Here is a 72,089-nt window from a genome sequence, read left to right as displayed (position 1 = left end):
GTGAATAGTGAAAACGTGAATAGTGCACCTGAATAGTAAAAACATGAATGATGCATGTTACTCGCAAAAACGTGAATAGTGCACGAGAATAGTACAAACGTGAATAGTGCACGTGAATAGTAAAAACATTGAATAATGCATGCTAACCGCAAAGTAAAAACGTGAATAGCGCACATGAATAGTAAAAACGTGAATAGTGCACGTGAATAGTAAAAACATGAATGATGCGTGCCAATCGTAAAAACGTAAATAGTGCACGTGAATAGTAAAAACGTGAATAGTGCACGTGAATAGTAAAAAAAACATAAACGACTAAATCAAATGCTTTTAACCTACGTTAGAATTGGATTAATCTCCTTGCAAGCACGCGGGAGAGTGGAACACCAAAGAATAATGAATTAATCAAATCTTATACAAACGACCCTAAGACGAAATCTCACAAAATGACGGTCCTAATTGACAAAGAGCTCTAGGTTAGATTTAAACATAACTGAAAGAATAACTAGGTCAACAAACCTTTATTAGACGTAAGCCTAGGAGCGAGATTTAAACTTACCCGTTCCGTTCTTTCCAGATCATAGGCATTTTCGGGACCACAGAGGATATCCATGCTTGGCATGCCTTGCTTAGCCCGGCGGCCAAAGCCCGGGTACGGGAGTTGGGCTTCGAGCCTTTTATCCTGGCGCTGCCTCGCGCCAACGGGGTATGCGACCGATTCGGCCTACGCGCCTTGTGCGAGAGATGGGTGGACTCGACCTATACTTTCCACTTCTCGTTCGGGGAGATGACGATCTCGCCCCGCGACTTCTCCTTGTTGACTGGGTTGCGAGGTAGCGGTATCCCGGTCCCCTTCTTCTTTGACATGGTGCGTCCCCGGGTCGACCGCGCCGAGTTATCCGCTTTGATTGGACCTGGAGTCTACACGGGTGTCAAGGTCACCCCGGCGAAGTTCGTTACCACATCTGGACTATTGAGTCGCAGGGACTGCTATGACCGAGATGACACGGATCAGGCTACGCGCAGCTTCCTTTTGTATGCCTTGGGCGAGACGATCTTCCGCACTAAGAGCGGAACTATACACGCGGGTCTTATTCAGGCTTTCCGTGACTTGGATGCGGTATCGTCTTATGATTGGGCAGGAGCCGGCTTGGCTTTTCTGTACAAGTTTTTGGATTTGACTTACCGAAAGCGCAAGTATTTCGGTGGTTACACCTTTGCTCTCTTGGTACGTCGTTCATCCTTGGCTTGTTTCTTTGTTCTTTTCGCGATTTCTGCTTTTAACCTTCGTTTCTATGAGCAGGTTTGGGCCTACGAGAGGCGGATTCTTCCGTGCACGTGCAGGAGCAGGCCGCGGGTGGTTAGGCTTCCACTTATGGCGCGGTGGGGTGATTTTGATCTAGACGCCGAGTAGGGGCGGACAGTGGCGTGATTCCTAGCGTGGATCAACTCGCGGACCTTGGGGCAGGTGAACATCTTCTAACTAGATTTTCGTTTGATCACACCTGACTTTTCTCTTCTTTTTTTCAGATTCGATTTAGATGGGACGACCTCAACTTTGGTCCCGATTATGCTTATGTTACTCGCGTCCAGGGGCAGCAGTGCGTACTTACAGGTCCCTGCGTGCGGGCATGGTACTTGGGCGACCGGGGCATCACCGGGGTTAGCGCCTCGCATTGGACACCTGGCGAGATCCCAGCGTCCATGTTTGCAGTGAGGACCATGCTTCTGTCGGACATTCGTCGCGACTTGACCTGTCGATTTGCCCCTCGAGATGTGTGGGACCATGCAGGGGGTCGCTCTCGCTATTTATCGACGCTGTTGACTCCGGTGGACCCTCCCGAGGTTGCGATGGACGTGGATCCCGGGACGGATGTGTTTTCAGCGGAGGCTGTCGCTGCGGTTTTTGGTCGAGAGGAGATCCCGGTGAGTGCTTGACCCTTTTTCATTCTTTATTCACGAGGTGGTTAGGGATGCTTATTGTGTCTTTATATGCAGGAGGATTCCTTGAGGAGCGCTCGGATGTCCGACTTTTTCGACGGTGCTCGGGACCGGACGCCTGCGAGCGAGCCTTCTTACTATGCGGGTGAGTCCTCAGGCACCGCCCGGCCAGAGCGGTCCCACTTAGGCGTACCTATCCCTAACTTTGGGAGGGATTTCTCAGTAGTTCATTATGGCGAGACAGGAGTGGCCTATGCCGGCGTTGAGATAGCTCCTCCCGTTTTTACATCAAGGATGTCGTTCGATCCCCCGGATGCCCTCCATACTTCGAGGGAGACGTGTACTGATTACGTGGGGTTGTCTGGTTATTTCAGAGAGCAGCTCACTCTGCGCTGTGCCGACCACCTGGTGAGTATTCTTATTCTGTTTTAGTGTAGTGAAATGTATGCGTGTGATGCACATATGTATGTATGACTTCTGTTGTTGTCTGTTTTGATGTTTTTTTTTCTTTTTCCTTTTTTTTTCTTTTTTTTTTTTTGCAGAGCGCTCTTCATACGAATGAGCAGCGGTTCAGTGAGTCGCAGTGGGACACCGATGCTAGAGTCGGGCACGTCTATCTAGAGAGAAACGCTCACTGGTCGAAGATGATGCGAGTGGAGACCGAGGGGCATCTTGCTGCAGAGGAGAGGACGCGAGTGGAGACCGCGGGGCGCCTTGCCGCCGAGGAGGGTCGTCGGGTTGTCGAGGAGGCCTTATCTGCGGAGCGGGCTTCTCATCTGAGGGACTTTGAGGACTTCTGGGATTTTCCTCCTCATTAGGCTCATTATTTGCAGTTTCTTCATTAGTATTACCCCGATGTATAGTTTGTATATAGGGAGAGGGGTGAATAGGACGTAGGTTTTTTATGTGAAAGAGGTAGGAAATGTATAACTCATGATTCATAATACAATGCATTCAGTAGATTATAATGATTCCAATCATCCTCTTCGAATATATTCATGCCTTTATTTATTTACAAACAATAGAAATACTTAGCCGTTTATACATTATTTTCATAATTGCTCAAGATATAACTATTGTTACCAGGATCCGCCTTTTTTCGGTTTTCAGATCCCAGCGATTTTTCAACTCTCCTTTTATTATCCCGAAATTTTCAAATGAGTTCCCTTTCGGGTTTTCACCCATTGGGATGTCCCTTATTGTTGCATAGGTCGCCCTTTGCGGGTTTTCGACCTATCGGGAATTTTCATTTCTTTTTTTCTCTTTTTTTTTCTCTTTTTTTTATGAAAAGTGTTTCTTAAGCTTATCCAGATTGGTAGGTTCGGAGAACTCCATGCCATCCATAGTAGTAAGCTTCACCGCCCATTTGCTTAGGATTTTCTTCACGAGGAATGGTCCTTCCCAGTTTGGCCTGAACTTGCCCCTAGGGTCGGTGTGCGTCATTCGGATCTGTTTCAGCACCAGGTCCCCTTCTTTGATAGGGCTGGCCTTGACTTTTTTATTGAAGGCTCGGGCCATCCTTCTCTGATATAACTGCACATGGTAAAGGGCCTCCATCCTATTCTCGTCCACCAATGCTAACTGCTCATATCGCTTCTTCACCCATTCCGTCTCGGGAATCTCTGCTTCTACTGCGATTCTTAACGATCGCTTTTCAATCTCAATTGGGAGGACGGCTTCGGCCCCATATACCAAGGAGAATGGTGTTGCCCCAGTTGACGTTCTAACCGTCATCCGATAAGCCCATAAAGCGAGTGGAAGTTTCTCGTGCCAATTCCGGTGCGATTCTACTGTCTTTACGAGAATCCTTTTAAGGTTCTTATTAGCCCCCTCTACTGCGCCATTAGCTTGTGGGCGATACGGAGAAGACCTATGATGCTCAATACCGTACTCTTGGAAGAGACTTCTCACCTCTCCCTGAAACTGGACCCCATTATCCATGATCATGTGATGAGGCACTCCGAACCTGGTGATCAAGTGCTTTTCAATGAACTTCCTCATCTGTTTAGACCCCAACTTGCTAAATGATTCTGCCTCTACCCACTTGGTGAAGTAATCAATGGCGACTGCAATGAATTTGTGTCCGTTTGACGCATTAGGCCTCACCTCCCCGATGATATCAATGCCCCAAGCCGCAAACGGCCAAATGGGTGCTAGCACGTGTAGTTCCATAGCTGGTAAGTGATTATAATCTCCGTGGATTTGACAATCATGGCATTTCTTCGCATATTCGTTACAATCTCTTTCCATGGTGAGCCAATAGAAGCCTTGCCTCATGATTTTCTTTGCCAATACTGCTCCTCCCATATGGGCTCCATAAATTTCCGAATGTACTGACTCCATTGCCTCACGGGCTTCTCCCTCATCCAAGCACCTCAATTGTAAACCATCGGCATGTCTTTTGTAAAGCAAGTCATTGTGGATGACAAATTGCTGAGCTAACCTTCTGATCACAGTCTGATCCCTAAGTTCTGATTCTGCCGGGTATGTTCCACTTTTCATGAAGTTTACGATATCGAAATACCAAGGCTTTTCATCTGCCCCCAACAGCATTACATCTTCGTGGCATGGTTTGTGAGACCTCCTCAATACCAAAGGATTTGAGGCAAGGTTCCGAGGATTATCCCATACCGACACCAAAGTGGCCAGAGCATCCGCTGCCTGGTTCTGTGCTCGAGGAATGTGATAAAAACGACACTCGCTGAATCTATGCACCAATCCCTCCAACTGGTCTAGGTATGGACACAACCTTTCTTCCCTTACTTCCCAGTTTCCCTGCGCTTGTTCGATAATCAGTTTTGAGTCGCCCCAAATTTCAACATATGATGCTCCCAACGCTGCTAATGACTCCAACCCATAGATGCACGCTTCATATTCGGCCATATTATTGGTGAGAGGGAAGGATAGCTTCTTTGCCATTGGGATCCTTTCTCCTTCTGGTGAGATAAGTAGCACTCCTACTCCGGCTCCATTTGAGTTAACCGCTCCATCGAAGAACATTTTCCACGGTATAACTTCTATTGCGTTTAAGTGCTCATCGGGGAAATCATAATTTATCTCCTCCTCTTCTGCGTTCAGAGGCCGATCGGCCAGAAATTCTGCTATGGCTCTCCCCTTAATAACCTTCTTTGTTACATATTCGATATCAAATTCGGACAAGAGCAACAACCATCGGGCTAGCTTCCCTGTTAGAGATGGAGTTCGGTACAGATACTTCACGGGATCCATCCGAGAAATAATGATCACTTTGTAAGATTGAAAATAGTGACGTAGTTTCTTTGTTAGCCATACTACTGCCACGCACGTCTTTTCGATCATGTTATACTTAAGCTCGTATTCCAGGAACTTCTTACTCAGATAATACACCGTGTGCTCTACACCGGTGTCCCCTTCTTGGGCCAGCATTGCCCCAATAGATCGCTCCTCGATTGCTACATAGAGGAGAAGCGGTTTTCCCAGTTTAGGTGGCCTTAAAACCGGCGGATTAGACAGATAGTTCCGGACACTCTCCAATGCTTGCTGGCACTTATCATTCCAAACCGTTGGTTGATCTTTCCGTAGCAGCTTAAAGATCGGCTCGCAGATCGCAGTGAGTCGTGCTATGAACCGACTGATATACTGAACCTGCCCCAGAAATCCTCTCACTTCTTTCTCACTCTTGGGTGCTGGCATTTCCTGTATGGCCTTTACCTTGTCGGGATCCACCTCAATCCCCTGATTACTGATCACATAGCCTAAGATCTTCCCTGATGAAACGCCAAAGAAGCACTTCTTCGGGTTCAACCTTAGCTTGAATTCTGCAATTCGGGCCAAAAACTTCTCAAGTGCAGCGAAATGCCCCTCTCTCGTCTCTGACTTGACCATCATATCGTCCACATAAACTTCCACCTCTTTGTGTATCATATCATGGAACAGCGCCGTAGCCATCCGTTGATAAGTTGCCACAACATTTTTCAAACCAAACGACATTACCCTATAGCAGTACGTTCCCCACTCAGTTGTGAACGAGGTCTTTGCCTTGTGCTTTTCTGCCATCTGAACTTGCATGTAGCCCATGAAGCCGTCAACATTCGTGTGTAAGACGCTCGATGCAGCACTGTCGATTAATACGTCAATGTGAGGCAATGCGAATTCATCTTTAGGGCAAGCCTTGTTGAGATCTCTATAATCGACGCACATTCTCACTTTACCGTCCTTCTTCGCGATTGGCACTACATTTGCGACCCAAGGGGGATAGTCAATTACTTCGATGAACCCTGCTTCTAACTGTTTCTTCACTCCCTCTCGGATCTTATCTGCCCATTCCGGCCTCATGCATCGGAGTTTCTGTTTCACGGGCTTAGCATCGGGGTATGTTGGAATACGGTGAGTTACAATTGATTGATCGATTCCTGGCATGTCTTCGTACGTCCAAGCAAACACTATTTTGTATTTTTTAATTATTCTCTCAAATTCTTTCCTCTCTTCGGTAGTTAATTCTTGAGCAATTTGTATAAGTTTAGGATTTTCATCCGTGCCAAGATTGAAAGTTGACATTTCTATTGTATTGATTTCAAATGTAGGCATGTTATATGAATGAGAATGCATGGAATGATCAGAATCAACATCAAGCAAGTAAGCAAAATCAGAATTCATTTCATTGATAGTGTTGGCGAGTACATCATTGGATTCAAATAAAGCAGTAATACAATTGTCATCAACAGGGTTCTCGGGTTTCTCATAAGGCTCGGAGGTGTTGGGCTCATCCACTGCTCCCGCAGTTGCTTCCATTGTGATCACCTGCTCCTCGGCATTTAGATCTAACATCATGATCTCCTCGACGAAACAGCTTGCCTTTCCTTTGCCCCAGTCGGTAACATCATTGAAGATCTCGAAACCTGGCAGAATCTTTCCTTCGATGCTAGTCCATGACTCATGAGCCCCCGAATAAACCTTCCCGTGGCCTTCATTCACAAAATACTTTTTTAGGCCCACCTGTCCCTCACCACCTGTGTTGGACGGACCTCCCAGCTCATGTCCCAAACCCCTCCGGGTTTTCTGACTCTTGAAGTCCGGAAATTCTGACAACCCTTGATGGTGTGCTACCAAGCCCATACCGGGGATGAAACCCCCTTTCATCATCTTCACCACATCGGCGGTCATGCTAGACTCGTAGATCCCAGAAACTTGGAATCTGGAGAAAAGCTGAGGCCTAATTCCCAACGCCGCCACTAAACTCAATTTCTCAGCTTTGATCGTCACTATCTCCTCCCCGAAGGGAAATTTGATCATTTGGTGGAGCGTGGAGGGCACCCCTCCTAGCTTATGGAACCATGGGCGTCCCAACAACACAGCAAAAGTCACCGGTATATCCAGCACCGTGAACTCTGTTTCTTCCTCGTGCGGACCCACCTTTAGCTTGGCCTTAAAGACTCATTCAATGTGCCTGCGGCTATCATCGTAGGCTCTGATCACAGTTTTCGAGGCAGTCAAGTCCTCTCTTTCCACTCCCAACTTGGACAAAAGTTTCAGCGGGCAAACATTAATGGCCGATCCATCATCAACCATCACACAGCTAGTCTTCTTCCCGTTAATTTCAGCCCGGATGTATAAAGGCTTGTTGTGAGCTTTACCCTCCTCCGGGAGATCTTCGTCGGTGAAAGTGATTTCAGTCTTCTTCCGGGCCATAATCGCCCCTACTAACGCTGCCGGCTCAGTGTCGGTAGAAATGACCAAATTTTGCAGCTCCTTCATCAGATTCTCACGGTGGTACTTAGAATGACATAGGACTTCCCACACAATAGACTTAGCTTGTGTTTTCTTCAACTGCTCGAGGACTTGGTCATCTGGCTTAGGAGCCGATCCTTCCCCTATTTCTGTCTCAATCATGGATGCCTTTCCCTCGGCCACTCGACCTGATCTTGTCATAACGGCAATCTCCGGTTCGTCATCAGATTCATCCCAAATATTAATAGGAATTCTCCGATCGGCATCCCCCTCCTCCGAGGAACTTTCCCAAATATCCACAACCATCAGATCCATTATATGAGGGACGTTTGAGTTCAAATAAAAGGGATCCACCAATCCATACATGGCCCAGCCTATCAACTCCTCATAATCCCTGAGGGACACTCTGCTCATGTTGGGGTTTAGTGTCCTATAGTCAATTGTTGCGGGATACAAACTTATTGTAAATGAATTGTTCTTTATATCATTTGTTTTAATGAGATATATGTTTTATAACTATATAAAGGCAATCCCTTTTAAGCACTGAATAAAGTCTAATAAAAGGAAATCCGTAAGTTTGTTTAAAGTGATTATAAAGTGTTCATACAAGCATGAAGTGAGACAAAACTTTATAATAAACTAATAAACTTAAAACCACCCCAAGTCAAGTGATATGTTTAGGATTGATAAATCACGGTTGAGACTTGTATGTAACAATGTCTTCTGTCCGACAGAAAGTTGATCTCACAAGCTTCATATATATAGATATCTGGACTGTTACATAGATCCGGTGAAACGTTGTTCATTAGGATTGGGGATCCGATTTGAGATAACAGGATGGGTAGATTCATCCTTGTCAATTGTTCATCTCATTGGTATTACTAGGTATAACTAATCCTCAGACTCAAAAGAATGTTAATTGGTCATCCTGAATTACTGAATGTGAGACTTTGATCCTGCGGTCCCACGATCCTTAACAGAGATGACTCTGGGGTGTGAACTGCAAAGGTTGGGTGTCACAGGAAGTAATGTTAGGGTAGTTATACATTGGATTGAGCATTTATCACTCCCGATTAATGGGAGATACATCCAAGGATCGCTTGTGGAAGACTCGACTCTAAACCCTTGCAAGGTGATAGCTTAAGAGTAGAAATACAGATTTCACTTAACCTATCTTTTTGAATTGACTCGGCCAAGAACAAGTAAAACGAACGTCTCGCTATATGTGACTTGACATTACCTATAGTCATAAGATTCAGTTCAAGGATGTAGTTGATAAAGGATCGTATTATACCGTAACTAATACGGAAGGGTTAACGACAGAATCAACCTGTCTTCTTAATGGACTCTGGGGGAATGATTACAGACTTGCCAATAACATACTCAGTACATCATTCCGTTATGCAAGGATTAAATATAATTCTTGAAGAAATTAATTTAATAGTTGCATACGGCCAGAAGTAGTAAGAACCTAATGGATCACACATAAGACTTGGAACCAAAAGAGAGATGGATATGATTAATAGATGGAAGCCCAATTGAGCCCAGTAAGGCCCAAATATATGGAGGGGGGCGAAATTTGTATATAGAGATAAGGAATTGATTTTATTCCATTAATCCTAATTTGATTAGGATTATGAATTAAATTAATTAAGAGATAATTAAATTAGGAGTTTTAATTAGATTAATATACTCCTATTATTATCCAATTAGGTTATTTATTATTATCCTAAATATATTAGATATATAGTGAGATAATAATTAGGAATCCTTTTCCGAATTGGATTCCTATTAAGTAACCTATTCCTATCTAACTAGGGTTTAGATTCAAGCAACTATATATACCCCCTCCCATGTGAATTTCGACCAGGCCTAATCCCTCCCCCTTTAGTGATTTTCGAAATTGCTATTCAGTGAGAGAAAAAGAATTCCCATCCCCTAGTTCGTGGATAAGAATTCATACGGCATTCCATCGATTGATTAATCTTATTCATCCCTCTTTCTCTTTGATCTTGTGTTGGTTAATTAGAGGCAATCTATTTTGGTTGCATCTCATAAGGGTTGATTTCATCTTAACCTCTCCGTGTTAAACTTTGTGGTTGGAATCTCGGAGAAGAATTGTGGGCGCTTCTTTAACAATGGTAGATTGTTCATCGAAAGGTATTCCTTCTTATCCCTCTTTATATGAAATAACGATTAACGGATCCTATGGTTAAAAGGAAATAGGCTAAAATTTTTATATTTCCACTGCTATACCTTAGCCCTAATTTCCTTCAGCTCATCCTTCTTGTCGCCATCGGAATAGCGCCTCTCTGTATGCACATGAGTTGCACCTTATCACTCATCGTTTCATGACACTGCTCGTAGCGATACCTCCACCTCCTAGCGTAATCCACAAACGGTTCCTCGGGGAATTGCCTGATCCTATCCAGATCTTCCAGGGATCCCGTCCATGGAACATACATCTCATATCTCGACACAAAAGCATCCCTAAGAGGTATCCAATGACCCATTTCTTCCTCTGATAGGCCTTGGTGCCACAACAAGGCTTCTCCCATGAGAGTTTCCGGGAAATGTTCATGTAATTCACATTGAGGGAACCCAGCGTCATACATATGGTTGCGGAATAACTTCGCATGCTCAATAGGATCCCGATATCCACCATACCTAGGCATTGCTAACACCGCTTCAGGTGTTTCATAAGAGGGTGAGTCCGGGATTTGTTCCGCAAGCATCCATACTGTATACTCTTTGATAAACCTCTTCGTCATTGCCGCCCAATCGCTCTTGACATGCATCGGGAGCAACATATACCACATCAACGGCTCACCCATCAGCGAATTACAAAACAAACTCGTGATCTCTTCTTTTTTAAAACCCAACGGCCCCATGGCTGACAAGTAGAAGTGAAGGTGCTCCATTGGGTCTTTGTTGCCGTTGTATTTACTGACAGCTGGCAACGGACGCGTAATAGGTCTAATTTGGAGCGCAAAACACTCCGCAGTCTTATCTTTAGCTTTTTTGTACTTCTCTAGGAATAAATCGGACAACTGTTCCCAATCATGCTTGCAGGAGTCAGGCAACGAGTGGAACCATCTCAAAGGCTCGCCAATTAACGAATGGTGGAACCACTGAGCAATCTCGTCCACCCCAAAGGATTCAACAAACATATCATGCATATACTCACGCAAGTGCACATCGGGATTCTCTCCTCCACTAAATAGACTCAATTCTGGCACAATAGTTCGAGACGACCCTTCCCCGGTCTCTTCAGCACTATCTTCATCATACGGCGCTCCACCGTCTAACCCTTCATCCATCGGTTCACCCTTCTGCTCCTTGCCAAGGAAGGACACATATAAACCATTTCCAACATTACTCCTCTCATCGGAGTCCAACAACTCCTCTTCATTTTCCCCAAAGGATTCCATGACTAAACTTGCTCCGAGCCCAGACCCGATCATGCTCACCCTATGGTTAGGCAATGGATTACGCCTAGTGGAAGGGTTCGCTGACGAAGGATCAGCTATCTTCTTTTCCTCAATCAAATCCTGAATCTCATGTTTCAGTCTCTCGCAGTTCTCGATAGTGTGCCCATAATTACTGTGGAACTCGCAGTATCCCCTAGCCTGTATCTGCTGAGTGGGCGGTGCTTTGTTATAAGGAGTGAGGGCTTTCAACAATCCCTTTTTCTGCAATCGTTCGAAAACTTTCGCGTAGGTCTGATCAAACATGGCGAACTGCCTTTTCTCGATAGCATTAAGATCGAGCACTTTCACTGCGGCAGATTCTGTACCCGCGCTTGGCCCTCTGACACTATATCCAGACTTTGTCCACTTGGTATAAGCTTTCTTCGGCTCTCCGTCCCCCTCAACTATCAAGGCGCAGCTATACATTTGATTGAAGTCGGTAAAAGGCATATACCGCAACTCATTCTTAATATACGGTAACGTGTTGCCAATTACCATTCGGATCTGATCCTGCTCAAGCGGTTTTTGCTTCATAACCGCCGCCTTGGCTCTCCACCTCCTCATAAAATCGGAAAAAGACTCACTAGTTTGTTGCTTAGTACTCTCCAGCTCCTTCAGAGTAACCTCAAGCATAGTGTTGAAACTATATTGGGCGATGAATGACTTTGCCAACTCCTTCCAATCTCTCTTCGTCACCAGCGACAACACATGAAACCATACGAGGGCAGCTCCCTCCAGATAGGTATTGAATAGTCCCAGGACTTGATCCTCAGTTAGGATCGTGTGCTTCATTACTGCAACATACTGATTCATGTGAGCCGTGGGATCTCCGGTTCCATCGAACTTCTTCATGTCCGGGAGCCGGAATTTCAAGGGCAAAGCCGTTGCCGACAAGCAGTTCTTCAAATTATAAAAGTCTTGACTCCCGGAACTTCCCCCACGCAGATCCTGCACTTCTTGAGTGATGTGCTGCTTCCACTCCTCTTCCTTAGCCTTCTCTTTCTCAAGCTGTTTCTGGATATAATCCTGATAGTCATCCTCGTTCCCGAAGTGGGGACCAGTGTTCACTTCATTCTCAGCGCGTTTGCTACCACTCTTGTTATCCTTCAACGCTAGCTCAGCGAGCTGGGCCAAAATTGCGGCCAATTGATCATTAATGTTGTTCACAGAGTTTTCCAATTCGGCCACCTTTTCGTCGGTCGCAGACATACTGGCAGAAGACTGAGTATACTCGGACGAAGACGATTCAGAAGCCACAACTGCCGATTTGGAACTGTCAATCTGTAGCTGATCAAACTGCCTGACTAGCCGGTTACTCTCGCGAAACCACAACCCCTTAATGATGAAGTCTGCGCGAACGGCATCAATTAGTATGTATGCATGATTTTATATGCATGATTCGTGGTGTGTGCTTTTATTTATTTACGGATATATAAGATAAGAAGAACAAACGTCAGTCTAATTACACGTATGACATCATCTCTCTTCCACCCTTATTCCTCCACACACTCAACGGTCCAAGTCTCTTTCCTAGGATTTTGGTTTGGGGCTCACATTGCGGTCCAGGGGACGCGTGATGCCGACGATTATTGCGGAAAAAGTAAATCATCCATCAGACAATACAGTTCGTTTTGACGTATCCACATTCAGTGACTAAGATATTGACCAAATGGATTGTCCTTTCGAATAACTCATCTTTTGTCATTTTGCGAGATGTATTAGTTCGGGTTTTGACTCCCTTTGAGCGCATCTCGGATTTTAGACGTGGTACAAGTTATTCTTTCAGTTCAATCGCTCGTTATTGACAATGACTCGTTCCCTTTTTATTCGCGTGGGTTTGTGTCTCGATTTTTGGATTACGATAGGATCTTTTGGATCTATCGAGAGACGCAACCACATGTTTATTTAGTGATGATATCACTTTTTTGGATTTTATTTTAGGGAACGGACTCATTGCGTAACGTGTTTGTTTTAGTGTCAAGAATCCGTTTGCTTGTTTTGGCTACGTGAAAAGACGGTGAGTCTTACTTGAGCGCACGGTAATCTTTCGGCTAGCAACAAATTTTATTTCTTCCAATTTACGGGATATACCGTCCTAGCGTGGTTATAGAAAATCAACGTTTCGTTGAATCGCATGCTTATTCGAAGCAGGGACATTACCGTTCTTTTCATTCAGGCACGAGTTAAGCAAACACACATGTCGGGCCATATTTCTTGCAGTTTTGATAACGGTCGAAATGATCGAGCCATTAGTCAAACCCACAGTCTCGTCCATATGGTGCAATCACGTGGTTTAGCTTGATTCGGCTTCGTGATTTTAAACGGCGTATATACCAGTTCGAGGCACGTATTTAACGACATTGGTTCATTTTCTTTAACTACTCTCGGGATTGACATATATCGTAGATACAGAATGATTTTGGTCGTTTCATTTTCTTTTATTTTCTTTAGTCACTTTTGCGGATACATCCATTTCTCTTAAGAATAACACAAGGCGTAACGTAAGAGCTCGTTTTTCATTCGGAAGGGACGGGCCACGTTTATGAATCTCTTTACGTTACAACGGGGTCGTTCGAAACAGAAATGTTCTTTGTTTTCGTTTTGTCATAATCTCGTTTTATCCCGACCTATTAAAGAATATGAATAACGGCTACCGTTAATATAGTCTTTTGAATCGATTTGTACTAATACGTGCTTACGTCATAACGCATTTCCTGAACACGTGCCTTCTTCGGGACACGGAAAGGGACCAGGCGGGTCGCACAAGTTCATTCATACGAGATGACTAAGTCGTCTTTAGTCTGAATCGTTTCGATGTTTTCGGGTAGTTTATATATCGGTTCAAGAGTATATATTAACGTATCGTTTCATTTTCTTTACATAGTTTAGGATTAGACACGTATCATGGCAATTTGAAAACACGAATTGATTCATTTATCACATCAAAAATAGTAACGGGTAATCCTATGGCAACTTCTAAGGCTACTATATGCTGACACGGCTGATCGCGGGACCTCACAGGACCGTACAAATTCGCCCCTAACGAATGGATGGGGACCCTTTGGCGCCTTACTGTAAGGGGGAACTTACACTAGCCTCTTTCGAGCGACGAATGGACTCTCGCTAGAGGTTTCGTGGAAATTACCCAAAAGGTTTGCAATAATGCGCATGAATGCATACGAAAAGAAATAATACGATCCGTCCCCTTTAGGGCTTAATACACGCCTTCCAGAATCAAATTTCTCGCTTCCCCAGCAGAGTCGCCACTTGTTAGACAAGGTGCCGAACGGCCTCGCCCAGGCGGACCGGGGGGTGGACACCTCATGGCGACGTAAGCGGTGATTGGCACCGAAAGCAACCAATTGTGGAATCAAGCTGCTCAGCAGGACCGGAGCTCGGAGTATGGAAGAGTCACCACCCACGAATGGGAAAATGAACACCGATCCCTTGCGGGAGACCGGTGAGGGTTCGGGAAACTTAGGTACGAGCCGAGAAGGCTAGCTCCTTTCCGGAGAAAGGCTACTAGGCACCCCGACATCGCCCGGTTATGAACCACCGGCCTCCTACTCAGCGTGTTAGGCGATAACGGACTAATCACATATTTCTTTAAGTTTAAAATTCATTTGAAACCTTTTCTTTCTTGCTTTGAAAACCGTTTTGAGCATGTCATTAAAAGCCACTTTAGTAACGAATCACCCATTTTGCATATATTTAAAATACATAGGAGAGAGAGGGGGAGAAGGAAGAATTGATTTATTCACAGTGTGATTTAGGCTTTATGTCGTATATTACATCTACGCTAATCTCACTCCCAAAAACGAGTTTATTTACATGGTTCGTGCCTTAATCGCCGTTGGAACGATTTAGGTACGTTTCAAAACCCCGTTAATGATGTTCACTCGAATCGTCGTTGGAACGACTCGAGCGTTTGAAAACGTTGAGCAAACATTTTTAATCTAAAAGCGTGGTTAAGCATACAAGTCAATTTATTTTGTACAAAAACCATTTAGTTAGGAAAACAATTCAAAACTTCATTATTCACAAAAGCAATTTTAATTACAAGGTTCGCTTAATCCGTCGTTGGAACGAATTAAGGTTTCAACACATGATATTTTAGAAACGATTTAAAAACAACAAGAAAACATTATTTACACTTTGGGAATATCTAGAAAAGCTTTAATTTACACAAACAAGTTAAACTCCTTTTTTGTGGTTTATTTTCCCCTTTTTCACTCAATTATCCTTCATGTGAATAAAATGACAACAAGTAATGAATTGAATCCAAATTCACCCAATCAAAACATTTTCCCAAATAATATATACATATAAGAAATTTGAAAAGAAAAGAAGAAAAGTATATATATACATATTTTTGATAGAAATGATACTATACATATGTACTTAAAAGAAAGGGTAAATAATAAATACCATAATCAATGAATAGAAATGATAATTATATTTACAAATAATAAGAAATTAGCTTTTTAACTCCAAAACTATTATGATAAGAATATGTAGAAAATAACCTTCTAATAACCCCCCAAAATGTCAAATATGTATAGTTTAAATAAATTTAAAGGAAAATCTATGTATATACATATAATTTTATCAAACCAAATTAATGAAAAATAATATCTAAACACATTAAATAAATATATATACAAAATATTTAAAAATAGCTTGAAAGTATATATTACATAATTATACATATATATAAAAAGGGCCTAAAGTCTAAAAGTTGAGAAAGAAGGAACAAAACAGCATTTTTTACCTTTCAGCAGCTTTACCAACGGAAAATCCGTCGGTAAACAGCCTTTAGTGACAGAAAATAGAAATTTACAGAATCAGTCCAACAGTTTCTAGATTTATTCAAAAGCTTTAGATTAGATCTACTCTATCATTTCGGGTCCCCGAACTACCAAAATTGGATCATAGTCTATAACGGAGAATCCTAAAACGATGTTTTATTTTAAAACGTTATTTAGAAATATTTTCAAGACTTATAATTATAACGTTTTTTAATCCCGAACTACCTTTGAATCGGATCACGGTTCGGATTGGGATATTAAAACGAGGTTTTTTATTTCAAAACAAAAATGAGCGTTTATTTAATACGAGACAAAAATAAATAAATACGGAAAATTAAATAAGACGTGATAAATAAATAACTAAATAAATAAAAACTATATCCTAAGAAATAAAATAAGAACATAAAATAAATGAATAAATAAATAAAATAAATAAAACGAGTCTAGTCCTCGGATAATACCTCAAGATCGGTATTTGACGGCTAAAGTCGGTCGATTCCACGAGTTGCGTTTTTTGTGTTTTTCGGTTTTTTAGTAAAAATTTAACTTTTAGGAAATTCGGACTTTTTGAGGAAAAAAATATTTACCTCAAAAAAAATTCACTTTCTCTCTCTAAAAATGTCTAGAGTGAGAAAGCTCTCTCCAAAATCCTCCTCCCTAATGCATGGGGATCCGTGCCTTTTATAGGCACGGATCCCGGAATTTTTGGGCGACGCCCGGCTATAGTTGGGCGTCGCCCAAAGTAGGTTGGGCGGACGCCCAACCTTAGTTGGGCGAACGCCCAACTTGAGTTGGGCGTCCGCCCAACGTCGTCGGGTGCCCGCCCAACGTAAGTTGGGCGTGTGCGCCCAGACGCCATTGGGCGTGCACCCCGCGCTACCGGGCGCGCGTCCAACTGCCGTCGGACGCGCGCCGGCTGCCGCTAGGCGCTCGCCCAACGCTGCTGAGCACTCGTGAGCCATCCACTGGACGCTCGCAACCCCTACGGATCCTCTCATGATTTTTGTTTTAAATTATCGGAATCAACCGTTTCAACCGTCTTATAATGGGTTTTCGTCACAGGTCCTCCGACTCGGTGTCTACAGCAGTATAACTCATAGGTGTAAGAGTAGTGTCAATCTCAAAGAACATTCAAAGCTTTAGAGTATGCCTAATTAGCCACATGCTCAATGACCCTTTTACAATGTTCCTCTAATACTTGATGCATGATTAATAAGCTACATGCCCAAATGAACAATCGTGCACATACTCATACAGAACCTCAAACATAAACATCAACAGAACATCATACATAAACATGTTTCATACACATACACATACTCAATCACTTCTAGCAGTATAACTCATAGGTGTAAGAGTAGTGCCAATCTCAAAGAACATTCAAAGCTTTAGAGTATGCCTAATCAGCCACATGTTCAATGACCCTTTTACAATGTTCCTCTAATACTTGATGCATGATTAATAAGCTACATTCCCAAATGAACAACCGTACACATACTCATTTAGAACCTCAAACATAAACATCAACAGAACATCATACATAAACATGTTTCATACACATACACATACTCAATCACTTCTAGCGGTATAACTCATAGGTGTAAGAGTAGTGCCAATCTCAAAGAACATTCAAAGCTTTAGAGTATGCCTAATCAGGCACATGCTTAATGATCATTCATACATAAACTTTATGAGTCCTAGCTTCCTAAACAATTATATCTAACCAATCAGTTCATACCAATCATTTCATCATCACCCAAAACATCATACATATATGTAATCGTTCAGTTCAAACCCACATAACAATATATATACTAAATCAGGGTAGTTTCCTAAATCAATGAGTTCTAGGTTCCAAAACAGTACATCAAACATACACAAGCACTTCTAAAGGCATGACCAACCAGTTCAAACCAACTTAATATTAATATATATTCAGTAAGTTAAAGAAATCTTCCCATATGCTAAAAGCATGAACTGATTGACAATCTCTTCAGTCAGCCTTCGCATGTAGCATTCTTACTATCCCTGCAAATATTATGTTCAAATAAAAAGAAATCAGAACATCTTCAGCAACCGGCAATGTATTGCCCTAGGTTAAAAAATATAATGACCCAAGAATTTCATCGGTGAATCTAACAATGAATACAATAAAATCAGTATCTAAGAGAGAGATCTAACTCTTTAAATCATAGCTCTGAAAATCAATAGATCCTTATTCCAGCTGCTGAAATCGACATACACAAAAGTAAATCGGATAAGGAAAAGAGAGTAAGGAACAATTCCAATGAATAGATACTTACCAGTACCGTGTTTATAGCTCACCCAGTGATTGCATGTTCAAATCAGCCATGGCGATAGAGAGGGATGAGAGGGATGAAGCTCTTGCGTAACCTAAAATGGAATTTGGGATTAGAGAGAGGGTTTATATATCAGCTGAAAATTTCAGTCAAACAAGAGCGCCTAAAATTTGGGGATTGACCGCGTAAAGGAAATTTCATTTGCCGCTTTTTTGTTTTCGGCAAACAATGACATCCATTTATTATAAATGTCATCTGTTGAGTAAGTGAAATTTAACGAAAACGCGTGTTTTCTTTGGATGAAAGGATTATGTAATCGTAATGTCATCTGAGAATCGAGCGCATTTTTTATTTCGCTTTCAGATGACATACAGTTAAAATACTGTCACGAAAAATATTCAAACGACACGAAAACAAATGTCTGTCATGTATCTTGTGTAATGTGAAAGGGAAAATGGCATAGTGTCTACTATTTGATTATGAGATATGTTCTGGTCAGGCTATCAATTTTGATAAGTCTGAAATTTTCTTCTGTTCAGAGGTCCCACTAGGTCGTCAGGAGATAATTTTGACAAGCTTAAATGTACGAGTCACTGGGGAATTTCAAAAATACTTAGGACTACCTACCATTATTGGTCGTAATAAGAAGGCAGTTTTCTCCATTCTTAAAGAAAGGATTCAAAGGAAATTGGCAGGCTGGAAGGAATGGCTGTTATCGTCTGGTGATAGGGAGATTCTCATAAAGTTGGTTATTCAATTGATTCCTACATATGTGATGTCTTGCTTCCTCTTACCTGAAACTTTCTGTTTGAACATTCAAAGTATTATTAGTCAATTTTGGTGGGGAGGGACCGAATCCAAACGCCCAATATTTTGGTTAGCTTGGGACGCCTTGTGCCAATCTAAACAGGAGGGAGGCATTGGTTTCAGATGGCTACACTCATTCAACATTGCACTTCTGGCTAAACAATTCTGGAGATTGCTTAAATCTCCAACTACATTTTGTGCAAGGGTTCTAAAGGCCAAATATTACCCAAATTCAGATCTTATGGACATAGGACCCTGTTCAAATCCTAGATATCTGTGGCGCAGTATCCTTGAGGCTTGGTCGGTAATAAATAATGGTATGATGTGGAGAGTGGGTGATGGTGCACAAATTAGAATTTGGGATGATAAATGAGTATCTACCCTCAATGCTAGTCGGCCCCTGATCTGCAGGTCTGAATATCGACCTCTATTGGTCCGCGAGCGGATGAACAAATCAGGTACTATCTAGAATTCTGAATTTATAAATACTGTTTTTACTTAATCTGATGCTGCATAAATTATGAAGATTCAAGTTAGTCCTTCGGATTTTCGTGATGATTACTATTGGAACCGAACACCAAACGACAGGTTCACGGTGCGATCATGCTATCATTTAATTGAACAACGTCGATTAGGGTCCCTTACAAGCTCAGTTTCAACATCGGAGGGGCTGAATTTTTGGAAAAAAATTATGGCGCATGAATATTCCACCAAAGGTACTGCACTTTGCATGGAAATTTTTGAAGACGCTTCTACCTTGTGGCTCGAATTTGTACAGCAGGGGAATCCCAATTGATCTCGCCTGCAGAAGATGTCTTCATCCCGTGGAGGATCATCACCATGTCTTCACTCAATGCCCTGCGGCGGTCCAAGTTTGGGAGTCGGCAGCTCTTTTGTTCGATGGGATCAGATTTCAGCACCAGATATCATGTCCTAATTCAATTGAGCTCGGGCTATCGATCTTGTGGTGGTTATGGTATAACGCGACTTGCATATTCACGAAAATAGGCCACTAGACACACAAACCCTCCTTACAAAGGCGACCTATTTTCTCTTCGACTGGACACATGTAAACAGCCATCATGAACTCCATAGCCCTGTTAATTTGCCCCTAGACCCTCAAAAGTTTTGGCATCCTCCGCCCACTGGTATCAGTAAATTCAATTGTGATGCCGTATGGGTGGATAACGACCTCTCTACACGGGTCGGGGTAATCGCATGGGACTCCCACGGACACGTATTATTGTCGGCTAGTATACCTATTCTGGCATGCCCAACGACTGAGGCAGCGGAGCTTTCTAGAATTTGGGAGGATCTATGCCTTGCCAGAAGTGAGAACCTCACGCACGTCTGCTTCGAATCGGATGCCAAGGTCGATGTCGAGGAACCTTTCCACTCTTTTCACTGAATTTCTTATACAGGGACGTAGCCAATTTGGCAACATCGTTCCTTATTTGTTCATTTACCTTTGTGCCTAGAGAAGGAAACCAGGCAGCGCACCACTTAGCAAAATGGGCTGCCTCTATTTCCTCTCTTATGGTTTTCCATGGAGATTGTCCGACTTTAGTATGGCCTCTAGTTTGTAAGGATATTCCTACTATTAATTAATGATTGTTTTCTCCTTGAAAAAAGGATCAAATAAGGTTTTAAAATAAATGTTTTTATCGGTTTATAAAATGTATTAAATTGGAGGTGAATTTTATTGTTGTGAAATACGAAAATATACCTAAAATAGCATGCATAAATATGACAATTTCATGTAAAAAATTTATTAATTATATTATTTTGGAAAGATTTCAAGTTGGTATTTGTTACTTGTGTGCAAGGTGTTGATTATTTGGAAAAATCCAAATAGGAGCAAAAATGGAGCAGAAATGAGTGAGAAATCAAGCTTTTGTGAATATCACATACGAGAATCAAAATTCGCGTCAGAGAATTGAAGCACACATCAAAGGAAGAAGAAGAAAAGCTTCTATCACAACCGAGATTATCAAAATCTCTATCGTGACACGCGTCCCAGCAGCCAGCAACGCGCGATTCCTTTCCTCCTTCCTCTTCCCTAAATCAAGTACGAGATTCTTGAAATCTCTACAGTGACAGCGAAGCTATGCAGCACATTTAACATGTTTAAATTCTCCAAACGACGCATCCTTTCATCCGGATATAGGCAATCCTTCACCAACGAACACGTCTCTTCAGCACACATCTTGGATAATTATAAATAGAGGAAGAATTTAGTTCAAATGTTAGAAATTTGTTACACAAACTTGTTATACAAAGTTACAAGTTGTACAAATAGTTATATATACAAGATACAGATTTTATTGTTTACATTAGAGCTTACTCAAGTCGAGTTTATACTTCGTAGATCGACCGAGAGGTGCTATCTCGAGGATTCAGCGAGAAGAACCAGTGTTGGGGGCGACCCACGGTCTGACAAACCTACGAAGTTGAGTAAAGGATTGACAACCCGGAACTCTTCCTAGTCAAATGTCATTCAAACTTCTTCTTCTCTGTTTCAACTCAAACTAATAAATATATTTTAATTCAATTCCATCTTCACTATTGTTTTATTTTAAGTTTGATCTAGCGATACTCTTTAAGTAATTCTAACGGGTGTTTTCATGCAAAAGTATTTATAAAGAGATTTTGGTATTTCCTCATGCAAACTTCGTTGAACACTTAAGCAAATTCGGATTTATGTTTGATCATTACGATAGGTTGATTAATCGGATATAAACACCGAATTTGATTAAGGTTTTCAGTCTTAGACCGAGAGGAAAGATTGATTACAGTTCAATTCATTTCAATTGAGTAAATTGGTAATTTGTTATATCTTTTCTAAACAAATCAAAGTTATAAGTTGTGTTTTCGCTTAGTATAAATAAACCTTGAAATAAGCTTTAATCTAAATATAATTTTTATAAATTGTAATCTTAATTGTAACTAAAATTAAAATTAGAAACCTTTTTAAACCATTTAACGATTTTTTTATTAACCTCGAGAAAACGAATTTAATCAGAATTATAGTTTTTATTATCAAAACGTTCCATGTGGGTTCGATGTCTTTTTATTACTACAAGCGAAACTGTGCATTTGTGGAAATCGCGCAACAACAACATTGTTCCCTATTTGTTCATTTACCTTTGTGCCTAGAGAAGGAAACTAGGGAGCGCACCACTTAGTAAAATGGGTTGCCTCCCTTTCCTCTCCTATGGTTTTCCATAGAGATTGTCTAATTTGTAAGGATATTCCTACTATTAATTAATGATTGTTTTCCCCCTAAAAAGGATCAAATAAGGTTTTAAAATAAATGTTTTTTTATCGGTTTATAAAATGTATTAAATTGGAAGTGAGTTTTGTTGCTGTGAAATGCGAAAAATGGGCTATAAAGGTGTTGTGCAATTTTGATGAAGTATGTCATATATCCTTAAAAACTTTTATGATTGAGTTTGAGATGAAATATTCCAAAGTTAATTTGTAAAAACTAAAGTAAGATGGTAACCAGTCATACACGCGAGCGAGTTCCATGCATGCGTGTCGTAATAGAACTGTACTTTGACCTTTTCTTTCTGGAAAATATTATTTTGTGTGAATAAGAAATTAATTACATGCATGAGCATGAGCCCTCTTTGTTCTTTTCTTCCTTCAACCACCATTATTGGTGTCTTCATTTTATCTCTCTCTTTCTTATTCAATACTAAAAGATAAAACTATCAGTTTTTAAACAATTTGTCATTTACACCCATCTTAAATAAATCTTCACAATTTCACCTCAATATTATAAAACCTTTTTTTTTTATTTCAAAAATATCAAACACTCAATTTATATGAAGTCCATGGGTCCTTAGCCCAACAAGCTATGTTTTATGCGATTCTATTACAATTTCTACTTGCAAAGGTAATTCAACAAGATTAAAATTAGGAAACCAAAGTTGCAATATCAACATCAAAATTATAAAGCAACGAGAATAAGGGACTCTCATATAGCATGGGCTTCTACTGCTTCCACTATAGCACAAGGACCAATCTAAATGTCTCCATAAAACATGACAAGTCCTTCTAAATTTCTAGCAATCAACCCAACCCTGCATTCAAGGCCATCATCCCCCATTGAGACATCACAATTAATTTTAACGACATCCCGAGAGGGAGGATACCATGAACTCTCAGGGCCAAGGGTCGGGCTGCTAAAGCTACTAGGAATAGACGAATCACGAATCGCAGCCTCTATCATTTGCTTCCATTCATTTAGAAAACTATGCACCTTAGAGGAAAGAATTTCATTTGTTAGCCACGAGGAATGATGAATCCAACAATTCCTACGATATCATATCCACCATAGAGTAGTCACCAGGATCTCAATTTCGTTCTTGGACATATTATTGAGGCAAAAAAGGAAACTAGGTAATTATATTAGACGAATCAATTTTATAAACTCGAAATGGCAGAGATGTTTGACACCATATTCTTTTAACTACCCGGCATCAAAGGAAACAGTGCATGACGTCCTCCTCGCCTCCATTGCAAGAACTACAAGTGTCCTCCATGTTAATTCCTTGACGAGTCAGGGCACACACATTAAGATGGATACCCCTGATTAGTTTATAAAGGAAGTGTTATATTTTTTCCAATAGCTGCATCTGCCATAGGCGTCTAAACATGTCTGAGTCTGTTCGGGAACTAGATGGAACATTCATCCCTGCAATACGCATATGTTCAATAAGATAATAACAGGTCTTAACAGTGAACATACTGTTGGTCCCTTATAACGTGACAAGGTTAGTTCCAAGGGGGGGATAGGAACTATTTAAAAATTTATCCGTTAAGGCTGACTTCTTTTCTTAAGAAAAGGTTTACACAGCGGCGCTAAGTAGTTTCAAGACACAAGCTTAGTCAACTTGTGACTAAGTCTATTTCTTTACTTGAGTTAGGAGATAGCACTTAGAGTCTATTCCCGAACTCAGCTTCTTAGTACACTCAACTCAGCGTGAGTTCGTTACTTAGTCAGTTTTATAGCAAGCAATATATAAAGGAGTTTAAGGGTTAGAAATATGTTACTCAGCAGACATATCCTGGTTCGGCCTCTCCGCCTACGTCCAGTCCCCGGAACGCGCTCCGAGCTTTTTGAATTCTCTACTGAGCTCTTTAAAGGTAGAGCACGAAACCTTTTATAATAGAAGCTGAGTATACAAGAGTACCTTCCTCTATACCTCTACTCACTCCTATAACTACCGTTGAGTACTATAACCGAGTACTCAGCCTCTCCTTTCTATTCTTCTAGAAATGATAAAGTGTTTGTCCTAAACAACAATTGCTAAGACACTTTAGATGATTGAAATCACTCTAGACTTTTACACAATAATTTGGAAATTGGTGTAAGGTTTTTGCTTTGCTTTTCTCACAGAACTTCGTGTATGAATTTGGTCAGCGTTTCGACTAATTGAAGATCTGCATCGAATGAAGCAAATGAAAGGCCTTTATATAGTGACACTTGAGGCACCGGTAATTTCGAATTTCGAAATAACCGTTGGAGGGAAACGGCTTCCTGTCGTTGTCACTCAGTACGTGCACAGTGTCGTTGGCCAATGAGATTCTTGCATCTTCTGTCCATGGCAGTGCTCGGCAGCTTTTCATCCGGTAAGTAGAATGTTTCGACATTTTTGGCAAAGTCTTCCAGACAGCTTCCTGCGCCTTCTGAAATTTACCCAAAGTAAAAATACTTTGTCTAGAAGTTGGTTCTTGTCTGCCGCTGTCTTGACTGCTTGTCGCTTAGCTCAGCAGCTTCCTCTTGAAGCTTTTGCTAGAAGGCTTCTCGATCCTTCTTCATGATGAGTCATTGTTTTGCTTGATACGACTTCGTTTCATCTTCTTGGGCCGTGAGGTCTTGATGTGTTGACTTGGGCTTGACTTCCACTTATGGGCTTTATATCTTAATGTCTTATAAATCAATAAACTCAACATTAAACAAATACATTAGTGTAAATAAATCAAAGCATTTAAATTTAATGTGTTAGAATACTTTTTATCAATTACTTAAATAATTTTGTCAAATCAAAATCATGTGGAAAGGTGTTTCAACAAACTCCCCCATTTTGATGTTGGCAAAAATATTCAGTCAAGAACTCAGTGTTGAGCTCCCCCATGATAGTTGACCTTATTTTACTCAGTATACTCCCCCGTAAGGGTTGAGCTGCTGACTTAGTTTTACTTTAACCATTTCAAGGTTTAATCAAGTAAGTCTTAAGTCAGTTTTCAGAATTAGGTCAGCTCATGGAACATATTCTTTTTAACTCAGTTTATGCGGAAGATTTAGATATCAGAGAGCGCTGAGTATTTCTTTGTTCAATGTGTTTAAGAAGACATATTAAAGAGGTCAACATATAGATCAACACAGCATACAATCATAAAGCAATGTAAACAGATAGCACAGTTGATTTAGTGAAGATGCGTTAACTATTTAGCACAAAACATAAGTAAGCATCACATAAGATTGATCAATTTTAAAAAGGATAGATGCATGCATAGTTTTGTATTCAGGGTCAGCACAACAAAAATACATAAGGGAAAGACTACAAGTTTTAACAAGATTGAATCTAGTCAATCCTAGTCAAGCTATTTCTTCTTGTAGTTGAGTTGGGCTTCATGCTCTTTAGCTTTGCCCTTTCCCTTGAATTTTTGCTGACTACCTGAAGCTTCTTCTGAATGTTGAGTTCTTTGAGCTTGTTCTTTCTCCCCCGTTTTTCCACCATCGGCAGGAGGAGGAATGAAGGTGTCTTCAAGGGCAGCTTGAGTTAGGCGTTTAGAGAATGCCTTAAGCTTTCGTGTGCTTTCATTTATGCCATCAAAAATTGGAACACCATCATCCAGAATAGAACGTGGAATCCTGATAGCTGCGACACTCAGCATACTCAGAATATATGCTTGAGACTTTCCAACCTAGTGTATACTGTCAGTGATCATGGCAAATGCTTGATGAAACATCTTCAATAAGGACGTGTCAAAATACTGACGCTGAGCATTAGAGTGGCGTACGTGGTTGAAAGTAACTCGAGAGTACTTCAGGATTTCGTTCGTTTTGAGCTGGTCAGTTTCCATCTCTTACTTGCTTAAGTTTAGCAGACGTACAGCCTCACTAATTTGCTCAATGGAGCATTGGGAGGAGGAAGAGAGTTGGTGATTGGTTTTCTCTTGCTCAGTGTGAAGCTGGTTGAAGAGTTGATGAACTTTGGCAGAAGTTGCATACATTGTGTTCGCAGCTGACAGTTGATGAATTTGACCCTGTAGAGAGTTCATGTGATTAACCATGGTCAGCTGGAGTTTGGCCAGCTTCGTTATTGATTCCTGCCTGGGCTGTTGAGACTGTAATGAAGTCATGACACTCAGAAGATCCTTCAGACCTTTGATTTCTGTGAGAAGCTAAGTGACAGACGAAAGCTGAGTTGGCTCAACAGGAACTGACCCAACGGCATCGTTGTTTGTTTGATGGAGGTCCTGGAGCAGGGCTTGAGCTGAGTCAATAATTCTTCGACCAGACTCAGAGGCATGTAGATACGAGAAGGATCCATCAGCATTTGGCTCAGCAGCCGGAATACGAGTAGAACCTGATTGTGGAGGTGTTTGGTTCTGCTCAATATTAGAAGTGCCAGCATGATCAGCGGCTGACCTTGAGTTGAGATTTCCAGTAGAAGCTGACTGGATTAGATTCTGCACTTGGATTTGTTGAAGAGGATGATCGACAGAATGTGTTACTTGCTTAGAGTCAGGCTGAAGCTGACTGGATTTGGGAAGCTGAGGAAGTTCAGTACTGACCTGAGCAGGCATTTCCTTAGCTTGCTCAACATGTTGAGGAGCAGGATCTTTGAGCACTTGCTCGGCATCATCTTGGCTTGGGGAAGCAGTTAAGTCGGCATGTTCCTTAGGCTGAGAAACAGAGGCTTGCTTTTCTTGTTGCTCTGGTGGAGACTCAATAGGGTTAGAAAAGAACTTAAGGTGTATATCTATTAGGTCAGTGATCTCATCCCTCAGAGGTGAGTCACCCATGAGGTCAATGACGGGGGATCGATATGCCTTCTTCTTAAGTCTCCGTAATTTCTTGATCTTTGGAGGAGTGGGGTCAGCAGGAATGGACTCAATAGAGTCGGTAGGTGAAGGTTCCTTTTTATCAGTGTGATCCACTGTTGTTGGCTCGGCTTTTTCTTCTTCAACCTGCTCAATGTAGGTTGTTTCATATTGGTCATCATCTGACTCATGTTCCTCAACATTTTCTGTCTCCTCATTGTAAAACTGACCACCCAGTTCTTCCTCTTCTTGTTCATATTGTGATTGCTCAGTATCAACGCCAAGACTTCTCACATAGTGTGAGTCTTCAGGAATGACGACGTTGGTAGGAGGTGCATTGATGGGTCTTAACTCAAAAGAGAGTTTCTTCTTCTTCCTTAGTGGTTGCTCATCAGCGTCTTCTCTCCCTTCTACCTCAGGCTCAGCTTGCCTTGGCCTTTTCTCAGCTGACCTCGGTCCATCCTGACCTTGTTGAATTTGAGGCTTAGTTCCTCTGGATACAAATTTAAGCTTCTTTGGTGGAGAAACAACTTCTTTAGAGGTTCTTTTAACATCTTTCCTCTTTCTTTCCGTCCTTCCCTTTCGAGTCACCATCCCCTCAGTTTCCTGGACAGCGGCTGCTTTCCCTTTCTTGGGCACTATTGGTTGATCGTAGAATAGACCAAACAGTGCCGTTGCAGTGATCTCTGTTCCTATTGTGTGGATTTCCTCAACCAAGCTCACCTTGTGATCCTTAAGGATTTTGGTGATTATGGAGCCTAACCTAAGGGTTCCAGTGCTTCTTTGAAACCCACCGATTAAGAAGACAGGCATGTTTATCGGCGTGTAGGTCAGCATGTCCTAGATGAAGCACTGCTCAAAGTTTGTCACTGAGTTGGTGAAGTTGATTTTAGGGAAGAGAAAATTGGTCAGTATGTAGTGGGCCATCTTCTGATTCCGACCCATGGAGGTACTCGAAATTTCCCTTACATGACCAGGAGGTTTATAGAACTCAACGGAGTAGTTGGTTTTATCTTGGTGACCAGATTTACGAAGTATTGCTCCTTCGTTTTTCAGCTTGAGTAGTGAGGCCAGGTAAACAGGGTTGATGAAGATATCCTTCCCTCGAACCTTGGTAACCATGTAGTCCTGGTCATCATCCGCGGCTTTTAGGTTAGTGTAAAATTCCTTCACTAACTCAGGATAGGTCTCTTCGCAAACTGAGAACAGCTCAGTCCAACCGTTGTTCTTGATCCAGTCGTAGAAGGGTTGCTCAGCTTCCATAAAACCCCTTGAGAACCATCTGGAGTGGTCTACCTTATACCCCCTCACACTCTCGTAAACTTGAGTGTAGGTGCGTTCCACAGGCTTCTTTGCCTTATCCTTCTGTTGTTTTCCTTTCGAGGAGGTGGCTTGGTCAGCCTTGGCTTGCTTCCTCGGTGTAGTGACCTTTGAGTGATCATGCTGACTAGTGTCTTGAGACTTGGTGGGAGTCTCACCATGTTCCTGCTGAGCAGGGATTTAAGGGTTTTCATCGGAGCGATTATCGACACCGGAGACATTCTGAGAATCTTTCGTCATGATTCTTAGAGAAGTTTGAGAAGTTTGGGAGATTTTTAGAGAAGAGTATTTGAATACCATAAATTTCTAAGCGTAAAGAGATAAAAGTGGGAAATCATCCACTATTTATAGAGGTTTCGAATTGATCCTAAGTGTTGAGGTGGTTGTTTGACCTTGAGATACTCAATCGACAAATATTCTGGCATTTATGACACATTCGGCGCATGTGTTTTCTAATCATCGTGCTTACGTCATCCTAGGTGGCTATTTAATTCACGTGTTATGCATTAAATTTTGCAACGGATCTTTGCTCAGTGTTAAGGATTTCAAACGTTTAAGGTTCTGAGCAGTCAGTGTTACGCAAGGAATAATTCTTATGCTTTAGTAGCTCAGCTTAAGATAAACACTCAGCATGTATATCTACTTAGTATGTGATAGTTATGGATTTAGCATAAATCATTCAGTATGGTAATTCACTCAGCATGCATGTATCACATATTATACTTGGAATTTATTGAAAGGGATTAAACATACCAATGGCTTCTCTAAGTATGTTGAATTGCTCACAAGCCAGTGGCTTTGTGAAGATATCAGCAAGCTGCTCATCCATTGGGACATAGGTCAGCTTGATCTCTCCCTTTAGTACATGATCTCTGATGAAGTGATGTCTTATGCTGACATGCTTCATCCTACTGTGCTGGATTGGGTTCTTTGATAAGTCAAAGGAACTCTTGTTGTCACATTTGACTTCACTTGTTTTAGTCTGAACACCATAATCTTCAAGTTGTTGCTTAATCCATAGGACTTGAGCAACACAGCTTCCAGCAGCAATGTACTCAGCTTCAGTGGTTGATAGGGCTACTGATGCCTGCTTCTTGCTGAACCAGGACACAAGACAGCTCCCAAGGAAGTGGCATCCTCCTGAGGTGCTTTTTCGTTCAAGCTTGTCTCATCCGTAGTCAGCGTCAGTGTATCCAATGAGTGTGAAATCATGAGTATTGTGATACCACAAACCTGCATTCACTGAGCCTTGCAAATATCTAAGGATTCTTTTTACAGCTATGTAATGAGATTCCTCAGGGTTAGATTGATATCTAGCACAATAACATACCGAGAACTGAATGTCCGGCCTACTAGAAGTTAAGTAGAGTAGAGAACCAATCATACCTCGGTACAATCTGATGTCTACTGACTTACCATTTTCATCAGCGCAGAGGACAGTGTCAGTGCCCATTGGGGTAGATATTGACTTACAATTCTCAAGTTCATACTTCTTCAATATCTCCTTAGCATACTTAGTTTGACTGATGAAGATGCCATTTTTCCCTTGTTTGATTTGAAGTCCAAGGAAGAAGTTGAGTTCTCCCATCATTGACATTTCAAACTCAGTCTGTATTTGCTTACTAAATTCCTTGCGCATTGACTCGTTAGTGGCACCAAAAATAATGTCATCAACATATATTTGAGCCAGCAGTGTATCTTTACCCTTCCTCTTAATGAATAAGGTTGTATCAGCTTTACCTCTGACATAATTTCTAGTCGGCAGGAAACTGGTCATCCTCTCATACCAAGCACGTGGTGCTTTCTTGAGACCATACAGAGCCTTTTTGAGCTTATAAACGTGGTTTGGGAACTTAGGATCCTCAAACCCTGGAGGCTGATTAACATAGACTTCCTCGTTTATAACTCCATTAAGGAATGCACTCTTAACATCCATTTGAAACAATTTAAAGTTCATATAACTTGCATAAGCACATAAAATTCTTATAGCCTCTAGCCTGGCCACTGGGGCGAAGGTCTCACCGTAGTCAATACCTTCTTGCTGACTGTAGCCCTGAGCTACAAGTCTTGCTTTGTTTCTGACCACGTTCCCTTGTTCATCCAGCTTGTTACGGAAGACCCATCTTGTTCCTATGGTCTTCTGGCTTCTTGGTTTTGGCACTAAGTCCCATACTTCATTTCTTCTGAACTGATCAAGTTCTTCTTGCATTGCATTCATCTAGAATTCATCGTACTCAGCTTCAGCGAAATTCTTTGGTTCCTGGACTGAGACGAATGCTACGTTGCTGAGGTATCTCCTGAGTTGATTTCTTGTCATTAGGGTGTTCTCAACGGTATCAAGAATGGCACTCTCTGAGTGTCCTCTTGGTATTCTGATCTCTTTTGGTAGATTGATGTCTTGTGCTGGTTGTGTTTCAACAATCTCTGCAGGTGTAGATTGGTCAGTGAAAACAATTTGAGTTTCGCTTTTACCTTTGGTCAGCCCTTGAGGCAATGACTCAGCGGATGTTTCTTGGTCAGTGTGAGATGAGTGGGGATCATCCTCAGTCAGCTGCATGTCTCTTCCTGCAGGGTTAGTTTCATCGAACTCAATGTGTACTGACTCTTCTAAGACCTGAGTTCGTTTATTGAAAACTCTGTATGTTTTGCTGTTTGTTGAGTAGCCTAAAAAGATAGCTTCATCAGCTTTTGAGTCAAACTTAGCTAGGCTGTCTTTGGTATTTAAGATAAAACATTTACAACCGAAGGCACGAAAGTATCCAATGTTGGGCTTTCATCCTTTCCAAAGTTCGTAGGGGGTCTTCTTTAATATAGGTCTAACTAGAGCCCTATTAAGTATGTAGCACGCTGTGTTAACAGCTTCTCCCCAAAAGTACTTTGGAAGCCTATGCTCACTCAGCATTGTCCTGGCTATTTCAACCAAGGTTATGTTTTTCCTTTCAACAACCCTATTTTGTTGAGGAGTTCTAGGAGCAGAAAAATTATGGTCAATGTCGTTGGCTTCACAGAATTCAACAAACTGTTGGTTCTTGAATTCTCCACCATTATCACTTCGGATGTGAGCTAACTTAAGGTCTTTATCATTTTCAAGTTTTCTTACTAAAGTTCAAAACGTCTCAAAGGTTTCATCCTTGCTACTCAGCAAGATGATCCAAGTGTACCGAGAAAAGTCATCTACAATGACCAAGGAAAATCTTCTACCACCCAAGCTCACCAGCTGGACTGGACCGAAGAGATCCAAGTGTAGTAACTCTAATGGACGCTTAGTTGAGACAATGTTTTTACTATGAAAAATTGTTTGGTTTGTTTTCCATCTTGACAAGCGTGGCATAATTGATCTTTTTCAAACTTAAGTTCTGGCAGTCCCTCAACCAATTGCTTTCTTGCTAATTTGGCCAGGAGGTCCATGCTTACATGGCCAAGTCTCATGTGCCATAGCCAGGAATTTTCTTCCTTTGACACTAAGCATACAGTTTTTGAAAATTTCTTTTCTAAGTTCAACATAAAGACATTATCAATACGAGGGGCAGTTAAAATCAACTCATTTGTTTTACCCTCGAATATTTTACATCCAGTGTTATCAAATATAACTTTTCTCCCATTGTCACATAGCTGAGCTACGCTGAGTAAGTTATATTTGAGTCCGCTGACTAGGGAGACTGACTCAATAGTAGGATTACCACCAGCGGTTCCTGACCCTACTATCTTACCCTTTTTGTTGTCTCCAAAACTTACGCTTCCTCCTCGTTTATGCACAAATGTGATGAACTGAGTTTCATCACCAGTCATATGCCTCGAGCATGCGCTGTCAATGTACCACATCTTTGACTTCTCAGCACACCTCAGGCTTACCTGCAATATAGCAAGTTGCTTTTAGGTACCCAATTCTTTTTGGGTCCTTGTTTGTTAGGTTCAACAGGTAAAGCATCATATTTAATTTTATGACGACATACTTGGACAGTGTGTCCATTCTTCCCATAGAAGTCGCATCTGACCTTCCGTTTAGGATATCTCACTGACTGGTCAACACCCCAGTGCTGAGCATGCCAGCACACCTTTGTGGTGTGTCCTTTCTTCTCACAAAAGTCACACTGGACATTCCGCTGAGGATTCCATCTCTGCTGACTAGTACTTCGGTACTGAGTGTTCAGAGGAATGTTTCTTTTATTCAGAACCTTAAGTTGGTTCTGAATAGATGTGACATCCTTTTTCAGTTTCTTAGAATTTGATTGGACCTCAGAGACAAACTTTTGCATAATTTCTACATTGCTATACAAAGTTGAGTTGTCCTGGAGAAGATATCAAAGGTCACTCAGTTTGACCTCCTCAATATCGTCACATCGCCTGCTGAGTGCTCTAACCTTCTTGTTACACTTTTTGACAAGTGTGTAGAGGTCACTCAGGGCATTAACCATTTCATTTCTGAGCAAGGGTAGTGATATTACCTCAGTTGAGTGTACCTCATCGTCAGATGCAATGGAGGGGTCAGCATGCTCAGAAACACAAGGCTCAGCAAGCTCATCTGCCATGAAGCAGATCTTTGCTGACTCAGTGGCATCAGCTTCTGATGATGATGAGTCATCACTATCACTCCAGGTTGCCACCATTGCCTTCTTGCCGTTCTTCCTTTCCTTCCTCAAGGTAGGACAGCTTGATTTAATATGGCCAGTTTGATGACATTCAAAGCATGTAATGGGCTTTGAGCTGTCCTTCTTGTACTTGCTGTCGCTTGACTCAGCTTTGTACTTATCAAACTTCTTGTAAGGCTTCTTGGAATATTTATCATTCTTTCTGAACAGCCTTTTCATCTTTCTAGTGAACATTGTCATTTCTTCATCGTCTGTTGAGCTCCCATCAGTGGAGTCAGCTTTCATGACAAGAGACTTTTGCTTCTTGTCTTCAGACTTCTCCTTCACCTCGAAATTCTTCATTGAGATCTCATGGGTCAACAACGAGCCAATGAGTTCATCATACTTGTAGGTGGTTAAGTCTTGAGCTTCCTCAACAGCAGTTTTCTTGGCTTGCCAGCTTTTAGGAAGACTCCTCAGTATCTTCTTGACTTGCTCTTCCTCAGTAAAGATCTTGCCAAGTCTCTTGAGCTCGTTGATTATGTTTGTGAATCTTGAGTTCATATCAGAGATTCCTTCATCATCATTCATTTCAAAGAGCTCGTACAACCTCATGTGCTGGTTCACCTTGGACTCCTTAACTTTGTTGGTTCCTTCGTAGGTGACGTCCAGCTTCTTCCAGATCTCCTGCGCTGACTCACAACCTGAAATTTTGTTGTACTCTGCAGCATCTAACGCACAGTGAAGCATGTTTATAGCCGAAGCATGATTTTGTAGCTTCTTGAGATCATCTTCTGTCCATTTAGTCTCAGCTTTAACAACCGTTTGGCCGTCAATAGTTTCAACAGGAACAAATGGGCCTTAGACTATAAAAAGCCATGCACTCATATTTGTTGCCTGAATGAAATTTTTCATTCTGTTCTTCCAAAAGGTATAGTTAGACCCGAAGAACAGAGGAGGCCGAGTAATGGACAGTCCCTCAGGTAAAATCTGAGTTGTCTGATTTCCTGGGAGGAAACGAGTGTTGTTCTCAGCCATAGTCGGGATCAGCTCAAGATAGTTATATCTTGCACAGTGAGCTATTAAGCTCTAATACCACTTGTTGGTCCCTTATAACGTGACAAGGTTAGTTCCAAGGGGGGGATAAGAACTATTTAAAAAAATTTCCGTTAAGGCTGACTTCTTTTCTTAAGAAAATGTTTACACAGCGGCGCTAAGTAGTTTCAAGACACAAGCTTAGTCAACTTGTGACTAAGTCTGTTTCTTTACTTGAGTCAGGAGATAGCACTTATAGTCTATTCCTGAACTCAGCTTCTTAGTACACTCAACTCAGCGTGAGTTCGTTACTTAGTCAGTTTTATAGCAAGCAATATATAAAGGAGTTTAAGGGTTAGAAATATGTTACTCAGCAGACATATCCTGGTTCGGCCTCTCCGCCTACGTCTAGTCCCCGGAACGCGTTCCGAGCTTTTTGAATTCTCTACTGAGCTCTTTAAAGGTAGAGCACGAAACCTTTTACAATAGAAGTTGAGTATACAAGAGTACCTTCCTCTATACCTCTACTCACTCCTATAACTACCGCTGAGTACTATAATCGAGTACTCAGCCTCTCCTTTCTATTCTTCTAGAAATGATAAAGTGTTTGTCCTAAACAACAATTGCCAAGACACTTTATATGATTGAAATCACTCTAGACTTTTACACAATAATTTGGAAATTGGTGTAAGGTTTTTGCTTTGCTTTTCTCACAGAACTTCGTGTATGAATTTGGTCAGCGTTTTGACTAATTGAAGATCTGCATCGAATGAAGCAAATGAGAGGCCTTTATATAGTGACACTTGAGGCACCGGTAATTTCGAAATAACCGTTGGAGGGAAACGGCTTCCTGTCGTTGTCACTCAGTGCGTGCACAATGTCGTTGGCCAATGAGATTCTTGCATCTTCTGTCCACGGCAGTGCTCGACAGCTTTTTGTCCGGTAAACAGAATGTTTCGACATTTTTGGCAAAGTCTTCCAGACAGCTTCCTGCGCCTTCTGAACTTTACCCAAAGTAGAAATACTTTGTCTAGAAGTTGGTTCTTGTCTGCCGCTGTCCTGATTACTTGTCGCTTAGCTCAGCAGCTTCCTCTTGAAGCTTTTGCTAGAAGGCTTCTCGATCCTTCTTCATGCTGAGTCGTCGTTTTGCTTGATACGACTTCGTTTCATCTTCTTGGGCCGTGAGGTCTTGATGTGTTGACTTGGGCTTGACTTCCACTTATGGGCTTTATATCTTAATGTCTTATAAATCAATAAACTCAACATTGAACAAACAAATTAGTGTAAATAAATCAAAGCATTTAAATTTAATGTGTTAGAATACTTTTTATCAATTACTTAAATAATTTTGTCAAATCAAAATCATGTGGAAAGGTGTTTCAACACATACCTAATGAGGAAAGACCCCAAAACATCACATCTTGAGGGAGACAAAAACTAATTAGGAGTTTTAGAATTTCAGAGACTTCGGCCTTAAGGAGAGCTTCATGGAGCATCAGTCTATTCAGCAGCAGTTGTCAACATCAATAAACTCACTAACCAGTTCTAGCCTTAGGTTGATAAGTGAGGTGAGCAATTTTCTAGCGTTAATGGTAGGAACCCAGTTATCCGACAAGATGTGGATATTCTCACCATTTCCAACTCGCTAGAAGAGTCTCATATCAAAGGGTTTCCTTCTTCCATAACCCCTTCCAAAAATAACTTGGATTAGAGCATAGGGTACAGTAAGAAATGTGGAGTTAGGATATTATTTTTCTTGGACAAGTGCTTTTCTTCTTGGATCTTCCTATGATCGAGGGCAGGCCTGAATGTCGTGGAAAATCCTCGGTTTCCTTGACATTAAGGAGAGACGTAATTTTAGCCCTTATGTGAGTAGGGACACCACAACTAAAGAAGATCTCAGATTTGTCAAAGTTTATGACATGTCCCGAAACACTGGCATAATCCCCTAAGATTCTTTTAATTACCCCAATCTCCACCACATTAGCATGGCCAAATATTAATGAATCATCCGTATAAAAGAGGTGAGTAATACTCGGGCTTGCATGAGCTATCTTGACACCATAGATAGTGTTGATTGTATCTGCTTTCCTAATGTTAGCTGGCAGTGCTTCAGCGCAAATAAGAAATAGATAGGGGGGATACAAGGTCCCCTTATCGTAGTCCCCTTTTAGTTTACCATTAATTAGAAAGGACATAGAGATTGACGAACCAAACATCATGATAAGACGAACAAAATTGCTTGGAAATGCATATGCTCCAATACATGTTGTAAAAGTTGTCATTCAATACGGTCATACACCCTACTCATGTCTAGTTTTGGGGAAAAGTTATCTCTGTTCCCCTTAATTCTGATCTTCATACTATGTAATGCCTCAAACACGATAATTGCATTATTAGTTATCAGGCATTTCGGTACAAAGGCATACTAAGTATCATAAATCAGGTTAGGTAGTACATGCTTTAGACGATTGGCAATCACTTTCAATATCAATTTGTAAAGCACATTATATAAAGTAATTGGGATAAGGGAGATTAGAGTATCGTTAGGGTGGTTAGGTACACATGCAATATTTAAAACATCAAGAATAAGGGAAATAACATCCTCACTGTGAATTTCCAAAAGGACTGATAAAAAAAAAGAGCTAACATTCCATTGGGACTAGAAGCCTTATTCTGATCTAGAGAGAAAATAAAGTACAAAGATAGCAATTTATACTTATAATTAGACCTCGGCATGGGCCGGGCTGGACCAGGCCTGTCGGGCTTGTGATCAAATCTGATAAGCTCAAGCCCAGCCCAAGCCCACACTAATATAGTCGGGCTCGGGCTCGGGCGGGCTCGGACCTAAAAAGGAATCCCAAGCCCGCCCGCCCAAGCCCATATCTAAATTAAAAAAACCAATTAAAATAAAATACTAACTTTTTTTAATAAAAAATAATAAACATAATAGTTAATAAGTCTTAGAAAACTAATTGTAAATTGTAAATACTGATTACTTATTTAATTATCTATAAATTTATATATGTAGGGTTTTTATGGACTCATTTAATTTATATAATTAAATTAAAAATATATATAGATATCGGGCCGGGCCAGACCTGCGGGTATTTATATAGCCCAGACCCACCCATTTACTAGGCGGGCTTAATCGGGCTTGGACCGGACCGGGCCTGACACTAATTTTATGTGTCTAGGTCTGGCTAAATGGGTTTGGGCTCGGGCCGGGCGGACGGGCTTATCGGCCCATGGCAATGTCTACTTATAATCAATAAAAGATAGTGATTGTGATCATACCTTAATGAATGAAGTTTGAACATTTATATAGGAGTGAAAACTTCTAGTCTAATTAGGAATAAATTAAGGTGTTGTTTGATAAAACTGAAAATTAATTATTGAAAAAAAGTGTTAAATATTATAAGTATTGAAATTATTAAATAATGTAAGTGTTTGATAAATATTAAAAATAAGTATTGAATATGAAAATATTACTTAATAAAATTTAATTTAAAATTTAAAATTAAATATTTTGACTTATTAAAATGAGATATTTTTAATTTAAATGATAGAAAAAATAATTATTAAACACGTATAAATTAAAAATGTATTTAATATTTTAATTGGGCCTAACTCTTGATTTGGTAAGGAGAATGAACCGAAACATTCAGCTAGCAAGAGACTGATAATTTCAAATATTCAATTATGTTATGAGGTAAAAATATGAATATGAATATTTTAGATAAATCATGACCAATAATAGACATGCAACACCTAATAGAATCCTTTGAAGTAAAATGTAAGAATATGTAAAATAAAAGAAAAGAAAAAGTGTAAGAATATGTAAAATAAATAAAAGAAAAAAAAGGGTACATTCCTAAGAATATGCGAGAGGCGATTGGGATGGCGTGGGTTGCGAGGGCCGTTCGCCACGTACTTTTTGTTTGTCACTTTGTAAGATGACCCCACTATTCTTTTTCTTTTCCTTTTATTATTTCAATTTTCATGTACCATGCCACATGCCACATTATTTCTTTATAAATCCAAAAAAGACTCAAAAAAAAAAAAAAAAAAAACTTATTCACCTCTTAAATTTGTAAAATATTTTGTTACTTTTGAATTTATTTAAAGTACTTTATTGATAAATATTAAGAGACTATATTGTAATTGTCATAACTGATTTTTTTTCTCAGCAAAATGAATATTTTAAGTCTTTTACACTATTAATAAGTTTTAGTTTTGATTTATTAGGATTATTATTTTCATATTAAGTTCATTTTGTTTTTATGTAGTAGGAGGTCACTTTAATATTATTTATTTTAAGACCAAATTATACAGTGAAGTGAAAAAGTGAAAAGTCAAATTGAAAAAAGACAGAAAATATGACTATCAACTTCAGGTTTTAATTTAGTTGGTTTCATTATAATCTATGAATCAACTTAAGCTTTTAATTCTATTTGGTTTTATGATATTGAGTAAGGTTTTTTAACCAGATGGTTGACAAATACACTAAAAGACAAAAAGGCTCAAAATTTATTTAAATTAGTGTTTCTTTGTATCAGAAAGTACTTTAAAAGGATAAAAACAAAAGAAAGTAATAGTACATTCACTATTCCTTCAAAAAAAAAAATAGTACATTCACTATATTGTATAATACGGATTAAACCTTTGCTTGGGGCTGATTTGGAAGATTAATAAGGAGGTGAGAATAGTTGAAAATTAATTCTAAAGGAGGGACTGTTTTTGACCGTGGTTAAGAAAATGTTACCATTCCGGCGCCTAGTGCGCCGGAATGGATACCACTGTACAAGTCAAACTTGCACAGTGGAATACTATTTGGAGTAGTAACCATTCCGGCGCGTGTGGCGCCGGAATGGTCACTATTCCACTCCACCCCAATAAATATTAAAAAAATTTATTATTTTATAAAAATAAATATAAAAAAGAAATTAATTTATCATTTTATAAAAATAAAATTATATTATAATAATGTTATTGAATTTATATTTTATAAAATTTAATTTTGCTGGAAAACGTTATGATTAAATTTACACAATTTCATACGTTATGTCTAATCTGTACTTCACTTAAAACTTTACGGTTAAATATTTAGTGTATTACTAACAAAAAAAAAAAATTTAGTATACTTCACTTAATCAAAATTTCTTTGAAAATGTCTAAAATATTTTACTCTATTATTAATATACTAAATATTTAGTGTACTTCACTTAATCACAATTTTAGCCCTAACGTATGAAATTGTGCAAATTTAATCATAACGTTTTAACCATATTTTAGCCACACGCGCCGGAATGGTTACTATTCCAAATAGTATTCCATTGTGCAAGTTTGACTTGCACAGTGGTACCCATTCCGGCGCCTAGTGCGCCGGAATGGTAACATTTTCTTAACCACGGTCAAAAACAGCCCCTCCCTTGGAATTAATTTTCAACTATCCCCACCTCCCTATTAATCTTCCAAATCAGCCCCAAGCAAGGTTTAATCCGTATAATACTACTAATACTATAGTATTTCATTTATTTCGAGCAAAAATATATTTCATATTGAATTGAAAAGTTAAATATTATTATTATTAGCCTTTTAATACACCCCTGTGAAGGATCCAAAAGATAGATTACCAATAATACGCGGAATACCAATAACAACACCACAAGGATTTATCTCACAAACAATCAATCAAAGCACAACTCAAGTTCCAAATCAAAATAACAAATATAACCTCAAGAATGGAAATCTAAACCACAATTAACAACACGAGATTTATACGTGGAAAACCTCTTTGGTGCAAAAAGTAAAAACCACGAGACTTTTGAGGAGTTGTAGACACCGAGTCGGAGGACCTGTGACGAAAACCCACGATAAACGGCTAAAGCGGTTGATTCCATTAGTTAAGAAATTTAAAAATCAAAGGGAAACTCGGAGAGCCGGCATGTGATAGCCCCGCTAACAAATTCAGCGTCTCCTAAGTGAGGTCGGGCATGTTCATCGTCATGTCGATGTATGAGAGGGCCCCGGAAGTCGAACGTTAGCCGACGAGTGACCAGTGTCGCTCCCGGCGATAATCGTCGTTACGTAAATAACGGCGCGCGACGCGTCGAATGCCCACCCGACGGGTCGGGTGTCGAACGTCGCATGTGGACGACGGGCGTCGCTCGTCGAGCGTTGGGCGCAGCCCGAGGCACGTCGATGTCGCCCGACGTTCGAAGGGCGGACGCCCAACGCTCGTTGGGTGGACGCCCAACAACGTCGGGCGAACGCCCAACATTCGTTGGGCGCGCGCGCCCAACCAAAGTTGGGCGTCCGCCCAACTATTTTGGGCGTACGCCCAATGTGGTTTGGGCGTCGCCCAATTCCCGTCGGGCGACGCCCAAACCGTTTTGGGATCCGTGCCTATAAAAGGCACGAATCCCGATGCAAGAATGGAGGAGGGATTTTTGGGACTCTCTCACTCTAAAACATTTTTTAGAGAGAGAAAGTAATTTTTTGGGAAAAATATTTTTTTTTTCTAAAAAATTCGAATTTCCTAAATGTTAAATATTTTACCAAAATATCAAAAACACCGAAAAATCATAATTCGTGGAATCAACCGACACCAGCTGTCAATACCGATCTTGAGGTATTATCAGAGGACTAGACTCGTTTTTATTTATTTTATTTATTCTATTCATTTATTTATTTTTAGGATATAGTTTTATTTGTTTATTTAGTTATTTATTTATCACGTTTATTTAGTTTTCCGCGTTTATTTAATTCTCGTCTCGTATTAAACAAATGTTTTTGTTTTGAATAAAAAACCCTCGTTTTGACATCCCAACACGAACCGTGACCCGATTTGAGGGTAGTTCGGGATCAAAACGTTGTAATTATAAATTTTAAAAATATTTCCAAATAACGTTTTGAAATAAAACATCGTTTTAGGAGTCTCCGTTATAGACTATGATCCAATTTGGGTAGTTCGGAGGTCCAAAACGATAGAATAGATCTAATCTAAAGTGTTTGAATAAATCTGGAAAGTATAGGGACTGATGTTGATATTCTGCCTTTTCTGTCACTAACAGCAGATTAGCGACGGATTTTCCGTCGGTAATCTGCTGGAATCCGAAAATTATCCTTTTCAACTCATTTTCTCAACTTTTTGGCATTTGATTCTTGTATATATAAGTATATAATTATGTAATATATTTATGAAAATTATTTTTGGGGTCCTATAACTATTAATTATGTATTATATAGTTATTTATTTCATGTTGAAATTTAATTCGTTTGGAGTTAATTTTATAAAGTAATAAATGTGTATATATATATAGTTTTTGGGTTATTTGGGTTATATTAGCTATTATTAGATGAAACCATTTTGAGATAAATGATATTCTCTTATTTTGGAGTTTTGTCCATTATTTTTACATAGCTTTAACTAGGATAAAGAAGGTATTATATTTAGTATTTCCTATTTTCATTATTATACATATACTTAATAATGTAATATAGTATCTTTTATTTGTTTTTCTTTAAATCTATGGATATATCATTATTTTTAGTTAAAAATGTATATATATGTATATATTCTTTTTCTTATTCTTTTGACATTTATGGGTGTATATTTTAAATGGGTTTTACTTGGTGAATTTTGGTTTAATTGGTTCATTATTGTGATTATGTTTAAGTGAGGAGTAAATTGAGTGAAAAATGGGAAAATAAACCACAAAAAGAGATTTTAACTTGATTATTTAAACTAATGGTTTCTAGAGGTTCCTAATGTGATTAAAAAGTTTCTTTCTAATTCTTTATCGTTTTTCAAACGATTTCTCAAATATCACGTTTTAAAACCTTAATTCGTTCCAACGACGGATTAAGCGAACCTTGTAATTAAAATTGTCTTTTAATTGTAAATAATAGATTTTTGAATCGTTTTCCCAACTAAACGGTTTTTGTACAAAGATAAATGGACTTGTATGCTTAATCACGTTTTTTTTTGTTAAAATTTCTTGTTCAAACGTTTTCAAATGCTCGAGTCGTTCCAACGGCGATTCGAGTGGACATCATGTAAATTAACGGGGTTTTGAAACGTACCTAAATCGTTCCAACGACGATTAAGGTACGAACCGTGTAAATAAAAACTCGTTTTTGGGGAATGAGATTAGCGTAGAAATAACATATAAATCGAAGCATAAATCACACTATAAATAAATCAATTCTTTCTTCTATCCCCCTCTCTCTCCTATACGCTTTAAATTTATGCAAAATGGGTGATTCTTTACTAAAATTGCTTTCAAATAACATGCTCAAAACGTTTTTCAAAGAGAGAAAGAAAAGGTTTCAAATGAATTTTAAACTTAAAGAAATATGCGATTAGTCCGTTATTGCCTAACACGCTAAGTAGGAGGCCGGTGGTTCATAACCGGGCGATGTCGGGGTGCCTAGTAGCCTTTCTCCGGAAAGGAGCTAGCCTTCTTGGCTCGTACCTAAGTTTCCCGAACCCACACCGGTCTCCCGCAAGGGATGGGTGTTCATTTTCCCATTCGTGGGTGGCGACTCTTCCATACTCCAGGCTCCGGTCCTGCCGAGCAGCTTGATTTCGCGATTGGTTGCTTTCGGCGCCAATCACAACATCTGTCGTCAATGGTGTCCACCCTCCGGTCCGCCCGGGCGAGGCCGCGGCACCTACAAGTGGCGACTCTGCTGGGGAAGCGATAAATTTGATTCTGGAAGGCGTGTATTAAGCCCTTAACGGGGACGGATCGTATTATTTCTTTTCGTATGCATTCATAAGCATTATTGCAAACCTTTTGGGTAGTTTCCGCGAAACCTCTATTGAGAGTCCATTCGCCGCTCGAAAGAGGCTAGTGTAAGTTCCCCCTTACAGTAAGGTGCCAAAGGGTCCCCATCCATTCGTTAGGGGCGAATTTGTGCAGTCCTGTGAGGTCCCGCGATCAGCCGTGTCAGCATATAGTAGCCTTAGAAGTTGCCATAGGATTACCCGTTACTATTTTTGGTGTGATGAATGAATCATTTCGTGTTTTCAAATTGCCATAATACGTGTCTAATCCTAAAATATCTAAAGGAAATGAAACGATACGTTAATATATACTCTTAAACCGATATATAAACTACCCCAAAGCATCAAAACAATTCGAACTAAAGACAACTTAGTCATCTCGTATGAATGAACTTGTGCGACCCGCTTGGTCCCTTTCCATGTCCCGAAGAAGGCACATGTTCAGGAAATATGTTGTGAAGTAAGCACGTATTAGTACAAATCGGTTTGGTATTAAGGATAGTTATATCTCGATTCAAAGGACTATATTGACGATAGCCGTTATTCACATTCTTTAAATACATTGGGATAAAGCGAGATTATGACAAAACGAAAATGAAGAACATTTCTGTTTTGAACGACCCCATTGTAACGTGAAGAGTTTCATAAACTTGGCCCGTCCCTTCCGAATAAAAAATGGGCTCTTACGTTATACCTTGCGTTGTTCTCAAGAGAAATGGACGTATCCGCAAAAGTGACTAAGAAAATAAAAGAAAAAGAAAAATAATAAAAAAAACGACCAAAATCATTCCGTATCTAGATTATATGTCAATCCCGAGAGTAGTTAAAGAAAATAAACCAATGCCGTTGAATACGTGCCTCGAACGAGTATATACGCCGCTTAAAATCACGAAGCCGAATTAAGCTAAACCGCATAATTGCGCCATATGGACGAGACTGTGGGTTTGACTAATGGCTCGATCATTTCGACCATTACCAAAACTACAAGAAATATGGCTCGATCTGCATGTTTTCTTAACTCGTGCCTAGATAAAAAGAACAATAATATCCTCGCTTCGAATAAGCATGCGATTAAACGAAATATTGATTTTCTATAACCATGCTAAGTTGTTATATCTCGTAAATTGGAAGAAATAAAGAGTTGTTATTAGCCGAAAGATTATTGTGCGCTCGAATAAGACTCGCCGTCTTTTTCACGTAGCCAAAACGAGCAAACGGATTCTTGACGCTAAAATCAAACACGTTACGCAATGGGTCTGTTCCCTAAAATAAAATCCAAAAGTGATATTCTCACTAAACAAACACGTGGTTACGTCTCTCGATAAGATCCAAAAGATCCCGTCGTAATCCGAAAAACGAGACACGAACCCACGCGAATAAAAGGGGGAACGAATCATTATCAATAATGAGTGATTGAACCAAAAGAATAACTCGTACCACGTCTAAATCTGAGATACGCTCAAAAGGGAGTCAAAACCTGAACTAATGCGTCTCGCGAAATAACAAAAGACGAGTTATTCGAAAGGACAATCCATTTGGTCGATATCTTAGTCACTAAACGCTGATACGTTAAAACGAATTGTATTGTTTGATGGATGATTTATTTTTCCATAATAATCGACAGCATCACGCATCCCCTGGACTGCAATGTGAGCCCCAAACCAAAATCCTAGGAAAGAGACTTGGACCATCGAGTGTGCGGAGGAATAAGGGTGGAAGAGAGATGTTGTGATACGTGTAATTAGACTAATGTTTGTTCTTCTTATCTTATATATCCATAAATAAATAAACGCACACACCACGAATCATGCATATAAAATCATGCATACATACTAATGGATACCGTTCGCGCAGACTTCATCATTAAGCGGTTGTGGTTCCGTGAGAGTAGTCGGCTAGCCAGACAGTTCGACCAGTTACAGAACATCAGTTCCGAACCATCACAGTCGGCAGTTGTGGCTTCTGAATCATCTTCGTCCGAGTATACTCAGTCTTTGATCAGTATGTCTGTGACCAACGAAAAGGTGGCCGAATTGGAGAATTCCGTGAACAACATTAACGATCAATTGGCCGCAATCCTGGCCCAGCTAGCTGAGTTGGCCCTGAAGGATAACAAGAGTGGCAGTAAGTGTGCTGAGAATGAAGTGAACACTGGTCCCCGCTTCGGGAATGAGGATGACTATCAAGACTATATCCAGAAACTGCTTGAGAAGGAGAAGGCTAAGGAGGAGGAATGGAAGCAGCACATTACTCAGAAGGTGCAGGATCTGCGTGGGGGAAGCTCCGGAAGTCAGGACTTTTATAATTTGAAGAATTGTTTGTCGGCAACTGCTTTGCCTTTGAAGTTCCGGCTCCCCGACATGAAGAAGTTTGATGGAACTGGGGATCCCACGGCTCACATGAACCAGTATGTCGCAGTGATGAAACACACGATCCTGACTGAGGAACAAGTTCTTGGATTATTCAATACTTATTTGGAGGGGGCCGCTCTCGTGTGGTTTCATGCGTTGCCATTGGTAACAAAGAGGGATTGGAAGGAGTTGGCAAAGTCATTTATCGCTCAGTATAGTTTCAACACTATGCTTGAGGTTACGTTGAAAGAGCTAGAGAGCACTAAGCAGCAAGCTGGGGAGTCTTTGTCCGATTTTGTAAGGAGGTGGAGAGCCAAGGCGGCAGTTATGAAGAAGAAGCCGCTTGTGCAGGACCAGATCCGAATGGTAATTGGCAACACCTTGCCATATATTAAGAATGAGCTGCGGTATATGCCTTTTTCTGATTTCAATCAGATGTATAGTTGCGCATTGACAGTTGAGGGGGACGGTGAGCCGAAGAAAGCTTATACTAAGTGGACGAAGTCTGGGTATAGTGCCGGAGGGCCAAGCGCAAATACAGAACCTGCCACAGTGAAAATGCTTGAACTCAACGCTATCGAGAAAAGGCAGTTTTCCAAGTTTGATCAGACCTACGCAAAAGTTTTCGAACGACTGCAGAAAAAGGGATTGTTGAAAGCTCTTACTCCTTATAACAAGGCACAACCTGCCCTGCAGATACAAGTTAGGGGATACTGCGAGTTCCACAGTAATTATGGGTACAATATCGAGAACTGTGAGAGATTGAAGCACGAGATCCAAGATTTGATTGAGGAAAAAAAGATAGTTGATCCTTCATCAGCGAACCCTTCCACTAGGCGTAATCCATTGCCTAACCATAGGGTGAGCATGATCAGGTCTAGGCTTGGAGAGAGTTTGGTTATGGAATCCTTCGGGGAAAACGAAGAGGAGTTGTTGGACTCCGATGAGAAGAGTAATGTGGGAAATGGTTTATATGTGTCCTTTCTTGGCAAGGAGCAGGCGGATGAACCAATGGATGCAGGACTAGACGGCGGAGCACCGTATGATAAAGATAGTGCCGAGGAGACCGGGGAAGGATCGTCTTGAACTATCGTGCCAGAGTTGAGTTTATTCAGCGGGGTGGAGAATCCCGATGTGCACTTGCGCGAGTATATGCATGATATGTTTGTTGAATCCTTTGGGGTGGACAAGGTTGCTTAGTGGTTCCACCATTCGTTGATAGGCGAGCCTTTGAGGTGGTTCCACTCATTGCCCGACTCCTGCAAGCATGATTGGGAACAGTTGTCCGATCTATTCCTAGAGAAGTACAAGAAAGCTAAGGATAGGACCGCGGAGCGCTTTGCGCTGCAAATTGGACCTATTAAACGTCCGTTGCCAGCTGTCAGTAAGTATAACGGCAACAAGGATCTAATGTTGGAAATTAGGCTAAGGTATAGCAGCGGAAATATAAAATTTTAACCTATTTCCATTAACCCTAAGATCCGTTAATCGTTATTTCATATAAAGAGGGATAAGAAGAATTACCTTTTGATGATCAATCTACCGTTGTTAATGAAGTGCCCATAACTCTTCTCCGAGTTCCCAAACACAAAATAAAACACGGGAAGATTGATTTAGAATCAACCGTTGAATAGCAACCAAAGTAGATTGCCTCTAATTAATCAACACAAGATCAAGGATAAAAGAAATAGATGAAATCAATTGATCGGAAAGAAGCCGTAGAAAATCTCGTCCTCGAACTAGGGGTGTCGAAATTCTCTCTCTTTTCAATATAGGATTTCGAAAATCACTAGGGCTAACTTAGTTGGGGATTTCGAAAATCACTAAGGGAGGGGTATTTATAATCTCTTGTAGCTAATCCCTAGTTAGATAGAATTAGGTTACTAAATAGGAATTCAATTCGGAATAGAATTCCTAATTATTATCTCATTATATATCTAATATATTAAGGATAATAATAATAACCTTATTGGATAATAGGAGTATTATAATCTAATTAAAACTCCTAACTTATTTATCTCTTAATTAATTTAATTCATAATCCTAATCTAATTAGGATTAACAAAATCAAATTAATTATTCATGTATTTAACTACATGAATTTAGACCCCCTTGGTCCATGGGCCTTATTGGGCTCAATTGGGCTTCCATCAATTAATTAACATCTATATCTCTTTTAGGTTCCAAGTCTTATGTGTGACCCATTAGGTTCTTATTGCTTCTAGCCGTATGCAACGTTATTAAATTAATTTTCAAAGAATTATATTTAATCTTTGCATAACGGAATGATGTACAGAGTATGTGATTAGCAAGTCCGTAATCATTCCCCCAGAGCTATAAGAAGACACGTTGATTCTGTCATTAACCTTTCCGTATTAGTTACAGTATAATTCGATCCTTTATCAACTACATCCTTGAACTGAATCTTATGACTATGGATGATGTCAAGTCACATATAGCGAGACGTTCGTTTTACTTGTACAGGCCGAGTCAACTCAAATAGATAGGTTAAGTGAAATCTGTATTTCAAGTCTTAAGCTATCACCTTGCAAGGATTTAGAGTCGAGTCTTCCACAAGCGATCCTTGGATGTATCTCCCATTTATCGGGAGTGATAAATGCTCAATCCAATATATAACGATCCCGCAATCACTTCCTGTGATACCCAACGTCTACTGTTCACACCCTAGAGTCATCTCTGTTAAGGATCGTGTTACACCAGAGTCAAAGCGTCACATTCCGTAATCCAGAATACCAATTAATATTCCTTTGAGTCTGAGGATTAGTTATACCGATTAATACCAATGAGATGAACAGGTGACAATGATGAATCTACCCATCCTGTTATCTCAAATCGGATCCCCAATCCTAATGAACTACTTTTCATCGGATCCATGTAACTGTCCAGATATCTGTATATATGAAGCTTGTGAGATCAGCTTTTTGTCAGACAGAAGACATTGTTACATGCAAGTCTCAATAGTGATATATCAATCCTAAACATATCACTTGACTTGGGGTGGTTTTAAGTTTATTAGTTTATTATAAAGTTTTGTCTCACTTCATGCTTGTATGAACACTTTATAATCACTTTAAACAAACTTACGGATTTCCTTTTATTAGACTTTATTTAGTGCTTAAAAGGGATTGCCTTTATATAGTTATAAAACATATATCTCATTAAAACAAATGATATAAAGAACAATTCATTTACATTAAGTTTGTATCCTAGAACAATTGTCTATAGGACACTAAACCCCAACATACTCCCACTTGGACTAAAGCCAATTGTTTCTAAAACTTATCCCAGTAGAAGTTAAATGACGATCATGTACTTTCTGGGTTAAAGGCTTTGTCAACGGATCTGCAACGTTGTCCTCTGTAGGTACTCTTTCTATTCTCACATCTCCTCTAGCCACAATCTCTCTTATGATGTGGTATCGCTTAAGGTAATGCTTGGACACATTATGAGACCGTGGTTCCTTTGCTTGCGCAATGGCTCCATTGTTATCACAATACAGTGTAATGGGATTTACAATGTCAGGCACCCCACCAAGTTCTATAATGTACTTTCTTATCCAAACCCCTTCCTTTGTTGCTTCCGCAGCTGCGATATAATCTGACTCGGTCGTAGAGAAAGCTACGCTTCCCTGCTTGGAACTCTTCCAACTGACCGCGCCCCCATTCAAGATAAACAGGTATCCTGATTGGGATTTAAAATCATTCTCATCTGTGAGATGACTTGCGTCTGAAAATCCTTCTATTTTCAGATCACCTTCTCCGTACACTAGGAACATATCTTTAGTTCTTCTCAAGTACTTAAGAATGTTCTTGACGGCAATCCAATGCTCGTCTCCCGGATTTCCTTGGTAACGACTCGTTACAGATAACGCGAACGCTATGTCAGGTCTAGTGCATAGCATAGCATACATAATCGAACCGATTGCGCTGGCATACGGGACTACAGCCATGCGTCTTTTGTCATCATCGGTTTTAGGACATTGATGATTGTTTAACTTTACTCCATGTAGCATGGGTAAGTTACCTCGTTTAATTCAAGCATGCTAAACCGATTTAGCACCTTTTCAATGTATGTAGCCTGTGAAAGACCAAGCAGTCTTCTCGATCTATCTCTGTAGATCTTTATACCAAGTATATAAGCTGCTTCACCAAGGTCTTTCATTGAGAAGTTACCAGATAACCATACTTTTACCGACTGTAGTAGAGCAATGTCATTTCCCATTAATAATATATCGTCCACATATAGTATGAGAAATGCTATAGAGCTCCCACTTGCTTTCTTGTAAATGCAAGCTTCTTCGCAATTTTGTTCGAAACCAAATTGTTTTATGGTTTCGTCAAAACGCTTATTCCAGCTTCTTGATGCTTGCTTGAGTCCATAAATGGATCTCTGAAGTTTGCAAACTTTATTTGCATCCTTTGATATGAAACCTTCAGGCTGCATCATATATACATCCTCAAGCAGGTTTCCGTTTAGGAAAGTTGTTTTCACATCCATTTGCCAAATCTCATAATCGAAGTGAGCGGAAATTGCAAGCATGATTCTGATTGATTTGGACATAGCCACAGGAGAGAAAGTTTTGTCATAATCAATTCCTTGCTTCTGACGATATCCTTTCGCTACTAACCTAGCTTTGTAGGTGCTAACCTTTCCATCCATGTCTGTCTTCTTTTTGAAGATCCACCTGCACCCAATGGGTATTATCCCTTTGGGTGGATCAACCAAAGTCCACACTTGGTTAGTATACATGGAATCCATTTCAGAATCCATGGCCTCAAGCCATGCTTTAGAATCTGGACTAGTAAGAGCCTCTTCGTAGTTTTTGGGTTCGTCGTCTAACACGGGAACCTCATTATCATCTCCCACTAGAAAACCATATCTAACTGGGAGTTCACGAACTCTTTATGATCTACGAATAGGTGGCACTGGAGTCTCATCTAATGGGACTCCTTCGGGTACCTCAACCGCCTCTGTTGTTTCAATCGGTGTTTCTTCTTCTTGAACTTCGTCAAGTTCAATCACGCTTCCCTTTTGTGTTTCTTCGAGAAACTCTTTCTCTAAGAAGGTTGCATGTTTGGATACTATCACTTTCTGATCATCTGGATGATAGAAGTAATATCCCACAGTTTCCTTAGGGTATCCAATGAAGAAACATTTATCAGATTTAGAATCTAGTTTGTCGGACGCAATGCGTTTGACAAATGCTGAACAACCCCATACTCTCATGAATGAGAACACGGGTTTCCTACCAACGAACAATTCATATGGTGTGGAACTAGCGGATTTAGGGTGAAGAGGGCAGTTTCTAAGGCATAGCCCCAGAACGTCTTTGGAAGTAAGGCCATGCTCATCATGGATCGTACCATATCTAGTAGGGTACGGTTTCTCCTATCGGATACACCATTGTGTTGTGGTGTATAGGGAGGTGTCCATTGTGAGCATATCCCACATTCAGTTAGATAATTCAGAAAATCATCTGAAAGATATTCGCCACCTCGATCAGATCGAAGCGTCTTTATTTTCTTTCCTAATTGATTTTCTACTTCATTCTTGAAGCATTTGAATTTCTCAAAAGCTTCTGATTTGTGCTTCATCAAGTAGATGTAACCATATCGGGTATGGTCATCTATGAAGCTTATGAAGAATCTGAATCCTCCTCTTGCTTGGACTGACATAGGACCGCATACATCTGAATGAATGAGTCCTAGAGTGTCTGATACACGCTCACTTTTATTGCTAAAGGGTGTCTTTGTCATTTTACCTTTTAAACATGATTCGCATGTTTCCAATGATTCGAGATCGATTGGATCTATAAGCCCATCTGAATGTAGCTTTAGCATGCGTCTCTTGTTTATATGGCCTAAACGACAATGCCACAAGTAAGTTGAATTATCTAGCTTATGTCTTTTGGTATCAATTGCAAAAACAGGAATTTTGTCATCTAACACATAAATCCCATTTTGTGATATTCCTGAAAAATAAAAGATCGAATCTCTATAAAAATCGCAACGTTTGTCTTTTATTGAAATATGAAAAGCCGTCGTCAACAAGGCGGCTAATAGAAATAATATTTCTAGATATTCCTGGAATACCCTCAAGCTGCATCCGGTATCAAGTACCAAAAGATTCAGACTGTGAAATTTCAATATAAAACATACCAGATGTTGAAGTCCCAGCTTCTTCCCCTTTTGAGGAAGGCTAGGTACACCAACAGTTTCTTTTCCAATGCCCGTCTTTACCACAGAAGTGGCACTATCCTTTGGGCTTCTTCACTTCCTTTCCCTTAGTTTTGTTGGGCACGGCTTTCTTACCTTTTTTGGGATATTTAGGATTGGGAGAATTCCCTTTCCTCTTCTTTGATCCCTCAATGACAAGAGCCGGTATGGCTTTGTCTTTCTTCATATTGGGCTCAACTGACTTGAGCATATTTGCAAGCTCTTCAAGAGAGGTTTGCAAGTCATTCATCTGATAGTTCATAATGAACTGTGAATAACTCTCTGGGAGGGATTGAAGAATTAAGTCTATGCTTAATTCGTTATCCATCACAAATCCAATACTAGAAAGTTTGGTAATGTAGCCAATCATCTTGACACAATATGTCATGACAGATGTGCCCTCTTGCATCCTGCAACGATATAGCAACTTGGATATCTCTTAGCGTTCGCACCTAGTCTGTTTCCCAAACAGCTCTTTAAGGTGCATGATGATGGAATAGGCATCCATTTCCTCATGTTGCCTTTGTAATTTCGGTGTCATCGATGCAAGTATGATGCATCCGGCATGATCATCATCAGCCTTGTGCTTCTAGTAAGCATCAATTTCCTCAATGGGAGCATCATCAGCAGGGATAGGGGGTATCGTTGTATCAAGTACATACCCTATCTTATCGAACTTCAAAACAATTTTGAGGTTACGAAACCATTCGGTGAAGTTTGAACCATTCAATTTGTTATCGGTAAGAATGTTTTGCAGATTGGTTTTAGTCATGATTTTAAGAGTGTGTTTAATTAAACCTGAGAGTGAGAAAGAGTAAACATATGTCATTCATTTGCTTAAAGTATATCAATCTAAAATTATAGGCCTTTTTGTTTATTTTAGATTGCTCCCACTATTTTGCCAAATTAATAGCCCTCCATATTAATTCGAAGAATTTCACAAATCCTTTAGTGAGCTACATTCCTAACTCCTGAGATTTCGCCTTGAGTTTGCTCAACAAGCTAGTCTCATTCGTTAGGTAGATTCATGTAATCAATCACATCTTTAATGTGATTCCTAGGTTATTGGGTTACTAACCACATTAGTAACTAATATGCTATTCACATTAATCCCAACCATCTTGCCCATTAGTTTATGACAACATGAGTTTGCTCATCCAATTATCATAATCTAATTTAAGTATTACCTCATATTCATGAAAAGTAATTTTCGATAATTCAGGTGTTACCGTAAGACCCCGAGCTTGAGTTTGCTCAACAACCCAAAGGCCCCAGCACTGCCGGCTGAATTATAATATTAGGGAGGGGCAACCGATTTTTAATAACTTGTTTATTTACTTAACTTTTTAATGAGGGATTTTATTTTAGGTCTCATAATCTAACTTAGTCTTGATTTGCTTTAGCATACATCAGACACATACATTCACATACATTGGCGTTATGGACATATCATCTAAATTATTCCGTCGAGCCAGAGACGGAATAAAAGGGCAAACTTAAGGAAATACTAACTATTGCATATTTCTCTTTAGGTCATTCGTCTTCTCCATGGCGCCTTGAAATTATATATTAATTTCTATACTACTAAAGAAAACTTCAATTGAATTGAAGGGAATCAGATGAGAGGAGAAATTACAATAGATAGTAGAAAGGCATGACTCGCAGACCCTATTTCAAAAATACCAAAAGACTAAAAGAGGGTCCAAATATGTCCATAAGTCCAAACATGCATAGACTCAATTAAATAAATTTAATTGGTTGATTACATAACTATCTTATGTAATATTTATGTTAATCACATTAACTTATCAAATTAACTTTCATCCAATTTTACTTCTAATAGTTTCGTATCTTTTATATTAATTTTTAGATTAATATAACTATACAAAACTTTAATTATGCACGTTCCAATCATTTTGATTTTAATTCATTTAACATTTTGATTTACAAATTGGTAAAACAAACTTTTAAACAAATTTTCATTTGATAATCAAAACAGAAAACTATCAATTTCTGAAACATATATATTTAAATATAAAAACGATTTTAAACAATTTAAAATCAAGTGGGTCTCGGGCCGGGCCCGAGAGTGGGCTGCTGCCGATTGGCAGCAGCCCTAGGGCGGCCAGGCGCCGCACGCGGCTGCTGCCGCGAAGCAGCAGCCGCGCGACAGCGGCCAGTCGCGCCGCGAGGCGTGACTCGGGCTGTTGTCGTATTTAATATTTTTTTATAATAACAATTTTAAATATGTATATATCAGTTCTAAAACGGTTTTAAAACGTTTTTCAAAAAATAGGAAAACCTACTATAGATTTCCGTTTTATCTTTAGAATTAATAAAACTGATTTTATCAATCTAACTATAAAACTAATAGATTTCGTTATAATGATTATCAACCAAAATAATTAGGAACATACACATAATCTATTTTAATTAACAATTAATTAAAACTTATTTATCTTTAGAATCAATTAATCAAAACAATTTGTTAATTAATCCTAACCATAAATATTTATTCAATCATATTGAAAAACTTCTAAATTTTCATATATGAAATAACGGATTTAACGATGGCTCTGATACCACTATTGGAAATTAGGCTAAGGTATAGCAGCGGAAATATAAAATTTTAACCTATTTCCATTAACCCTAGGATCCGTTAATCGTTATTTCATATAAAGAGGGATAAGAAGAATTACCTTTTGATGATCAATCTACCGTTGTTAATGAAGTGCCCACAACTCTTCTCCGAGTTCCCAAACACGAAATAAAACACGGGAAGATTAATTTAGAATCAACCGTTGAATAGTAACCAAAGTAGATGGCCTCTAATTAATCAACACAAGATCAAGGATAAAAGAAATAGATGAAATCAATTGATCGAAAAGAAGCCGTAGAAAATCTCGTCCTCGAACTAGGGGTGTCGAAATTCTCTCTCTTTTCAATATAGGATTTCGAAAATCACTAGGGCTAACTTAGTTGGGGATTTCGAAAATCACTAGGGGAGGGGTATTTATAACCTCTTGTATCTAATCCCTAGTTAGATAGAATTAGGTTACTGAATAGGAATTCAATTCGGAATAGAATTCCTAATTATTATCTCATTATATATCTAATATATTAAGGATAATAATAATAACCTTATTGGATAATAATAGGAGTATTATAATCTAATTAAAACTCCTAACTTATTTATCTCTTAATTAATTTAATTCATAATCCTAATCTAATTAGGATTAACAAAATCAAATTAATTATTCATGTATTTAACTACATGAATTTCGACCCCCCCCCCTTGGTCCATGGGCCTTATTGGGCTCAATTGGGCTTCCATCAATTAATTAACATCTATCTCTCTTTTAGGTTCCAAGTCTTATGTGTGACCCATTAGGTTCTTATTGCTTCTAGCCGTATGCAACATTATTAAATTAATTTTCAAAGAATTATATTTAATCTTTGCATAACGGAATGATGTACAGAGTATGTGATTAGCAAGTCCGTAATCATTCCCCCAGAGTTATAAGAAGATAGGTTGATTCTGTCGTTAACCTTTCCGTATTAGTTATAGTATAATTCGATCCTTTATCAACTACATCCTTGAACTGAATCTTATGACTATGGATGATGTCAAGTCACATATAGCGAGATGTTCATTTTACTTGTACAGGTCGAGTCAACTCAAATAGATAGGTTAAGTGAAATCTGTATTTCAAGTCTTAAGCTATCACCTTGCAAGGATTTAGAGTCGAGTCTTCCACAAGCGATCCTTGGATGTATCTCCCATTTATCGGGAGTGATAAATGCTCAATCCAATATATAACGATCCCGCAATCACTTCCTGTGATACCCAACGTCTACTGTTCACACCCCAGAGTCATCTCTATTAAGGATCGTGTTACACTAGAGTCAAAGCATCACATTCCGTAATCCAGAATACCAATTAATATTCCTTTGAGTCTGAGGATTAGTTATACCTATTAATACCAATGAGATGAACAGGTGACAAGGATGAATCTACCCATCCTGTTATCTCAAATCGGATCCCCAGTCCTAATGAACTACTTTTCATCGGATCCATGTAACTATCCAGATATCTATATATATGAAGCTTGTGAGATCAGCTTTCTGTCGGACAGAAGAAATTGTTACATGCAAGTCTCAACAGTGATATATCAATCCTAAACATATCACTTGACTCGGGGTGGTTTTAAGTTTATTAGTTTATTATAAAGTTTTGTCTCACTTCATGCTTGTATGAACACTTTATAATCACTTTAAACAAACTTACGGATTTCCTTTTATTAGACTTTATTTAGTGCTTAAAAGGGATTGCCTTTATATAGTTATAAAACATATATCTCATTAAAACAAATGATATAAAGAACAATTCATTTACATTAAGTTTGTATCCTAGAACAATTGTCTATAGGACACTAAACCCCAACATCCAATGGAACACCTCCACTTCTACTTGTCGGCCATGGGGCCTTTGGGTTTTAATAAAGAAGAGATCACCAGTCTGTTTTGCAATTCACTAATGGGGGAGCCGCTGATGTGGTATATGTCTCTTCCGACGCGTATCAAGTGCGATTGGGCCGCGATGACCAACAGGTTCATTAAGGAATATACGGTATGGATGCTTGCGAACCAAACACCGGACTCGCCCTTTTATGAGATGCCTGAAGCGGTGTTAGCAATGCCCAAGTATGGTGGATATCAGGATCCCGCTGAGCACGCGAAGTTATTCCGCAATCATATGTATGACGCCGGATTCCCTCAAAATGAGTTACACGAACACTTCCCGGAAACTCTCATAGGGGAAGCCTTGTTGTGGCACCAAGGGCTATCGGAAGAAGAAAGGGGTCATTGGATACCTCTTCGGGATGCGTTTGTGTCGAGATATGAAATGTACATTCCGTGGACGGGATCCCTAGAAGATCTGGATAGGATCAGGCAATTCCCCGAGGAACCATTTGCGGATTACGCTAGGAGGTGGAGGTACCACTACGAGCAGTGTCAAGAAACGATGAGTGATAAGGTGCAGCTCATGTGCATACAGAGAGGCACTACTCCGATATCGGCAAGATGGATGAATAGAGTATTTCTCAGAAATTATGACGAATTGGTTGGCTGGGCTATATATGGATCGGCAGATCCCTTCTATTTGAATCCGAACGTCCCTCACGTAATGGATCTGATGGTCGTGGACATTTGGGAAAGTTCCTCGGAGGAGGAGGATACCGATCAAAGAATTCCTATCAATATTTGGGATGAATCTGATGTTGAGCCGGAGATTGCCGTTATAACAAGATCAGGTCGAGTGGCCGAGGGAAAGGCACCGATGGTGGAAACTGAGGTGGGAGAAGGGTCGGCTCCCAAGCCGGATGATCAAGTCCTCGAGCAGTTGAAGAAAACGCAAGCTAAGTCTACAGTGTGGGAAGTCTTGTGCCATTCTAAGTACCACCGTGAGAATTTGATGAAAGAGTTGCAGAATTTGGTCATTTCTACCGATACTGAGCCCGCGGCATTAGTAGGGGCAATCATGGCCCGAAAGAGAACTGAAATCACCTTCACTGATGAAGATCTCCCAGAAGAAGGGAAGGCTCACAACAAGCCTTTGTACATCCGAGCTGAGATAAATAGGAAGAGGACGAGCTGTGTGATGGTTGATGATGGATCGGCCATTAACGTGTGTCCGTTGAAGCTGCTATCCAAGTTGGGGATAGAGAAGGGAGATTTGATGGCCTCGGAGACTATAATTCGAGCTTACGATGATAGTCGTCGCCACATCGAGGGAGTTTTCAAGGCTAAGCTGAAAGTGGGGCCGCATGAGGAGGAAACTGAATTCACCGTGTTGGATATACCGGTAACTTTTGCTGTATTGTTGGGACGTCCATGGTTCCACAAGTTGGGAGGTGTGCCCTCCACGCTCCATCAAATGATCAAGTTCCCCTACGGGGAGGAGATAGTGACTATCCGAGCCGAGAAACTGAGTTCGGTGGCTGCATTGGGAATTAAGCCTCAGCTTTTCTCCGGATTCAAGGTTTCTGGGATCTACGAGTCCAGCATGACCACAGACGTGATAAAGATGATGAAAGGGGGTTTCATCCCCGGTATGGGCTTGGGAGCACACCATCAAGGGTTGCCAGAAGCTCCGGACTTCAAGAGTCAGAAAACCCGGAGGGGTTTGGGATATGAGCTGAGAGGTCTGTCCAGCACAGGCAGTGAGGGAAAAGTGGGTCTAAAGAAGTATTTTGTGAATGAGGGCCACAGGAAGGTTTATTCTGGAACTCTCGAGTCGTGGACTAGCACCGAAGGAAAGATTCTGCCAGGCTTTGAGATTTTCAACGATGTCACCAGCTGGGGCAAATGAGAGGCAAGCTGCTTCGTCGAGGAGAACCTCGATGATGACAACTGTATTATTGCTTTGTTTGAATCCGATGATATACTCACCAATACTATCAATGAAATGAATTCTGATTTTGCTTACTTGCTTGATGTTGATTCTGATCATTCCATGCATTCTCATTCATATAACATGCCTACATTTGAAATCAATACAATAGAAATGTCAACTTTCAATCTTGGCATGGATGAAAATCCTAAACTTATACAAATTGCTCAAGAATTAACTACTGAAGAGAGGAAAGAATTTGAGAGAATAATTAAAAAATACGAAATAGTGTTTGCTTGGACGTACGAAGATATGCCAGGAATCGATCAATCAATCGTAACTCATCGTATTCCAACATACCCCGATGCTAGTCCCGTGAAACAGAAACTCTGACGCATGAGGCCAGAATGGGCAGATAAGATCAGAGAAGAAGTAAAGAAACAGTTAGAGGAAGGTTTTATCGAAGTAATCGACTACCCTCCGTCGGTCGCCAATGTAGTTCCGATCGCGAAGAAAGACGGTAAAGTGAGAATGTGCGTCAATTATAGGGATCTCAACAAGGCTTGCCCCAAAGATGAGTTTTCATTGCCTCACATCGATGTATTGATTGACAGTGCAGCATCCAGCATCTTACACACAAACGTGGATGGTTTCATGGGCTACATGCAAGTTCAGATGGCCGAGAAGCACAAAGCAAAGACCTCGTTCACAACTGAGTGGGGGACGTACTGCTATAGAGTAATGCCATTTGGTTTGAAAAACATCGGGGCAACTTATCAACGAATGGCTACGGAACTGTTCCACGATATGATACATAAGGAAGTGGAAGTCTATGTGGACGACATGATGGTCAAATCGGAGACAAGAGATGGGCATTTCGCCGCACTTGAGAAGTTTTTGGCCCGAATTGCAGAATTCAAGCTGAGATTGAATCCGAAGAAGTGCTTCTTTGGTGTTTCATCGGGGAAAATCTTAGGCTACATAATCAGTAACAAGGGGATTGAGGTGGATCCCGATAAAGTGAAGGCCATACAGGAAATGCCAGCACCAAAGAATGAGAAAGAAGTAAGAGGATTCTTGGGGCAGGTTTAGTATATCAGTCGGTTCATAGCACGACTCACCACGATCTGTGAGCCGATCTTTAGGCTGCTACGGAAAGATCAACCCACGGTTTGGAATGATAAGTGCCAGCAAGCATTGGAGAGTGTCCGGAACTATTTGTCTAATCCACCGATTTTGAGACCGCCTAAAATTGGAAAACCGCTTCTCCTATATGTAGCGATTGAGGAGCGATCAATTGGAGCAATGTTGGCCCAGGAAGGGGACACCGGTGTGGAGCATACGGTGTATTATCTGAGTAAGAAGTTCCTGGAATACGAGCTCAAGTATAATATGATCGAAAAAACATGTGTGGCCGTAGTATGGTTAACAAAGAAGCTGCGGCACTATTTTCAGTCTTACAAAGTGATCATTATTTCCAGTATGGATCCCGTGAAGTATCTGTACCGAACTCCGTCCCTGACAGGGAAGCTAGCCCGATGGTTGTTGTTATTGTCAGAATTCGACATCGAATGTGTGACGAGAAAGGTTATCAAAGGAAGAGCCGTAGCAGAGTTTCTGGCCAATCAGCCTCGAAATGCGGAAGAGGAGGAGATAAATTATGATTTCCCCAATGAGCACTTGAACGAAATAGAAGTTACACCGTGGAAAATGTTCTTTGATGGAGCGGTTAACTCGAATGGAGCTGGGGTAGGAGTGTTATTTATCTCACCGGAAGGGGAAAGGATTCCAATGGCGAAGAAGTTGTCGTTCCCTCTCACTAATAATATGGCCGAGTATGAAGCGTGCATATACAGGTTAGAGTCGTTAGCAGCTGTAGACACCGAGTCGGAGGACCTGTGACGAAAACCCATAACAAGACAGTTGAAACGGTTGATTCGGATAATTTAAAACAAAAATCATGAAAGGGTCCTGTAGACACCGAGTCGGAGGATCTGTGACGAAAACCTGAAACAAGACGGTCGAAGCGATTGATTCCGGAAGTTTTGAAAAATATATAGAGAATAATAAGCTGAGGAAAATTAACGGCACGGCGTGGGCACACAACGTCATCCCGCACGCGGACGACGATGGTCGAACACCCGCTTGACGGCTCGAGACGTGCGCGCAGCGTCCGTCGGACGCACCGCGAGTGGCACACTCTCGACGCCCGAGCAATGCCTGGGACCGCTGGCGGTGCGCGCCCTCGTGGGCCGTTGAGCACACGTGCCTGGCAGCGCGGAGCGACCGTTCGGCGGCCGCGACGTGCGAGCGTCTAGCTGCGCAGAACGCGCGCTCGGCGGCCACGGTGTGCACTCGTCCGACGGCGCGGGGCACGCCCCGAGGGTTGCCGGGCGGGCACCCAACCGCGTCGGGCGAACGCCCAACGCATCGGGCGGACGCCCGACGAGGGTTGGGCGGTCGCCCAACGCCGTTGGGCGATCGCCCAACGAAAGTTGGGCGATCGCCCAACATTGTTGGGCGGTAGCCCAACACTAGGTTGGGCGACCGCCCAACCACAATGGGCGACGCCCAAATTTTTTTGGGCGTCGCCCATTGTTCTGGGATCCGTTTCCCTATATAAGGGCACGGATCCCAAGGCAAAAAAGAGGGGGGGAGAAAAAAGAAGGAGGCTTTTTGGGGGAAAACTTTCTCACTCTAAACATTTTTAGAGAGAGAGAGAGTGGATTTTTTTTGAGAAAAATATTTTTTTTCTCAAAAATTCCAAATTTCCTAAGTTCAATTTTTACTAAATTTTTATTAAAATCGGGAGCTCGCGGTTCGTGGAATCAATCGGCTTCGACTGTCAGATACCGAATCAAAGGTATTATCCGAGGACTAGACTCTTTATTTTATTTAATTTATTTCTCTCCTTCTATTTATTTTTTATGCTATAGTTTTTATTCCTTTAGTCATTTATTTATTTTGTCACGTTTTATTTAGTTAGCGCATTTATTTAATTTTCGTTTCGTGTTAAATAAAATTCGGTTTTGTTTTAAAATAAAAACCTCGTTTTGGATATCCCAATACGAACTGTGATCCGATAAAAAGGTAGTTCGGGTATCGAAAATGTTGTAATTATAAGTTCTTTTTTTTAATTTAAAAGAGGTTTCCAAATAACGTTTTAAAATAAAAACATCGTTTTAGGAACTTCCGTTTTCGACTATGATCCATCTTTGGTAGTTCGGAAGTCCAAAATGATTGAATTAGATTTAATTTAAAGCTTTTGAATAAATCTGGAAAATATTGGAGTGCTGCTGTAATTTGTCAATTCTGTCACTAAATGCTGTTTACCGACGGATTTTCCGTCGGTAAATCTGCCAAAATGTAAAAAATGTCATTTCGGTCCCTTTTTCTTAACTTTTAGACTTTTAATCCCTAGTATGTATATATGATTATGTAATACATGTTTTTCAAATTATTTTAGAACTTTAGTATGCGTATTTATTTTAGAATATTGGTATATTATTTTTATCTTATTTTACAATATAAGTATAAATATATATATAAGTATTTTCTTTTTCTTAACTTAGGCTATGTTTAAATATTAGTTATTTGATATTTTGAGAAATAATTAATATATACTAGTATATGATATTTTTGGTATTTAATGTGTATATATATATAGTTTTGGGAACAGTTGAGTTATTTTAGTGATCATTGAGTGTAAATCATTTCTTATAAATATTATTTTCTTAGTTATAAGATTCATTTACTACTTTCACATTTTCAAAGTATAAGTATATAGTACCTATTATTTTCATATATATATAGTTCGTTTTGTATTAGCTTTTATCCTCATATCCTATTTTTGATTTTAAATGTATATATGTATGCATAAATTACTTTCTTTATTCTTTTGGGCCTAATCTTATGTCCATATTTCAAGTGGGCTTTGTTTGAGTATTGATGATGGTTTAAATGGGTTGTTAACATAATTATAACAATTAGAGAGTCCATTAAATAGATGGGGGGAAATAAAAGACAAAAAGAGAGTTTTCAATTAAATCATTTAAATTAATGAGTTTTTTAGATTTCTAATGCAAATAAATAGAGTCTTTCTTGTTAATATTTCAAGTTGTCTTCAAAACACCATGTTTTAAAACCTTAATCCGTTCCAAAGGCGGATTAAAGGATCATTGTAATTAAAATCGTTTTCTTTGCGAATAATAGAGTTTTGAACCATTTTCTTAAAGAATTTGTACAAAATAAAATTGACTTGTATGTTTAACCACGTTTTCTTTTTAAAAGGCTTTTACTTTAACGTTTTCAATTACTCGAGTCGTTCCAACGGCGATTCGGGTAAGCTTCATCGAACGGGGTTTTAAAACGCACCTAAATCGTTCCAACGGCGATTAAGGTGCGAACCATGTAATAAACATCGTTTTGGGGAAATAAGTTAATGTAGAATAGACACACAACATAACATTTAAATACGGTTGTAAATAAATTACTTCTTTCTTCCCCCTCTCTGTGTATGTATAAACATAAATGGGTGATTCTTTACTGATGTGGCTTTTTCAATATCATATGCTCAAAATGATTTCCAAAAAGAGAAAGAAAAGGGTTTCAAATGAATTTTAAACTTAAAGAAGTATACGATTAGTCCGTTATCGCCTAACATGCTGAGTAGGAGGCCGGTGGTTCATAACCGGGCGATGTCGGGGTGCCTAGTAGCCTTTCTCCGGAAAGGAGCTAGCCTTCTCGGCTCGTACCTAAGTTTCCCGAACCCACGCCGGTCTCCCGCAAGGGATCGGTGTTCATTTTCCCATTCGTGGGTGGCGACTCTTCCATATCTCCGAGCTCCGGTCCTGCCGAGCAGCTTGATTCCACGATTGGTTGCTTTCGGCGCCAATCACCGCTTACGTCGCCATGAGGTTGTCCACCCCCCGGTCCGCCCGGGAGATTAGGCCGCGGCACCTCGTCTAACAAGTGGCGACTCTGCTGGGGAAGTGAGAAATTTGATTCCGGAAGGCATGCACTAAGCCCTTAACGGGGACGGATCGTTTTACTTCTTTTCGTATGCATTCACGAGCATTATTGCAAACCCTTTGGGTAATTTCCGCGAAACCTCTAGCGAGAGTCCATTCGTCGCTCGAAAGAGGATAGCGTAAGTTCCCCCTTACAGTAAGGCGCCAGAGGGTCCCCATCCATTCGTTAGGGGCGAATCTGTGCGGTCCTGTGAGGTCCCGCGGTCAGCCGTGTCAGCATATAGTAGCCTTAGAAGTTTCCATAGGATTACCCGTTACTATTTTTGATGTGATAAATGAATCAGTTTGTGTTTTCAAACCGCCATGATACGTGTCTAATCCTAAACAATGTAAAGAAAATGAGACGATGCGTTAATATATACTCATGAATCGACATACTAATTACCCTAAAACATCGAAACGATTTGAACTAAAGACGACTTAGTCATCTCATATGAATGAACATGTGCGACCCGCCTTGTCCCTTTCGGTGTCCCGACGAAGGCACGTGTTCAGGAAATACGTTATGATGTAAGCACGTATTAGTATGAATCGGTTCGGTATTAAGGATAGTTACATTTCGATACAAGAGACTATATTAACAGTGGCCGTTATTCACATTCTTTAAATAAATTGGGATAAAACGAGATCATGACGAAACGAAAACGAAGAACATTTCTGTTTCGAATGACCTTGTTGTAACGTGAAAAGTTTCGCACAAGTAGCCCGTCCCTTCCGAATAAAAGACGAGCTTTTACGTTATGCCTTGCGTCATTCTTAAGAGAAATGGACGTGTCCGCAAAAGGTGACTAAGAAAAGAAAAATGAACTAAAAGACCAAAATTATTCCGAATCTGCGATATATGTCAAATCCCGAGAGTAGTTAAAGAAAATAAACCAATACCGTTGAATACGTGCCTCGAACGAGTGTATACCCCGTTTAAAATCTCGAAGCCGAATTAAGCCAAACCATATAATTGGGCCATATGGACGAGACTGCGGGTTTTGACTAACGACTCGATCATTTCGACCGTTACCAAAACTGCAAGAAATATGGCCCGATGTACGTGTTTGCTTAAATCGTGCCTAAAGGAAGGAAAACGGTGATATCCTTGCTTCGAATAAACACGCGATTCAACGAAACGTTTATTTTCTATAACCACACTGAGATGATATATCCCGTGGAGTGGGAGGAACAAAGAGTTGTAATTAGCCGAAAGATTGTCGTGCGCTCAAAATAAGACTCGCCGTCTTTTTACGTAGCAAAATGAGCAAACGGATCCTCGACGCTAAGAACAAACGCGTTACGCGATGAGTCCGTTCCCTAAAAATAAAATCCAAAAGTGATTCCGTCACTAAATAAACACGTGGTCACGTCTCTCGATAGATCCAAAAGGTCCTGTTGTAATCCAAAAATCGAGACACGAACCCACGCGAACAAAAGGGGAACGAGTCATTGACAATAACGAACGATTGGACTAGAAAAATAACTCGAACCACGTCTAAAAACTGAGATGCGCTCAAAGGGAGTCAAAACCCGAATTAACGCATCTCACGAAAGGACGACAGACGAGTTATTCTGAAAGAACAATTCAACGTGATCGATTTCTTAGTCACTGAACGTAGATACGTCAAAACGAACTGTATTGTCTGATGAATGATTTATTTTCCCGCAATAATCGACGGCATCACGCGTCCCCTGGACCGCAATGTGAGCCAAAAAAAAAACCAAAATCCTAGGAAAGAGACCTGGACCAACGAGTGTGTGGAGGAATAAGGGTGGAAGAGAGATGTTGTGATACATGTAAATAGAACTAACGTTTGTTCTTCTTATCTTATAATCGTAAATAAATAAACGCACACACCACGAATCATGCATATGAAATCATGCATACATACTAATGGATACCGTTCGCGCAGACGTCATCATTAAGCGGTTGTGGTTTCGCGAGAGTAATCGGCTTGTCAGACAGTTTGATCAGCTACGAGTAGACAGTTCCGAATCAGTAGTTGTGGCTCCTGAATCATCTTCATCCGAGTATACTCAGTCTTCCGTCAGTATGTCTGCAACCGACGAGAAGGTGGCTGAATTAGAGAATTCTGTGAACAATATCAACGACCAGCTGGCCGCAATCTTGGCCCATCTAGCTGAGTTAGCACTGAAGGACAACAAGAGTGGTAGTAAGCATGCTGAGAATGAGGTGAACGATGGCCCTCGCTTTGGGAATGAGGAGGATTATCAGGATTATGTTCGAAAACAGTTAGAGAAGGAGAAAGCTAAGGAAGAGGAGTGGAGGCAACACATCACACAAGAAGTGCAGGACTTGCGCGGAGGAAGCTCCGGGAGTCAAGATTTCTATAACTTGAAGAATTGCTTGACAGCAACAGCTTTGCCTCTGAAATTTCGGCTCCCTGACATGAAAAAGTTCGATGGAACTGGAGATCCCACTGCTCACATGAATCAGTACGTTGCGGTGATGAAGCACACGATCCTGACCGAGGATCAAGTCTTGGGGCTGTTTAACACTTACCTGGAGGGGGCTGCCCTCACATGGTTCCATGCGCTGCCAATGGTGACAAAGAAGGATTGGAAGGAGTTAGCGAAGTCATTCATCGCTCAGTATAGTTTTAACACCATGTTGGAAGTCACTTTGAAAGAGTTAGAGAGTACTAAGCAGCAGACTGGGGAATCCCTTTCAGACTTCGTGAAGAGATGGAGGGCTAAGGCCGCGGTCATGAAACAGAAGCCGCTTGAGCAAGATCAGATCCGGATGGTGATTGGCAATACGTTGCCGTATATTAAGAATGAGTTGAGATATATGCCGTTCACAGATTTCAATCAGATGTATAGTTGCGCCTTGACTGTCGAGGGCGATGGGGAGCCGAAGAAAGCTTATACCAAGTGGACGAAGTCAGGATATAGTGTCGGAGGGCCTAGCGCGAGTGCGGAATCTGCGACAGTGAAAGTGGTTGATCTTAATGCTATCGAAAAGAGGCGGTTCGCCAAATTCGATCAGACTTACGCAAAGGTTTTTGAACGTCTGCAGAAGAAGGGATTGTTGAAAGCCCTTACCCCGTATAACAAAGCTCAACCTACTCCGCAGATTCAGGCTAGAGGGTATTGTGAATTCCACAGCAGTTATGGACATACGATTGAGAATTGCGAGAGGCTGAAACACGAAATCCAAGATTTGATTGAGGAGAAGAAGATAGCTGATCCTTCGTCAGCAAACCCTTCCGTTAGGCGCAATCCATTGCCTAATCATAGGGTGAGCGTGATCGGAGTTGGTTTGACGGAAACTGTAGTGATGGAATCTTTTGAGGAAGATGTAGAGGAGTTGTTGGACTCCGTCGAAAGAAGCAATGTGGGAAATGGTTTGTATATGTCCTTCTTGGGTGAGGAACAAGAGGACGAACCAATGGAGGAAGGATCAGATGGTGGAGCACCATATGACGAGGATAGTGCCGAAGAGACCGGAGAAGGGTCGTCTCGGACTATCGTGCCTAATTTGGGTTTGTTCAGTGGAGGAAGGGATCCCGAAGTGCACTTGCGTGAGTATATGCACGACATGTTTATTGAATCCTTCGGGGTAGATGAAATTGCTCAGTGGTTCCACCATTCACTGGTAGGTGAGCCTTTGCAATGGTTCCATTCATTGCCCGACTCTTGCAAGCACGATTGGGATCGGTTGTCGGATTTGTTTCTTGAAAAGTATCAGAGAGCTGAGGATAGAACCGCAGAGCACTTTGCAATGCAGATTGGACCCATCAAGCGTCCATTGCCAAGGGTGAGCAAGTATAACGGCAATAAGGACCCTATGGAGCACCTTCACTTATATTTGTCAGCTATGACAGCCTTGAGTTTCAAAGAGGAAGAGATCACTAGCTTGTTTTGTAATTCATTGATGGGTGAACCGCTGATGTGGTACATGTCGCTGCCGATGTATGTTAAGATCGATTGGGCAGCTATGACGAAGAGATTTATCAAGGAATATACGGTATGGATGCTAGCAGAGCAAACTCCTGATTCCCCATCTTACCAAACACCTGATGCGGTGTTAGCAATGCCTAGGTATGGTGGATACCGGGATCCTGTAGAGCATGCGAGGATATTTCGCGATCATATGTATAACGCTGGATTCCCACAGTGTGAGTTGCATGAACATTTTCCGGAAACCTTGATGGTGAAGCCTTATTGTGGCATCAGGGTCTGTCAGAGGAAGAGATGTGTCATTGGATACCGCTCCGAAATGCCTTTGTGGTGAGATATGAAATGTACATTCCATGGACGGGATCCCTGGATGATCTGGACAGGATTAGGCAATTCCCCGAGGAACATTTTGTAGATTATGCTAGAAGGTGGAGGCACCGTTATGAGCAGTGTAATGAGGCAATGAGCGATAAGCTGCAGCTTATGTGCATACAACGAGGCGCTATTCCATTGGCCGCGAGAAGGATGAGTAGAGTGTCCCTCCGTGACTATGATGAGTTGATAGGTTGGGCCTTGTATGGATCGGCGGATCCCTTTTTCTGAATCCGAGTGTTCCTCACGTCATGGATTTAATGGTCGTAGACATCTGGGCGAGGAGGATGCCAATCGGAAGATCCCTATCAACATTTGGGACGAGTCGGATGACGAGCCGGAAGTTGCGGTGATGACGAGATCAGGTCGTGTGGCCGAGGGAAAGGCACCAATGGTAGAGACTGAGATTGGAGAAGGTTCGGCTCCTAATCCCGACGACCAAGTTCTTGAACAGTTGAAGAAGACGCAAGCTAAGTCTACGGTCTGGGAAGTTTTATGCCATTCTAAGTACCATCGTGAGAACCTGATGAAGGAGTTGCAGAATTTGGTGATCTCCACCGACACTAAGCCGGCAGTGCTAGTAGGGGCAATAATGGCCCGAAAGAAGACTGAGATTACGTTTACTGATGAGGATCTCCCAGAAGAGGGGAAGGCTCACAACAAGCCATTGTATATCCGAGCGGAAATTAACGGGAAGAAGACTAGCTGTGTTATGGTCGATGATGGATCGGCCATTAATGTTTGTCCTTTGAAGCTCTTGTCCAAGTTAGGAGTGGAGAGAGGAGATTTGACAGCTTCTGAAACAGTGATCAGAGCATACGATGACAGCCGTAGGCATATTGAAGGAGTTTTCAAGGCCAAGTTGAAAGTGGGGCCGCACGAGGAAGAAACTGAGTTCACAGTGTTGGATATCCCAGTAACTTTTGCTGTGTTGTTGGGACGCCCTTGGTTCCACAAGCTGGGAGGTGTGCCCTCCACGCTCCACCAAATGATTAAGTTCCCCTTCGGGGAGGAGATAGTTACAATTAGAGCTGAAAAACTGAGCTCGGTGGCAGCATTGGGAATTGAGCCTCAACTTTTCTCCGGCTTCCAAGTCTCTGGGATTTACGAGTCGAGCATGACCACCGATGTGGTGAAGATGATGAAAGGAGGTTTCATCCCGGGAATGGGCTTAGGAGCACACCATCAAGGGTTGTCGGAGTTTCCGGATTTTAAGAGTCAGAAAACCCGGAGGGGTTTGGGATATGAGCAGGGGAGTCCATCCAACATGAGTGCAGAAGGAAAAATAGGCTTGAGGAAGCATTTTGTAAGCGAGGGGCATGGAAGGCCATATTCGGGAACCTCCGAGTCGTGGACTAGCACGGAAGGAAAGATCCTGCCAGGGTTTGAAATCTTCAATGATGTCGCCGACTGGGGCAAAGGAAAGGCAAGCTGCTTTGTCGAGGAGATCATGATGCGGGATTCAAATGCCGAGGAGCAGGTCATTACCATTGAAGCGGCTACAGGAGCTGAAATTGAGCCTAGTACCTCGAGAGTATATGAGAAGTCCGAAGATATTGAGGATGAAAATTGTATTACTGCTTTGTTTGAGTCTGATGATGTAATCACCCACGCTATCAATGAAATGAATTCTGATTTTGCTTACTTGCTTGATGTTGATCATGATCATTCCATGCATTCTCATTCATATAACATGCCTACATTTGAAATCAATACAATAGAAATGTCAACTTTCAATCTTGGTACGGATGAAAATCCTAAACTTATACAAATTGCTCAAGAATTAACTATTGAAGAGAGAAAAGAATTTGAGAGAATAATTAAAAAATACGAAATTGTATTCGCGTGGACATACGAAGACATGCCTGGAATCGATCAATCAATCGTAACTCACCGTATTCCAACATATCCCGAGGCGAGGCCCGTAAAGCAGAAGCTCCGACGTATGAGACCCGAGTGGGCAGATAAGATCAGAGAGGAGGTGAAGAAGCAGTTAGAAGCAGGATTCATCGAAGTGGTCGACTATCCCCCTTGGGTCGCAAATGTAGTGCCCGTCGCGAAAAAGGATGGCAAAGTGAGGATGTGCGTGGATTACAGAGATCTTAACAAGGCATGCCCCAAGGATGAGTTTGCCTTGCCTCATATCGATGTATTGATCGACAGTGCAGCATCAAGCGTCTTACACACAAATGTGGATGGTTTCATGGGCTACATGCAAGTTCAGATGGCCGAAAAGCACAAAGCGAAAACGTCGTTCACAATAGAGTGGGGAACATACTATTACAGAGTGATGCCGTTTGGTTTGAAAAATGCCGGGGCAACCTACCAGCGAATGGCCACAGCCCTGTTCCATGACATGATACACAAGGAGGTAGAAGTCTACGTGGATGACATGATGGTCAAATCAGAGACAAGAGAAGGGCATTTTGCCGCCCTCGAGAAGTTTTTGGCCCGAATTGCAGAATTCAAGCTAAGGTTAAACCCGAAGAAGTGCTTTTTCGGCGTTTCGTCGGGGAAAATCTTAGGCTATGTAATCGGAAATAAGGGAATTGAGGTGGATCCCGATAAAGTGAAGGCTATAAAGGAAATGCCGGCGCCGAGAAATGAGAAGGAAGTGAGGGGGTTTCTGGGGCAAGTTCAGTATATCAGTCGGTTCATAGCAAGACTCACCATAATCTGCGAGCCAATCTTTAAGTTGTTAAGGAAAGACCAACCCGTCGTTTGGAATGATAAGTGTCAACAGGCGTTGGAGAGTGTCCGAAGTTACTTGTCTAATCCGCCAGTGTTGAGACCGCCTAAACTGGGAAAGCCACTTCTCCTCTATGTAGCAATTGAGGAGCGATCTATCGGAGCAATGTTAGCTCAAGAGGGAGACACCGGTGTGGAACACGCGGTGTATTATTTGAGTAAGAAGTTCCTAAAGTATGAGCTCAAATACAACATGATCGAAAAGACATGTGTGGCAGTGGTGTGGTTGACGAAGAAACTGCGGCACTATTTCCAATCGTATAAAGTGATCATTATTTCTCGGATGGACCCCGTAAAGTATCTATACCGAACTCCATCCTTGACGGGGAAGTTAGCCAGATGGTTGTTGCTTTTGTCCGAGTTTGACATTGAATATGTGACAAAGAAGGTTATCAAAGGAAGAGCCGTGGCAGAATTTTTGGCTAATCAACCCCTGAATACAGAAGAAGAAGAGATAAGCTATGATTTCCCCGATGAATATTTGAATGCAATCGAAGTTATACCGTGGAAAATGTTCTTCGACGGAGCAGTTAATTCGAATGGAGCCGGAGTAGGAGTACTACTTATCTCCCCGAAAGGAGAAAGAATCCCGATGGCGAAGAAGTTATCCTTCCCCCTTACCAACAATATGGCCGAATACGAAGCATGCATTTATGGCTTGGAGTCATTAGCAGCACTGGGAGCGTCATATGTCGAAATTTGGGGTGACTCCAAGTTGATCATTGAACAGGCACAAGGAAACTGGGAAGTGAGAGAAGAAAGGCTACGTCCGTATCTAGATCAGCTAGAAGGGTTGGCATTGAGATTCCAAGAATGTCGCTTCTATCACATTCCTCGAGCTCAGAATCAGGCCGCGGATGCCTTGGCCACTTTGGTGTCAGTTTGGGACAATCCCCGAAACCTTGCTTCGAAACCATTGGTATTGAGAAGATCTCACAAACCGTGCTACGAAGACGTAATGCTGTTAGGGGCAGATGAAAAACCGTGGTATTTCGATATCGTGAACTTCATGAAAGATGGAACATATCCGGCAGAGTCAGAACCTAGGGATCAAGCTGTGATTAGAAGGCTAGCTCGTCAGTTCGTCATCCATAACGACTTGCTTTACAAAAGGCACATTGACGGATTACAACTAAGATGCTTGGATGCGGGGGAAGCCCGCGAGGCGATGGAATCAGTACATTCGGGAATTTGTGGAGCCCATATGGGAGGAGCAGTACTAGCTAAGAAACTTATCAGACAAGGCTTCTATTGGCTCACCATGGAAAAAGATTGTAACGAGTATGCGAAGAAATGTCACGATTGTCAAATCCACGGCGATTGCAGTCATCTTCCGGCCATGGAACTACATGTGCTAGCACCTATTTGGCCATTCGCTGCCTGGGGCATTGACATCATCGGTGAAGTAAGGCCTAATGCTTCAAATGGACATAAGTTTATTGCAGTCGCCATCGATTATTTCACCAAGTGGGTAGAAGCAGAGTCGTTTAGCAAACTGGGATCCAAGCAGATGAGAAAGTTCATTGAAAAACACTTGATCACCAGGTTCGGAGTGCCTCATCACATGATCACGGATAACGGAGTCCAGTTTCAGGGGGAAGTAAGGAATATTTTCCGAGAATATGGCATTGAACATCACAGGTCTTCTCCGTACCGTCCACAGGCTAATGGGGCAGTAGAAGCAGCTAATAAGAACCTTAAAAGGATCCTCGTAAAGACGGTAGAATCACATCGGAACTGGCATGAGCACCTCCCACTCGCGTTGTGGGCTTATCGCACGACAGTCAGAACCTCGACTGGGGCAACACCATTCTCTTTGGTGTATGGCACAGAAGCAGTTTTGCCGATTGAGATCGAAAAGCGATCGTTGAGAATCGCAGTAGAAGCAGAAATTCCCGAAACAGAATGGGTGAAGAGGCGATGTGAGCAGTTGGCTTTAGTTGATGAAAAAAGGATGGAAGCCCTTTACCATGTACAGTTATATCAAAGAAGGATGGCTCGGGCTTTCAATAAAAAAGTCAAGACCAGCCCTATCAAAGAAGGAGATTTGGTGCTGAAACAGATCCGTGTGACGCACACCGACCCGAGGGGGAAGTTCAGGCCTAACTGGGAAGGACCATTCGTCGTAAAGAAGATACTAAGCAAAGGAGCGGTGAAGTTAACCACAATGGACGGCATGGAGTTCTCCGAACCTACCAATCTGGATAGGCTTAAGAAATACTTTTCGTAAAAAAAAAAAAAA

Source organism: Euphorbia lathyris, chromosome 5, assembly GCF_963576675.1.
Source record: "Euphorbia lathyris chromosome 5, ddEupLath1.1, whole genome shotgun sequence".
Taxonomy (NCBI): domain Eukaryota; kingdom Viridiplantae; phylum Streptophyta; class Magnoliopsida; order Malpighiales; family Euphorbiaceae; genus Euphorbia; species Euphorbia lathyris.
Note: the sequence above shows the minus strand (reverse complement) of the source record.